The sequence below is a fragment of the Carassius auratus genome, linkage group LG44F (genome assembly GCF_003368295.1).
Source record: "Carassius auratus strain Wakin linkage group LG44F, ASM336829v1, whole genome shotgun sequence".
NCBI classification, from domain to species: Eukaryota; Metazoa; Chordata; class Actinopteri; order Cypriniformes; family Cyprinidae; genus Carassius; species Carassius auratus.
This window is the reverse complement of record NC_039298.1, coordinates 3,073,603-3,145,691: the sequence shown is the minus strand read 5'-3', so window position 1 is coordinate 3,145,691 and position 72,089 is coordinate 3,073,603. Positions and strand designations below refer to the sequence as shown.

General features: G+C 40.0%; 1 protein-coding gene across 1 annotated transcript; it reads left to right on the top strand.

The window, feature by feature from the left end:
• The first annotated feature begins 19,385 nt into the window (after positions 1-19,385).
• Positions 19,386-33,632, top strand: LOC113068223 (B-cell receptor CD22-like). Its single transcript, XM_026240883.1, has 12 exons — positions 19,386-19,516; positions 19,682-19,819; positions 19,966-20,035; positions 20,531-20,872; positions 20,971-21,219; positions 22,397-22,648; positions 22,727-22,972; positions 26,927-27,002; positions 32,573-32,600; positions 32,734-32,814; positions 32,962-33,048; positions 33,363-33,632. Exons 2-12 carry the CDS (start codon positions 19,787-19,789, stop codon positions 33,372-33,374), a joined length of 1,476 nt encoding a protein of 491 aa, XP_026096668.1. The 5' UTR covers positions 19,386-19,516; positions 19,682-19,786; the 3' UTR covers positions 33,375-33,632.
• Positions 33,633-72,089: the final 38,457 nt, after the last annotated feature.

Genomic DNA, 72,089 nt, shown 5'->3' with positions numbered 1-72,089 from the left:
TCAGACATGCAAAAGAAATCTAATGTTTCTCTTGCTCTGGCTAATGTGTATAGACCACCAGGGCCGTATACAGAATTCCTAAAATAATTTGCAGATTTCCTCTCAGACCTTCTGGTTACAGTTGATAAGGCGCTAATCATGGGAGATTTTAATATTCATGTTGATAATTCAGATGCATTAGGACCTGCGTTTACTGACCTAATAAACTCGAGCAAGTCAAGCAAAATGTCAACTAATCATTTTAATCATACACTGGATTTAATTATATCGCATGGAATCGATTTTACTGATATCGAAATCGTACCTCAAAGTGATAATGTTACAGACCATTTCCTTGTATCGTGCATGCTGCGTCTCACTGATATTAACTAAATGTCTCAGCATTACCATCTGGGCAGAACTATTGTTCCAAGCAACAAAGACAGATTTGCACATAACCAGCCTGATCTATCTCAACTGTTTGTACCCAAAAATACACATGAACTAGACGAAATGACTGGCAATATGGACACTATTTTCTCTAATACATTAGAAGCTGTTGGCCCCAAAGGTTAAAGAAAAACTTGCTGTACCATGGTATAACAGTAATACTCACTCTCTCAAGAAAGTAACTCGTAGTCTTGAACGCAAATGGAGAAAAACTAACTTGGAAGTTTTTAGAATTGCATGGAAAAACAGTATGTCCAGCTATAGACAGGCTCTAAAAACTGCTAGGGCAGAGCATATGCACAAACTCATTGAAAATAACCAAAATAATCCAAGGTTTTTATTTAGCACAGTGGCTAAATTAACAAATTACCAGATGCCACCTGATTCAAATATTCCATCAACTTTAACCTGTTAAATGTCACCCCGTCCCGTATACGGGACACCTACGTTGACTATACTATTTTACAATCAAATCTAATTTAATCTTGACAAACTATATATCGTTGGAAAGGTCTAAGACTCCCAAATATATATTTTACCAATATATATATATATATTTAATTATGTAGGAAAAGTAATAGATGAATTTATGACATGAGTGCACCCTCAGAAATCTACATTACAAAAGGAGCTTTGACCTTTGTTTAAAAAAAAGAGTTCCTCGTTGCCTTTTTCTCTATCACATTTTAGAAATCATCAGAAGTTATATATCACTTGAAAACATAAAATCTCAAAATTCATCCTTCAAAACCCATTTTAAAATCAGACAATGCATTACCATGTAAATGGTACATCAAAATCATGTTACAAAATGTTTTCAGTCATGAATTATAAAAATTTAGGTTTGTATCATGCACATTCAAGTCTATCTTCAAAAACGTGACTGACAGTTAACAGGTTAACAGTATTAGCTTTAACAGTCTTCACTGATAAAATAGATAACATTAGAAATACAAAAGCGAATGAAGATTCTACAGTGTCTAATACTTCAGGTTCATCCATCAAACCCAAATATAAACTGCAGTGCTTTATAGGACAGGAAGAGCTAAATAAACTTATCACTGTATCTAAACCAACAACGTTTATTATTAGATCCTGTATCCACTAAATTACTGTTGTTACCTGTTACCTGTAGCCAAAGAACTGCTTCTCAATATTATTAACTCGTCGTTATCTTTAGGTCACATCCCAAAACCATTTAAGCTGGCGGTTATTAAGCCTCTTATTAAGAAACCAAAATTAGATCCTAGTGCACTGGCAAATTATAGGCCTATTTCAAATCTTCCATTTATGTCTAAAATTTTAGGAAAAGTTGTGTCTGCTCAGTTGAGCACCTTCCTGCAAAAAAAAATGATCTGTATGAAGAATTTCAGTCAGGCCCCACCATAGCACAGAAACTGCACTGCACAAATTACAAATGACCTGCTTCTTGCGTTAGATCAAGGCTGCATCTCATTGCTAGTTTTACTTGATCTTAGTGCTGCGTTCAACACCATAGATCAGGGATAGGCAACTCCGGTCCTGGAGGTCCATTATCCTGTGGAGTTTAGCTTCGGCGCTCAAAAAATCTCACCTGCCTGTCTCTATCAAGTAATCCCGAAAACACTGATTGCCTTGTTCAGGTGTGCTTAATCAGGGTTGCAGCTCAACTCTGCTGGACAGTGGCCCTCCAGGACCGGAGTTGCCTATCCCTGCCATAGATCATGACATACTCATAGATCGTTTACAAAACTATACAGGTATTCAAGGCCATGCTGGTTAAGATCCTACCTGTCTGATCGCTACCATTTTGTTCATTTAAATGGGGAGTCATCTCATTTATCACCAGTAAAATATGGAGTGCCACAAGGATCCGTCCTAGGTCCTTCTATTTTCAATATACATGTTGCCCCTAGGTAATATTATTAGAAAATATGGGATTAGTTTCCACTGTTATGCTGATGATACTCAGCTATATATCTCAACGAGACCAGATTCAACTTCTAAATTATCTAAGCTAACAGAGTGTGTTAAAATTTTAAATATTGGATGATCAATAATTTTCTTCTATTAAATTCGGATAATACAGAGATATTAATTATTGGACCAAAAAACAGTACACAGAATCTTGTAGATTTCAATTTGCAACTAGACAGATGTACTGTTACTTCCTCTATAGTCAAAAATCTGGGTGTTATATTAGACAGTAATTTGTCTTTTGAAAATCATATTTTCCATGTTACAAAAAGTGCATTCTTCCATCTTAGAAACATTGCCAAGCTACAAAACATGTTATCTGTTTCTGATGCAGAAAAGCTAGTTCATGCATTCATGACCTCTAGACTGGACTATTGTAATGCACTTTTAGGTGGTTGTCCTGCTTCTTCAATAAACAAGCTACAGGAAGTCCAAAATGCAGCAGCTAGAGTCCTTTCCAGGTCAAGAAAATATGATCATATTACCCCAATTTTACAGTCTCTGCACTGGCTACCTATTAAGTTCCGTGTCAGTTACAAATTATCATTACTTACCTATGAGGCCATAAATGGTTTAGCTCCTGCGTACCTAACTAGCCTTCTACCACGCTACAATCCATCACGCTCCCTAAGGTCACAAAACGCTGGACTTTTGGTAGTTCCTAGGATAGCAAAGTCTACTAAAGGAGGTAGAGCTTTTTCACATTTGGCTCCCAAACTCTGGAATTGCCTTCCTGATAATGTTCATAATTAGGGTTGAAGCTAAACTCTAAAGCACACTGGCCCTCATTGAGTTTGAAGCTGTAGGATAAAATAATTGATATGTACTTTATTTACATTCTATTTACTTTATAATGCTGATGTTGCTGAAATTATGTCTGTGGTCAAAAATTAAAATGACTGATGCCTTGGCGCAGCACACAAACACATACATGCAAAGCTCGGGATATAACGCATGCGTGCGGTTAAGACTAGAACACTGAAAAAAAAATGTTATGTTGAATTTAGGGGTTGCATGAAATAAATTTATCTAAATCCAGATATATTTTTTAAGTTGAGTGAACTTATATTTCATAAGTTGAGTTTACTTATATTTTATAAATTGGTTGTACTTATATTTTATACATTGAGTTTATTAATCTCTTTCAGTAGTTTCAGATTAATTATATTCATAATTTTAGCTAAACTATTTTGAGTAGAATTTACTCAAATTAATTGTGCAACCAGATCAATTTAATCGTTTAATTTCTACATATTAAAATTAATTTTAACCCAATTTCCCTTTCGAAGGGAACTTCGACAATACGTCAACGACGCTATGGGGAACGCCTCAGGTGTGACAGGTGTCTGAAATCAAATATCAACTCACAGCAATCATGCTGACCGGCGACAGCCGTGAATCATCAGCTTGAATGATGAGCGTGCGACCTGGATATAAAAAGGGCGCCTTGAAACCATGACAATATCCTTTTCGTCTTCAGGGACTGTTTTGTCTGATTTAAACGTCTGCTTACAGCGAAAATGAAACGCACATCTAAGGCAAGTCCTAAAAATTTCGTGAAATGTGCTGACCCGTGCCCAAGATATTTGTCGCCGGGTGACACTCACGAGATGTGTGTGTACTGTTTGGGTGAAGAGCACGCACAGGATGCTCTTGAGGGAGCGTCCTGTGCAAATTGTGAGCGTTTTCCTATGAGAACGCTCCGCTCTCGTCTGGCTCTCTTCTCGAGGGAAGAGAGTTCAGCGTCTGGTCCTCGCGGATCAGGTCCCGCTCGTGCCGAGGCAGAGCGGCGACGCGCTTCATGGGGCTCCCAGATGGAGCTCGCTGACAGTCTCGAGGGGGGCGTTAACCTATCGGACGCGTCATCGGCTGACGAGAGTGAGCTGCAGGGGGATGACGGAGACTTTTCTCCTACTAATACTGCAACGAGTGCTCTTCAGGCCGGGCAAGAGATGGCTGAGGAGGATGATTTAGATTCTCAACCTCGTCAGCCATCCTGCCCCGTGTACGCAGAGTTGGTGGAAGTTATGGAGCGCGCCACTGACAAACTTCAGTTGCCATGGCGGCGCGCTCAGGGAGAGATCGTTCGCGGTCGTTTGGATGATCGGTTTCTCCCTGAACATAGACCACCAGCTCAGCAGAGCCTTCCATTCCTTCCTGATCTCCATTCAGAGATCGAGAGGGCATGGAAGAAACCGTACTCTGCCCGTATTCATCGACATCAGCGGGGTAACTTCGCTGATGTTGAGGGGATCGGTGAGTACGGTTATGTGTCGATGCCGCCCGTTGACGAGACGTTTGCGAACTATCTCGTTTCTGGGCGGGTGTCGACACTAAAAGCTCCGACTCTGCCATCCAAGCCCCTTAAAACCACGGCTCGCTTGAATGGCAGAGCGTACACGGCAGCAGGTCAGGCTGGTGCTGCCCTTCATACCATGGCAGTGCTCCAAGCCTACCAAGCTGACCTGCTGCAGGATCTTGACCAGGGGGCAGGGCTGTCCCCTGAGGCGGTCGCTGAGTTGCGCCGGACCACAGATTTGTCCCTCCGGGCCACTAAACAGACTGCTGCCGCGATCGGCGGTGATGGTGGCCACAGAGAGGCATCTGTGGCTCAACTTGGCTGATATCGGGGAGAAATAAAAGTCCCTTCTCCTTGATTCACCAGTTTCGCCTGCTAAACTTTTTGGCACCTCCGTTGAGGCGGTGGTTGGGAAGTTTAGGGAGGCGAAGGCACGCTCGGCTGCATTTAAGACCTGTATACCGCTGAGATCCGGGCCCCAGCCCAGGCAGGCGGGAGGACCTGGTCCGTCTTGGTCTGAGGACCGTAGGCAGGACCAGAGGTCTAGTGTCGCCTCTCGTGCCCCCCCTCCATGGAGGAGTAGGACACAGAGGAGGCGGGCCTCCCGCAAAAAGAGGGAAGACTTAAAGACTTAAAGACTTAAGGGAGGTCATTCAGCACAAGCGCTGCAACGCTCAGCGGAAATAGGGTTTGATCTCCCTGGAGGGCCTTTTCTACCAGCCCTCTCCCTCTTCTTGACTCCCCAGGCGTTTACGTTACACCAGCCCTGGGGATGGGCCTTATGATGAGAACTATGTTCTGATGGCCCACCGTAGCAACTGGTTGATGTGAGCGCCTCTTTTAGGCATGTAAAAGTGGTGGACCCCAGATTCATTGAGAACTCTCTGGCGAGTCTTCACTCCGCACGCCGCAGGTGAACTTTTGGTTTGTAAAATTCTGTGTGTATAACTAACACTGATTGTATTTCTCTACAGACCCTGTTCCCTGTATATACCTAGGGGGTCATTCTTAGAGGAGCAATTAAAGTATGGACTTTAGGGCCCTGAAGCCTCCCCCAGTTGGTGGCTAGAACGAATTAGGAGGAAGCTCAAAGAAGATTTGGCTTCTGTGCTGAGTATGTGATGGCCTTCCTGTCATAACATTTTATATGCGTGGTGGGCCACCGCTCATTTCTGTTTAGCCTCAGGGCTATTAGCCACCCAGAGGGTAGAGTAGTTGGTCTTCCTAAAAAAAAAAAAAAAAAAAACTTTTTTGCTTTAGGTTTAGACTGACGCTGGCGCTTCAGATAGATCTTCAGATAGATGTCCTGCCTATCGGTTTGTGACATTGGTATCCTGAGTACTCGCTCCCCTGAGCTCTGTTGGGTTTCAGTAGGTTGAGTGTTTTCACGGCCTCTCAATCAAGTAGGCTGTGGCTCCTCCGAGCCCTCAGGTAGATCTATGCTTGCAGGTCGGCCCTCATCCGGGCCGCCTCTGTAGCTGGCCTAGGCTATGCTAGGGATGTTGGAGGCGTGTTGCTAAGTATAGCTGCCACATTCATTATGTGTTAGGCTTCCTCCCCTTGATTTCAGCCTCCTCCCTTAAATGGGAGTTGTTGGCCAAGGCCCGCCCCTTTCTCTGCATTCAGGGGTGATAGAGTAATGCAGGGTGGTAGCTGAGGTAGGATCAGTCTAGCAGGGTTAGGCCATCTTTCGCTCTGCGAAGTGAGAGTTTGTCAGACCCTGCCGAACAGAGATGTTTTTGGGCCTCTAGAGCTGGCTCCACTCAGCCCGTTGAGCTAATCGCTCGACCGATGGGTTGAAGTGGGTTGGCTTGCAATTTAGCCCCCCCGCTCCCCTAGGCTGGGCGCAGGACAAATCCCTGTCACCCTTTGGAGCCACTTGCAGGCCTGCTCCCTGTCTAACATTGCAGGGGCATATGGTTGTTACTCCCCCGCTAACTCAGGGTAGTTTTGAGTAGTCCATTCTCAGCTCTGTATGTATCTACCTCACACCACGATGGCTCCGGTTGAGCAGGGAGTTCTAAACTACATTTCATTCCGGTTTTTGAACTCTGCTCCCTTTGAAGCCAGAGCATTGCCATGGGCTGACGCCTATGCATTTAGTAGGTAGGCCCCTAATGGGGCCTCCACTAGGCAGAATGGCGTATGTTGTACTCCCCTGCTATAAGGGTATTGCTATTTGCTGAGTACACTGCCTCTGGCAATGTGATTAGGTACCAGGATGCTGTAGCAACAGATTTCTGCCGCGAAGGCTGCACAGTTGGGTAGTAGGCCCCAGCAGGCCTCCTTGAGTCGTGGGGAAGTCGTGGCCTAATGGTTAGAGGGTTGGACTCCCAATTGAAGGGTTGTGAGTTCTAGTCTCGGGCCGGACGGAATTGTGGGTGGGGGGAGTGCATGAACAGCTCTCTCTCCACCTTCAATACCACGACTTAGGTGTCCCTGAGCAAGGCATCGAACCCCCAACTGCTCCCCGGGCGCCGCAGCATAAATGGCTGCCCACTGCTCCGGGTGTGTGCTCACAGTGTGTGTGTGTGTGTGTGTTCACTGCTCTGTGTGTGTGCATTTCGGATGGGTTAAATGCAGAGCACAAATTCTGAGTATGGGTCACCATACTTGGCTGAATGTCACTTCACTTTCACTTTCACTTGACGGAATACCCCTCAATAGGGCTCCTAGGCCAGCTCACCTTCGGTGGTTGGCCCTGGTAGTTCGGGCAGAAGGCTCACTGCTGATTAGTAGGCCTTAACAGGCCTCCTCTGAGGTGGGTCGCAACATTGTGGAACATACACTTGGACAAAACTATAGGAAAAGTTTTTAATAGTATGGTTCCAGCAGTGTTCGGTAAAGTAGCAGAATAGACTCGCTATCAGCTAGCAGGCTCGACCAGGCCTCCCTGTTAGGCGAGTCCCCAGCAGCAGTTACATCCAGCTGATTAGACTGTTTCAGGTAGTAGGCCTCTTCAGGCCTCCCTGAAGGTGGGCTCCCATATTTTGTGGTGGTCAGGTAGTAGGCTTTACTAGGCCTCCCTGAGGGTTTAATCCCACATACTGTGGTTACTAGGTGGCAGGCCCCACAGGCCTCCCTGGAGTTGAATTCCAGCTTCTTTGAACTGTCAGGTAGTAGGCCTCATAAGGCCTCCCTGAAGGCAAAGCCCCAAAGACAGTCAACGGGACTGCCAGTCTGGCTCACTATCAGCTATGGTTTTCAGGTAGTAGGCCTCTCCAGGCCTCCCTGAAAGTAAGCTTTCCTGCACTGTGTTTATCAGGTAGTAGGCCTCACTAGGCCTCCCTGAAGTTGAGCTCCCACATACTGTGGTTGTCAGGTAGTAGGCCTCACCAGGCCTCCCTGGAGTTGAGTTCCAATTGCCTTTCAGTTTCCACTTAAGGTGGTTATCTGGTAACAGGTAGTAGGCCTCTCTAGGCCTCTCTGTAGGTGAACTCCCACATATTGTGGTTATCAGATAGCAGGCTTCACCAGGCCTCTCTGAAGGTGAGCTCCCACATACTGTGAGCTCCCACATACTGTGGTTGTCAGGTAGTAGGCTTCTCCAGGTCTCCCTGGGAGTGGTTTCACGGTGATGCTGGGTTTCGTAAGCTAGTGGCCACTTACTTTCAGTTTAGCAGTCCTTATCAGGCAGCTACCGGAGGTGAGTTTGTGCCCTGGCTCGGCTCAAGTTTTTATTCTCTGCTACGGGTTCCCTCCTGGAACCTCTTTATCCTGCTACAGCCTGGTTGCCTACCAGGTAGATCTTATGCTCCCCTCACTGAGGGTCAATGTGAGTATGTGGTCTCCTGAGTCTGGTCCGTCGGTCGTAGGCCTCTCATGAGGCCTCCCAGTTAGATCAGTCCTAAGGCCCTCACAGGCCTCCTCAGTGTTTTTGAAACACAAACACTGGGTAGATCCGTGGATCGAGTAGAGAAACTCCCCTCGCTGGCAAGGGTTGTAAAGCACTACGCTGAGTCATACTCTCCAGGATATCCCGTCTCTGAGATCCGGGCCGAGTGGTTCACTGCCTGCTCCGCAGTTCCTCGGGCTGGATGCCTTCCTAAAGGCAAGTGTCCAGAGGCTCTGTCTTCGGACAGACAGGAAGTGGCCAGTCTGTAGTGTCTTATGTAGTGACACCAGGTCAGGCCTGCCTGGTGGCTTTTCAGGTGGTACATTCCCCTGAATAGTGACTGGCTGGGGTTCCCTCGGGTTCCCTAGCCACATTCCCTAGAAGGGACCCCTTCTAAGAAGTTGAAGTTGTGGTCCTAGGCCCTTGAGCAGGCCCAGGTAGACCTTTCACTAAACTATGTTTATGGAGGTTTTCTGTGGTATCATATAGCTTGGGCTATGACCGTAGGGAGTGCTGTCACTGACAGCCCTGTGTGACCTGAGGGTGAGTGGTTCTAGCGTTCACTGAATGCTGGTTCTGACAGTTGTCACTGCCATTGGGCATGCACTCCCTTTAGCATGGCGGCGTGGGTATTTCGTTCCCCATAGCGTCGTTGACGTATTGTCGAAGTTCCCTTCGAAAGGGAACGTCTCAGGTTACAAATGTAACCTTGGTTCCCTGAGAACAGGGAACGAGACAATACGTCTCCCAGCCATGCCTCAGGGTCTGCCTGCCAAACAGTCCCTTCAGACGAAAGGATATTGTCATGGTTTCAAGGCGCCCTTTTTATATCCAGGTCGCACGCTCATCATTCAAGCTGATGATTCACGGCTGTCGCCGGTCAGCATGATTGCTGTGAGTTGATATTTGATTTCAGACACCTGTCACACCTGAGGCGTTCCCCATAGCGTCGTTGACGTATTGTCTCGTTCCCTGTTCTCAGGGAACCAAGGTTACATTTGTAACCTGAGACGATTTTTTTATCTATTGTATCTTTCAATAATATTCAAACAAATAAAGCGAACCCAATATTTTTAACTCTAACTTTATTTTTCTTATCCTAGAGATTTTTGCTCTCCGAACAAGAGTGCCTGTAATGTATCTCAACAGTCACCATTTCTCAGAGACCTCAATACATGGTACACCACACACAATGACGGTAACAATCAGTGAATAGTGTTTGAGTATAAATGGGTCATTTTGAGTAGAAAATGAACTTCAGGCGTCACACAAATGAATGTCACTAAAAGTAACATCAAAAGCAACCATAAAACTGTGTAAATACAACTCGAAAACTGTGAAAAATTTAACATTTTTAATTATTCATGCCCCAGTGCATGATGGGAAATACACAGAAAAAAAATGATTCATTGAATTTACTAAAAAAAATTAATTAAATATAGCTAACATAAATTGATTGCAACCACTCACCATAATTTTTTTAGTAAATGCAATGAATCATACCATCAGAATCATAATTTGTTTAAAACCAATTAATAATTATTAATTAAAATCAAAAACTAAATTTAAATGGATTAAACTAGCAAAATTGAATTACGCTTAATTTAATTGGGGTCATAACAATTTTTTTCAGTGAAGGGATATGTTTGGCTCTACTGGGCATGCGCACATAAATACAGTTAAATTTTGTCATACTGTACTAGGGTTTACATAGAGTAGTCGAGAGCACTGTCGGAAACAATCAATAATTAGGGTTGTGCCTGAAGCCGAATACCTTATTCGGAATGGCACGGATAATGGCTTCAAAAACGAATAACAGACAAGTAATAATTCTGCCTGGATACTCGGCTGAAGCTGACACAGTCTGGTGTTTGCTATATAACAGTTGAGTTATGGGATCAGCACATTGTTATAAACAGACCTCTAAAGTCACGACGAGTGTGAAGTGAATGAATGTAAACTTTATGAGTGAAAAGAGCGCAAATCAAACACTGCATTGCTGTTGCCTCTCCGTGCATCTCTCATGCTTGCATGATAAATATTATTTTAGAAATTTGTTTAACATGATATAGCAGCCATCACTTCTATTGCATCACACGTAATTAATGGCAACTAGAATAAAACAAAAACAACAATTAACTTCCTAATGAATGGCTGCTATATACAGTCACAGTTTAGTGACTATTGTATATTGTGGCCTAATGTACTAAGGACTGAAGTACCCTTAAACAAGACACCAAATTTAAAGTTCCCTTTACTTTAATAAAGTTTCAACTAAAATCTATAAGTTCACATAACATTTAATGTTGAAAGTTTCATTATGAGATTACTTGTATTTCTGACTCACAAAAGTGACTGTGAGTGAATCACACTTGTTTTAACCCAAATTTGGGTTGAAAATTATTCAGGATTATAACCCAGCATTGCTGGGTTGGGAACACGGACGGTAAAGGAAAGCACGCACGTCACATTAAGATCGTACGTCTCCAGTGCGAGTAGCCACCATTTTCTCAGTGTGAAAGAAGTGAGTGAAAGGCATTATGGTATGTAAAGATTCAAAATGTAAATTTATCGTTTATTGTTTACCCGGTTTTATGAAAGGCAGAAGGTTTTATTAAAGGCGGAAACAAAAGAGCTTAACATTGTATAGAAAAATATGCGGACATGGTTTTTACCTCAAAAACGGAGGTCTTAACGGCCTCCTTTAACGTTACTGAACGGAAGAGGTACTTTTAATATAACGTCGGTGAGTGTCTTATGTCATATTTACATAATATTTTACAATATCTGCACCTTTTGAGGTGTAAATAGACTGCTATGTTTACGGTTACACATTAATTTTTTTTATTTTTTGTGGTTAAACTGAATGTACGTTCGTTTCCAAAAGGAAAGACAGTTTAAAGAAAAAAAGTGAACTTCATAATTTCATGTTATGAGTAGTTGTTGTTTTGTTTTGTTTTTTTACTAAGAGTAAAATGTTTGTTTTTTGTTTCTGTAGATCAGGGATCCTCAAATCTGGCCCACGAGATCCTCTTTCCTGCAGAGTTTAGCTCTGACCCTAATCAAACACACCTGAGCATGCTTCTTCTTCTTCTGCTTATTGGCGGGTCATATCTTTACGGGTCATATCTTTACGACATATTAAATCATAAAATCTAAAATAATAGCAAAACCAAACCCCCCACCCCCCTTAAAAAAAAAAAAAAAAAAAAAAAAAAAGGTAAAAGACAAAAGAGAATTTTAATAAATATATAAAACCAGCTAAATTGTAATTTAGTATAATAATTATAATTAAGATACATAATAAAATACTTGCTTCCTTGTGTAATGACTCATCACCAGACGGGGAATCCATCTTGCAAGCTTTAATGAACAACTTGTGGTCGTACAGGCAGGGGTCAAAACCAGCAAACACAACAGTAGAGATAACCAGAATCGTCGTCAAACACAGGCAATAGATCGGGATCACAGACAAGATTCAGAGTCCAATAAACAATCCAAGGTCAGGAGACGGGCAGCAAAGGTTCAAGAAACTGATGTGGTTGTGCAGCTTATATAGCAGTACTCATAAGCTGCACCTGTGTAGTGATCAGAGTCCAATGCACAGGGTAGATGGGAAGTGTAGTTGTGAGTGAGTGCGTGAGTGTCAATATTCCGGAGATGGAATATTGCCCTCTGCTGGCCAGTAGGGGGAATCACGGGGTTCGTCTCCGTGACAGAGCCCCCTCCCTGCGAGCGACTCCTGGCGCGAGATGGTAGACGACGTAGGGGTCTACCGCATGGTCAAGGGGCCGGTCTCTCCGGATGTAACCGATGAAACTCAGTGATGAGGTTGGGGTCTAGTATGTCGTCAGCATTGACCCAGGATTGTTCCTCCGGACCGTACCCCTCCCAGTCGACCAGATACTGCAGGATGCGTCCACGACGTCTGGAGTTAAGAAGTTCTCGCACCTGGTAAGTTTCCTCAGTCTCAATCTGGACGGGCTGGGGAATCTGCTCACGGGACCTCCCCTCTCCCTCCTCTCAACAGCGGGCTTGAGCAGAGATACATGAAACGTGGGAGAAATGCGATAGGTGTCAGGTAATGCAAGACGGAATGAAACAGGAGTGATCTGATGTGTGATTTTGAATGGACCCACGTACCTTGGACTCAACTTCTTGCAGGGTAGTCGAAGACAGAGATCTCGGGTAGAGAGCCACACCCATTGACCTGGTTGGTATACAGGCCCAGGATGCCGACGGTGGTCAGCATGTTCCTTTTGATGATGGATGGCTCGTTGAAGGTGTACATGGGCTTGGTTCCAAGTCTCCTCACTACGTTGCAGCCAGTCCGTGACGGCGGGTACGTCGGTGGGTTCCCCGGACCAGGGAAACATGGGGGGCTGATAGCCTAGGATGCATTTAAAGGGGGTGATACCAGTAACTGGCTTGACCAGAGAGTTCTGTGCGTACTCAGCCCAAAGGAGGTACCGGGCCCAATCTTCTTGGTTGGAACTACAGTATGATCTCAGGAACCGGGTGAGTTCCTGATTGAGTCTTTCGACCTGACCGTTGGATTGAGGGTGGTAACCGGAGGTCAGGCTCACGTTTACATCGAGGGCTTGGAAGAAGGCTTTCCAGAGACGAGACGTGAACTGAGGGCCTCTATCGGAGACGATATCTTCAGGTAGTCCGTAGAGACGGAAGACCCAGTTACAGAGTAGTTCAGCAGTTTGCAGAGCAGTAGGCAGTTTGGGCAGGGGAATAAGGCGGCAGGCTTTGGAGAATCGATCAATCACAGTCAGAACGACAGTGTTACCTTGAGAGACAGGTAGATCAGTGATAAAGTCTATTGCAATGTGGGACCAAGGTCGCTGTGGGATAGGGAGTGGTTGGAGTAATCCGGCTGGCAGTTGGCGTGGAGTTTTGTGCACATTACAGGTTTGGCATTGTTGGATGAGGCAGTGGTGTCTTTGGGCAATGATTCCCACCAGTTCAGTTCAGTTCATTTATATAGCACATTTAAAAACAACCATGGTTGACCAAAGTGCTTAACAATGTCTAGAAAAGAAAACTAGAGAGTCACATACAAATAAAACAAATACAGTAAAAACATACCAATGTCACAGCTCAGCTTGATATAAAAGCCAAGGAATACAAGTGTGTCTTAAGAAATGACTTAACAATTCCAACAGTCTGAGCAGTTCTTATGTGTACAGGTAAACTATTCCACAAATTAGGTGCCACCACTGAAAAAGCCCGGTCACCTTTATTTTTTAACTTAGTTCTTGGAACACTGAGGAGCACCTGACTGGATGACCTCAATGCTTTAACGGGGGCATGAACCACCAGAACCGGTTCTGAAGCAGATGAATGGTGGCCGTGATACCTGGGTGGCCGGATGCGGGCAGAGCTTGTGGTTGAGTGTTTGATCGCGTAGAGTGGGTGGTACGTAAACCTTATCAGGAGGGCAAGTTGTTGAAGGTGCATGTTGAGAGTTGTGTTGCTGGATAAGCGTCATGATGTCCCATTGTACGGGTGCAATGATTACCTTGAAAGGGAGTATGGATTCAGGTTCGGATGAGATCTGTTCATCTTCGTGGATACGGGATAGCGCATCTGCCTTTGTGTTCTTGGAGCCCGGACGGTAGGTAACTGAAAAGTCGAATCGGGAGAAAAACAATGACCATCTAGCCTGCTGTGGATTGAGGCGCTTGGCTGAGCGCAAATACTCAAGGTTCTTATGATCTGTTAGTACAGTGAAAGGAAAGTTGGCCCCCTCCAGCCAGTGTCTCCACTCCTCGAAGGCCACCTTCATGGCGAGGAGTTCACGGTCCCTTACGTCGTAGTTACGTTCAGCAGCATTGAGTTTGCGGGAGTAAAAGGCACATGGGTGGAGTTTAGCGGTAGAACTCTGGGGTTGAGAGAGAATAGCCCCGATACCAGTGTTGGAGGCGTCCACTTCGACGAGAAACGGAAGAGATGGGTCAGGATGGTGGAGTATGGGAGCAGTCACAAACCGTCTTTTTAGTTCTTGGAATGCTTGGAGGGCAGCCTCTGACCAGTGTAGCCGATGGGTTCCTTTTTTGACCATTGACGTGAGGGGACTGACCACAGAGCTGAAGTTTCTGATGAAACGGCGGTAGAAATTAGCAAACCCCAGAAAGCGTTGGAGTTCCTTTAGTGTTTTGGGTTCGGACCATTTGAGAACGGCGTTGACTTTGCTCTCATCCATGGCGACCCCCTCTGGACTGATGACGTACCCCAGGAAGGTGGTAGAGGTGGTATGGAATTCACACTTCTCCGCCTTGGCATAGAGTTTGGTGTTCAATGAGTCGCTGCAGCACGGCCCTCACATGTTGGATATGTTCCTCCAGGGTATCTGAATAGATCAAGATATCGTCAATGTATACGATAACAGTCTTGTTTAACATGTCTCTGAAGATGTCATTGACAAATGATTGGAAAACCGAAGGACTATTGACCAGTCCAAACGGCATAACCCGGTATTCGTAGTGCCCATTGGTGGTTGAGAAAGCTGTTTTCCACTCGTCCCCTCCCTAATGCGGATGAGGTTGTATGCGCAGCGCAAATCCAATTTGGTGTAGTATTGTGCAGTTCGTAGCTGTTCTAATGCAGAGGGCACCAGTGGAAGTGGATAGCGAAACTTTACCGTTATCTCGTTGAGACCTCGATAATCGATGCAAGGGCGCAAACCTCCATCCTTCTTACGGACAAAGAAGAAGCCAGCTGAAGCAGGAGAAGTGGACGGACGCATGAACCCCTTCTCCAGCTCCTCCTCGATGTACCTGGCCATAGCTTCTGACTCGGGTAATGATAATGGAAATACTCGGCCCAGGGGTGGTGAGGAACCTGGAATTAGATCAATGGCACAATCGTGACTGCGGTGTGGTGGTAATGTGTTCGCTTGTACCTTGCTGAAGGCGGTGGCGAGATCGTGATACTCCTTGGGCAGATTGGGAATGCTGGTGGACTCCGAGTCTAACGTGACGACTTGCACAGGCAAGGGAGAGATGGTCGGAAGGCATGATTTCTGACACTGGGATCTAAGAATTTGTCCCTCTTTCCAGGATACATGAGGGTCATGCAGTCTGAGCCAGGGCAAGCCCAAAATAACAGGAGTGTTAGATACAGGGAGCACGTAGAATTGAATGGTTTCTTGATGTAGCAGACCGGTAAACATTAGCAGTTCTTGAGTGAGGTGAGTAATCAGTCCAGACCCCAAAGGGCGTCCATCTATTGTGGCTAAAGACAAAGGATTTGCGCATGACATTAGAGAAATGTTGTTCTTTTTGGCAAATTCTTCAGAGATAAAATTCCCAGCTGCTCCTGAGTCAAGTAGAGCAGTGGTAGCCACACGATCGTTGTTAGTCTTGATCACAAGAGGGACTGAGACACAGTTTAGAGGACTGACTGAATTTAAAGATGCACTCACCGATTTAGAAGTGCCAGAAGAGCGACGTGACGGGCAAGTAATTCGTTGATGCCCCGGAGCGCCACAGTAGAGACAGAGTCGGTTCGATATGCGGCGGTGGCGTTCCTCAGCTGTCAGATGATAGGAGTTGATCTGCATGGGTTCCATAGTTTCAGCGGATCGTGTTGTCGTAACGAGGAAGAGGCGTTGAGCGCTGACACGGCGGGAGTGTTGTAGATTGTCAGTGGTGATAGTTAGCGAAATGAAATCATTCAGGGTTCTCCCCTCATCACGGCAAGCGAGTTCGGTTTGCAGTTCGTGATTAAGCCCCTTGCGAAATAATACTTTCAGTGTGTCACTCACCCATGACGTTTGAGCAGCCAGTGTACGAAAGTTCATGGCATATTCCGCTGCTGTTAATTCTCCCTGCGACAACTCAAGCAGACGCTCACCCGCTCCTTTCCCCTCTCCGGGGTGATCAAACACCTCACGGACTCACACCAGAAAGTCAGTGAAAGTGGTGAACGCTGTTCCATCCTCGCGCCATACAGCCGTTATCCATTCCAAAGCTCTTCCCGTTAATAGTGAGCAAACTAAGGCGATCTTACCAGCATCGGTAGTGTAAAGGGTAGGTTGTTGCTCGACGAACAGCGAGCATTGCAGTAGGAAGCCCTTACACTTGGTAGAATCCCCGTCAAATCCATCTTGCAAGCTTTAATGAACAACTCGTGGTCGTACAGGCAGGGGTCAAAACCAGCAAACACAACAGTAGAGATAACCAGAATCATCGTCAAACACAGGCAATAGATCGGGATCACAGACAAGATTCAGAGTCCAATAAACAATCCAAGGTCAGGAGACGGGCAGCAAAGGTTCAAGAAACGGTAAACAAACAGAACTGGTAAACGGGAAATCAAACACGGGAAATAACGCTTGGAAATGTCAGCCGGAGCAAAACAAGACTTTGTGTTAAACTGATGTGGTTGTGCAGCTTATATAGCAGTACTCATGAGCTGCACCTGTGTGGTGATCAGAGTCCAATGCACAGGGTAGATGGGAAGTGTAGTTGTGAGTGAGTGCGTGAGTGTCAATATTCCGGAGATGGAGCCCTCTGCTGGCCAGTAGAGGGAATCACGGGGTTCCTCTCCGTGACACCTTGTCCCTGCATACCTTGCTCCTGTAAAATAATATGAATGTCATTTTCTGAAATGGAATCTTTCTACTTCTGTCTTAGTTGATCAAATTTCTTACATCTAAATAAAACATGGGTGATATCCTCCAAGACTTTATATTCAGAGCATATTCCATTACTTTTACCTATTAATGATAAAGTGGAATTCAGGCCTGTGTGGTCCAACCTCAATCTGGTTATAATACCTTCTTCGTGCCTATTAAGACCCAATGAGGTGATTTTTTCCCTCCAACACAGTTCTGGTTCCTATAATAGTGTCTGGCATTACTCTCTGAATCCCATTCATCTTGCCATTTTAGTATAATCTGTGATGTAATTAAAGCTTTAGTATCTCCTTTACTCAATGGAATGTACATTTATACTTGGTCTAATTTCAGAGCTTTTTTAGCTATGGTAACTTATCAGCAGTTTCATTGCCATCTATTCCATAATGTCATGGAATCCAACAGAACTGCACCGCAAGTCCAAGGCTCATAATATTTAAAAGAAGATGCTTTACTTCTAATACCAAATATTCACGTATAGCATTATCTGTTATAAAACTTTGTAATACTGCCATAGAGTCAGTACATATAATTGATCTAAGAGGTTTAGTCTCTTTAACCCAACAGAGGGCAGTTATTATTGCAGTCATCTCTATTGAATATACTGATAAATGGCCACTCACTCTATACCCATATCTTTTTTCAAAATCTGGTATATATACAGTATACCAATACCACAACCACCGTTGGGTTCTTTAGAGCCACCTATTAATATATTTATAGCCACTGATTAATGCCAGTTGGAGACGCGAACCGTTTAAAACGATTCAGTTCGATTTGGTGAACTGGTTCAAAAAGATCTGGTTACATCGAATGATTCGTTCGCGAACCGGATATCACAAACTGCTTTGTTTTGAACTCTCTCACAACAGACACGGAAGATAAGACAATGATGAATAAAGTCGTAGTTTTTGCTATTTTTGGACCAAAATGTATTTTCGATGCTTCAAAAAATTCTAACTGACCCTCTGATGTCACATGGACTACTTTGAAGATGTTTTTCTTACCTTTCTGGACATGGACAGTATACCGTACGCACAGCTTCAATGGAGGGACTGAGAGCTCTCGGACTAAATCTAAAATATCTTAAACTGTTTTCCGAAGATAAATGGAGGTCTCACTGCTTTGGAACGACATGAGGGTGAGTCATTAATGACTTTAGATTTTTGGATGACGGCACTCCGCAAGTTAATTTTCTTCCAGCAGGAGGCGCTAAGAGCGCTCTTGGGAGAGGTAGAGGTTTCTCCGGTAATGGCTGCAAAGCATCGCTGAGCTCACAAACTCTGCTTTATCAAGCATTACATGCAAAATTAAATCGAACATTTTCTAAATACAGTCGGTTTCCTTCTGAAATACAGTGATAAAAAACACCCGCTCTGGTTTTTGAAACCCTGGAATGTAGTAAATTTAAACCATAAAAAAGCAACCCAGCATCTTGGGTTAAACACAATAACCCAGCGTTGGGTTCGTCCATTTTTGACCCAGCGCTGGGTTGCTAAAATAACCCAAATTGGGTTGTTTTCAACCAAGCAGTTTTTTGAGTGTATTATTGATATATTTAATGTTGATGTCTGTTCTTCTCATGATTCGCGTGATTCTCACGAATCTCTGTTATAGTCACATTAGAAACACTCTAATGTTTTCGTTTAATTTGATTTTCAAAGATCCTATAATGAGGGATTATTGTCCAGTTTTCCAGGTTGACATTTCTTTTGAAACAAGTAGTTTTGGTGCAACATATCACAGGACTATTGAATATCCAGAAGTGTTTATGTCACAGCATTAGAAATGAACTGCAACTTTGCTACTTGTTAGTGAGTGTCAAGTGGTTTAGGGGAGGGACTTTCTCGCTCTACACAGCATCTGATTGGACAGAAATCTGTGTATCTTCACATCATGGATATTTGTGGCCCTTTTTCTCAGAAGTGAAAGTGTTTATAAATGCATATTGTTTCAAAGGAGTTCAGTAGCACATAGAAGAGCTCAGAGTTGATATACATGAACTAAAAGCAACCAATTTCTGTTTTGAGCTAATTTGATCTTTAATAAAACCAGCTTAATTTTCTAAAGAACGTTACGTCGTTTGAATTTCAGTTCTGATTGGTCTGTTTTGTAATGAGAGACTTTATACTGTAAACCTCCTCCGGCATTCATACAATAATCAAAACATGTCTGGACTTCAACAAATACATTTTATTTGTTTCCAGGTTCTGCATGGATCACCTGCTGTTCTCTAATGGACCGTCAGTGCTATACAGAATCACGTGACACAATAACAAAGATATCCAGGAGACGGATAAAAAACTTTTGAAAGAGTAGACTGTCAAAAAGAATGACTTATTTTACTGTAAATATGGCCTTTCATGGACAATTACACATTAGATAATATTACAACTAGTCTGGTTACACAGTCCAAAACATCTTTTGGAAATATGTTTAAATTAAACATGCCTACGTTACTGTTATTGTTTTGTACAGTACATTTGCATTCAGTGATGTTATTTTCTTGTAGAAGAAGGGAACTTCACCTATTTCCGTTGCTGGGCATTAAAATAGCGTTAACCAAACCAAGTCCATCATCGTAGAGCTAAAAGTGCATGTGATAAAACAGTCAGTCATGACTGCGGCTGATCTGATAAGCTTCAACACGGTAAGACAAACACACTCATACTTCAATGAAAACTGAGGATTATTGCTCACATAACATATGAGTCTTAATTTGAGAAATGTTAAGAATAGGGACATGTACATGTACTGTTCATGAGTGTATAAGTGCTAATTAATGCTGAATTATAGATATATTTGACGGTGATGTTGGTCAGAATGGCTCCTCGTCTTCCTCTTATCTTTCTGCTCATGATTCACGGTGAGTCTCTGATACATTCACATTACAAACTCTCTGATGGTTTTATTTAATTATATTATCAAAGAAAAAAATTGTGCTTTGCGGACAGATTATTAATATTTTTGGCAATTTTCTCAGAAGAAAGTTTTTAGCTCAACTAAAGCCACAAAATTAATACAATTTAATAAAAGTAGCTTTCAGTCTTGTTTTTAATTAAAAAAAAAAATTAATTACATAAAAGTGCAGCTTGTTATTTGTGGCTGATTTCTTTGCTCTGGTTTCACTTCTGTTTCTGTATTATCCACCATGAAAAATGAAGAAGTCATTCACACTAAGATAATTAGAAAAAATGAATAGATTTGGAAAAAATTGTAATATAATAATATATATATATAATATAATCACTGTTTTCAAGTTGCAAAAATGAACAGTATTCACATGCTTTCCAGAGTTTCATATTCCAGTGTACAGTGTTGATAAAACAACATTTTCCTCCTGATGAACTCTGTGTTTCAGGCGTTTCTAGTGCTGGTTGGGGTGTGATTTACAGTCATTCACGCATCTGTGCACTAAAGAACTCATCAGTTATAATGAGCTGCACTTATACATACCCTACTGGATATAAGCTTGAGAAAGTGTTCTGGACAAATAGCTATTCATTTCCACACCCTCCTGATCTCTTCATGGACCCTGAATACAGTCAGAGGCTTCAGTATCTGGGAGACAAACAGCAGAACTGCACCATCAGACTGAGTCATGTGACACAGAAGGACCAACACATGTACTATTTCAGATTCATCTCTGATAAACCTGATGGAAAATGGATTGGTGATCCAGGAGTGACTCTTACTGTGACAGGTGACTTTCATGAGGCTGAGCTCTTCTTCTGTGCATTATGTTGAATAATAATCAGTGTCTGACAGCAGCACTAGATATAATGTGTGTGTTGTGTTCAGATCTTCAGGTGGAGGCTCCTGAGAGAGTGACAGAGGGTCATAATGTCCGTCTGACATGTAAAAGCAGCTGCACTCTGACTGACAGAGCAACATTCATCTGGTACAGAAACTCACAGCCATTAACTGAGAGAAGAGACAGAAACAATCAACTCCTGCTGCAGTCAGTCAGAAGAGAGGATGCAGGCAGATACAGCTGTGGTGTACAGGGACACACTTACATCTCTCCTGCTGCTCAGTTCTCTGTCACCTGTGAGTAGGAATTTAAGTTTTTCTTTTTGAAAAGCAGCAGTTCAAAACTTCATATCCCTGATACACGGTCAGTGTGTTTTGTGGGAGCTCTTGTTATAAACTTTGGTAAAAAAAAAAAAAAAAAAAAAAAAAAAACTTTATTCACATTGCATCTTTCATTTTGTTGCTCAGATTTGATTTGTATGTGTAGCTGTTTACATTATTTTCTGCATTTTTTTTTTTTTTAATTCTGGCAATATCAGATTTGAGTGTGAAATGCACAGAATCCTCAGAATTAAACACAACACTGTTTCAGAGTTATTTTAACACTCTGTAGATGGGGACAATATATAATAATAATAAGTTTTATTTATATAGCTCCTTTCCAGAGCTCAAGGACACTTTACAATAAACAAACAACAATAAAGGCAATTGACAAAAAGAGCAAACAGTACAACAGCAGGCAATTGAGAGTGCAAGTACAGTAAGTGAGAAATTGGGTCGATGGGGCAGCAACCAGCTGAGAAAAAAAAAAAAAAAAAAAAAAAAATTATATAATTGTACAAAACTGCTAGGAGACCCAAAGGTTGAGGATCCACAAACAGTTCATTGTAATAATCCAGAAATGTATTCAGCTAAACAGAAAATGTTACTGTTTGAGTAAATGAATTGCTCCAGGATATTGGTTTGTTTTAACTCAGAGGGAGTTAAACTTATCCACTTATTCTCCTGTTATTTTCTTTTTTTATTTTAATATAGGCTACGTTACGAATATATAATTGAAATACAAACATACTGAAATACTTTATCCACGGAGTGAAGGCGGGAGCAGTGTTTTCTGATTATTAAATGCTCGGAGTGCAGGGGGAAATTGTTGTTAAAATACTCCTGATGTTATAGAGCTGTCACTTGAGTCGCAATGAGTTGAAAAATGTGCAGAAAAAAAAAAAATACTTGTGCAGAAAAATCACCTGCAGTCTGAATGTAAACACTTTGACTTGAATGTTATTCATGTTTACAATTGCAGTACTTTAGAAATATATAAAAATGCTTTAAACGATACATGCTATTAAACTTAAATATATTACAATGTATGTGTCCTTTTGTGCCTAGCACTGATGCTAATTTTTATAATGAAAACGTGAAACCAGTCGCATATAAATACTGAACTTTGAACTGTAAATACTGACACCTGTAGATCCTCCAGACAATCCTGTGATCTTCATCAGTCCATCAGAAATAGTGGAGGGAGATTCAGTGACTCTGAACTGCAGCAGTGATTCAAACCCTCCTGCAGAAATCAGCTGGTTTCAAGGAGGAACGTTTGTAGGATCTGGAACAATCTACAGCATCTCAAAGATCAGCTCTGATCACAGTGAAGAATACAAGTGTAGATCCATCAATGAACATGGAGAGAAATACTCTGATGCTGTGACTTTAAACATCATGTGTGAGTAAATGATCATCTGCACTTGTCAATCATAGACTTATAATATTTAGTTTGAATTTTCATATTTGTCATTTTTAGATCCTCCCAGGAACGTCTCAGTGTCTATAAATGGATCTGGTGTAATAGTGGAGGGTGAATCGGTGACTCTGATCTGCAGCAGTGATTCAAACCCTCCTGCAGAAATCAGTTGGTTTAAAGAGAATCAAAGCTCCTCTGTAGGATCTGGACAGAGTTTCAGTGCACTACAGAGTGGACGCTTCTACTGTGAGGCTCACAATCAACATGGATCTCAGAGATCAGACACTGTCACTGTCACTGTTAAAGGTAGCAGCTCATATATTTATATTACTCTTTCTGAAGTGAATTCAATTAAATTCAATTCAAGTTTATTTGTATAGCAATTTATACAATACAAATGGTTACAAAGCAACTTTACAGAAAATTACGTTTCTACAATATTTACTAGTAGCTTATAAGTGGTGACTGTCAGTTTGTGCACGTATGACAGGATTTTTCAGAAAAATTAATACAAGACATTATCAACGTGAATATTAAAATCTCCCACGATTAGCGCCTTATCAACTGTAACCAGAAGCTCTGAGAGGAAATCTGCAAATTATTTTTAAAGTCCCATTTTTCATGCTTTTTTGAAGCTTCTATTTACAGTGTGCAATAGAACATGTGTTCATGTTCCGCGTGTAAAAAAACAGTATTTTTCACACAATTCATCTGAGGTCCTCTGAGGGTCAGCATCATCTCTTCTCAGGTGTTCTGGATCCAGACTGGAGCTTGACATAGAAACAAATAGAGATATCATTAGCATAGCTGCTGTTCCAGCAAAGTAAAATGAATTAGTGTAATGCAAGCTAAAGAATAAGAATGCGCATTTGATCAGATGCAACTACACTCACAATTTAGGAGATATTTAAGAGATACATTATTCGAATTCTTGGCGAAAGAGATGTGTTTTTAATCTAGATTTAAACAGAGAGAGTGTGTCTTTAGTGGACTTTGCTATCCTAGGAACTACCAAAAGTCCAGCGTTTTGTGACCTTAGTGAGCATGATGGATTGTAACGTGTTATAAGGCTAGTTAGGTACGCAGGAGCTAAACAATTTTAGGGACTTGTAGTTAAGTAATGATAATTTGTAACTGATACGGAACTTAAGAGGTAGCCAGTGCAGAGACTGTAAAATTGGGGTAATATGATCATATTTTCTTGACCTGGTAAGGACTCTAGCCACTGCATTTTGGACTACCTGTAGCTTGTTTATTGAAGAAGCAGAACAACCACCTAGAAGTGCATTACAATAGTCCAGTCTAGAGGTCATAAATGCATGAACTAGCTTTTCTGCATCAGAAACAGATAACATGTTTCGTAGCTTGGCAATGTTACTAAGATGGAAGAATGCTGTTTTTGTAACATGTGAACAATGATTTTCAAAAGACAAGTTGTGGTCTAATATAACACCCAGATTTTTGACTGTAGAGGAAGTAACAGTATATCCATCTAGTTGCAAATTGTATTCTACAAGATTCTGTATAGTGTTTTTTGGTCCAATAATTAATATATCTTTCTTATTTGAATTTAATAGGAGAAAATTATTGGTCATCCAATTGGTCATTGGTCATCTTTTACATTTTACATTTTTAACACACTCTGTTAGCTTAGATAATTGGGAAGTTGAATCTGGTCTCGTTGAGATATATAGCTGAGTATCATCAGCATAACAGTGGAAGCTAGTTCTGTGTTTTCTAATAATATTACCAAGTAGCAACATGTGTACTGAAAATAGAAGGGGACCTAGGATGGATCCTTGTGGCACTCCATATTTTACTGGTGATAAATGAGATGACTCCCATTTAAAATAATCAAAATGGTAGCGATCGGACAGGTAGGATCTAAACCATCTTAGAGCCTGCCCTTGAATACATGTATCGTTTTGTAATCACTCTATGAATATGTCATGATCTATGGTGTTGAACACAGCACTAAGATCAAGTAAAACCAGCAAAGAGATGCAGCCTTGATCTGACGCAAGAAGCAAGTAATTTTTAATTTTAACAAGTGCAGTTTCTGTGCTATGGTGAGGACTGAAACCTGACGGAAATTCTTCATACAGATAATTTTTTTTTGCAGGAAGGAGCACAACTGAGCAGACACAACTTTTTCTGAAATTGGATACATACATGGAAGATTTGAAATTGGCCTATAATTTTCCAGTTCAGTAGGACCTAGTTTTGGTTTCTTAATAAGAGGCTTAATAATCTCCAGCTTGAATCGTCTTGGGACCTGACCTAAAGATAACGACGAGTTAATGATAAAGTTAACGACAGTTTTTCGGCGATTTAACACAGGGTACAGGATCTAATAAACATGTTGTTGGTTTAGATACAGTGATATGTTAATTTAGCTCTTCCTGTCCTATAGTTGTAAAGCACTGCAGTTTATCTTTGGGTGCGATGGATGAAACTGTGAAAAAAAAAAAAAAGTGTTAGATGCTCTAGAATCTGCATTCGCTATTGTATTTCTAATGTTATCTATTTTATCAGTGAATAAATTCATAAAGTCATTACTATTAAACACTGATGGAATATTTGAATCAGGTGGAGTCTGGTAAGTTGTTAATTTAGCCACTGTGCTAAATAAAAACCTTGGATTGTTATGGTTATTTTCTATGAGTTTGTGTATATGCTCTGCCCTAGCAGTTTTTAGAGCCTGTCTATAGCTGGACATACTGTTTTCCATGCAATTCTATAAACTTCCAAGTTAGTTTTTCTCCATTTGCGTTCAAGACTACGAGTTTCTTTCTTGAGAGAGTGAGTATTACTGTTATACCATGGCACAGTACATTTTTCTCTAACCTTTTTCAATTTGATGGGGGCAACAGTTTCTAATGTATTCGAGAAAATAGTGACCATTTTGCCAGTCATTCCATCTAGTTCATGTGTATTTTGGGGTACAAATAGCAGTTGAGATATATCAGGCAGGTTAATTGCGAATCTGTCTTTGTTGGCTGGAACAATAGTTCTGCCCAGACGGTAACGCTGAGACATATAGTTAATTTCAGTGATAAGGAGCATGCACGATACAAGGAAATGGTCTGTAACATCATCACATTGAGGTACAATATCTATAGCAGTAAGATCGATTCAATGAGATATAATTAAATCTAGTGTATGATTAAAATGATGAGTGAGCCTGGTGACATTTAGCTCGACTCCAAAAGATTTTACTAGGTCAGTAAATGCAAGTACTAATGCATCATTTGAATTATCAACGTGAATATTAAAATCTCCCACGATTAGCGCCTTATCAACTGTAACCAGAAGGTCTGAGAGGAAATCTGCAAATTATTTTAAAAGTCCCATTTTTCGTGCTTTTTTGAAGCTTCTATTTACAGTGTGCAATAGAACATGTGTTCATGTTCCGCGTGTAAAAAAACAGTATTTTTCACACAATTCACTTATCTGTATCTCGCTGTTTTCACTCTCATAAAAACGGGCTGATGACTTCCTTGTTCTTTAAAGTCCCTCCTTCAGAAACACATAACGCGTTCTGATTGTGCCAACCGTTCCTGTCTTGTGATTCGACAGCAGCGTTTCGATGACATGGCGACAAACACAAACGCAGCTCTTCCTCTTCTCCGTCGGAGCGCAACAAGACCACGCCCCCTCTTTGTGCATTCATGTGGGCGGAGGTTAGTCAAAAAAAAGTTTTAGTGACGTCATTACTGCAGGAATGGAATGAGGGATGTGGTCCAAAAGGGTAATTTTTGTACGCGAATTCTGTTAAATAAAATATCTCGCTTATAACAGTAGTTTAGTGGAGTGAACTCATTTAGACCAAAATAATAATCATTTGGTTTTAGCCAGGTTTCAGTCAAGCAGAGTACATCAAAACTATTATCTGTGATCATTTCATTTACAATAACTGCTTTGGGTGTGAGTGATCTAATATTTATGAGACCAAACTTTAAAAATAGTTTTTGTTCATTTACTTTACATGTTTCTGGTTTAATCAGGATAAGATTTTTTATAGATCCTACATTAAATTTATATTTTAACCTCACTATTCGGGGAACAGACACAGTCTTAATAGATTGTACAGCGCAAGTACTTTTATCATTTAAATGGGTGGAACAAAAGTCATCATAATAGTTATTTGAGAATTGTCTTACTAGCCATATGGAGCGAAGTGCCCTGGAGATGTTGTCATCTGAACAGATTCAATATCTGAATCTGTTCAGATATTTTACTCTTTTGTCTCTGTTGTAGGACGTCTCGTGATTTTGTACATATCTGCTGGAGTCGTTTGTGGAGCTGCAGTAATCATAACGATATTACTGATTTGGTAAGATGCGTGTGTGTGTGTATGTGTGTGATACTGATCACACGTCTAAACTAGAGTTGTTCCAATTCTGATACTAGTATCGGAAATATCACCGATACCACAAAAAATTCTGGCATCAGCATTGGAGAGTACATGAACCCATATACCAATCCGATACCATTTTCTAGATCTAGTTATGACCGCTAGCTTTGCCTAACTGCTGCACGGATCTTCTTCGCTGCTCAGAATGCATTGCAAACACAGGAAGTTGTGCTGTGTTGCCACAAGCAACACCTGTTTAGAGAAGCGAAAAAGAAATGAAAATGCGTTATTATTATGTCCGCTGTTCCCTATCTGAGGAAATTTAAGAGAAAACGCCAATGAAATTGGCAAGTGGATTAACACACCTGAGCCACTCCCCGTGCTAGCGGGTATAAATAGGGCGACAGGTGCATCCACTCATTAGATTTTTGCTTCGGAGCCGAGTAGTCGATGAATAAAATCACTACAAAGCCATCATCTTTGTTTTTGCTTAAACTGTTCCTGGTCGGTGTGACGGCGCGTTACAGTGGTGTCCCTGTGAGACGGCGATTCCCCTGGGCGCTTCGGCTTAAAGAGACAGTTCTAAAAGAGCAAATCACGGACGATTCGCGTCTTTATCAAGTTGCCGTTTCGTCCGTGTCCTTCTGGATGCGGTCGTTTCCTGTCTTCGGTTGACGGTCACGAGCGTTGTCTGCAGTGTCTGGGCGTCCAACACGCTGAGGCTGCGCTCGTGGATGATTCATGAGTCTACTGTGGGCGTATGAACATGGCAGCGCTGCGATCGCGTCTCTCACTCCTCAAGGGGAGTGCAGCAGACCCCTCTGTCGCCACCCGTCCCGGTCTCTCTGGCTCGAGCAGAGGGCCGCCGGCTGGCGCTCTGGGAGATCTGAGGATCACAGTGAGAGCTTCTCCGCCGGGCCACGCCCCACGGACCTCTCACTCCTCACGCAGCGACTGTCCCGTGCAGCTGCCGATTGTTTCTGCTGGGCCGTCTCATAGCGGTCCCAGCGTGTCTTTCGGTGCGCCGCCCGAAGACCAGATGTCGATTGCTGCATCGGGGGATGGGTTATCGACCTCTGAGGATGAAGGTTCGGTGGGGCTGCCCGCCTCGGGTGTTGTCGCTGCTGCCGAATCGGACTTGGAGTTGTCGGCCATGCTTGCCCGGGCAGCCGTGAGTATCGGACTGTGCTCTCCCCTGTGCAGAGAATCTCTTATCTCGGTATGGAGTTAGACTCGGTGAGTATGACGGCACGTCTCACCAGCGAGCGTGCCCACTCAGTGCTGAACTGCCTGAGTTCCTTCAGAGGCAGGACAGTGGTACCGCTGAAACACTTTCAGAGGCTCCTGGGGCATATGGCATCCGCAGCCGCAGTCACGCCGCTCGGGTTGCTTCATATGAGACCACTTCAGCACTGGTTACACTCCCGAGTCCCGAGATGGGCATGGCGCCGCGGTACACATCATGTCACCATCACACTGATGTGTCGCCGCCTATTCAGTCCTTGGTCGGACCTTGCTTTTCTACGGGCCGGCGTGCCCTTAGAACAAGTGTCCCGGCACGTTGTTGACACAACAGATGCCTCCAACTCGGGCTGGGGCGCGACATGCAACGGGCAGGCAGCTTCAGGGTCCTGGACAGGACCTCGACTGCTTTGGCACATCAACTGCCTGGAGTTGCTGGCAGTGCATCTAGCTTTGCGACGGTTTCATCTGCTAGTGCTGGACAAGCACGTGTTGGTCCGCACGGACAACACTGCGGCTGTTTCGTACATCAACCGACAAGGCGGTTTACGATCACGTCGCATGTCTCAACTCGCCCGTCATCTCCTCCTTTGGAGTCAGACGTGGCTCAAGTCGCTGCGCGCTGTCCACATCCCGGGGGAGCTCAATCGTGCGGCCGACGCGCTCTCACAACAGCTCACTTTCCCCGGGGAATGGCGACTCCATCCCCAGACGGTCCAGCTGATCTGGAGTCGATTCGGGGAAGCCCAGGTAGACCTGTTTGCTTCCCATGAGTCCTCCCACTGCCAGCTGTACTATTCCCTGTCCCAGGCCCCCCTGGGCACAGATGCACTGGCACACAGCTGGCCTCGGGCTTTACGCAAGTATGCGTTTCCCCCAGTGAGCCTGCTCGCACAGACACTGTGCAAGGTCAGGGAGGACGAGGAACAGGTCCTGTTGGTTGCGCCTTACTGGCCCACCCGGACCTGGTTTTCGGAACTCATGCTCCTCGTGACAGCCCCTCCCTGGCGCATCCCCCTGAGGAGAGACCTTCTCTCTCAGGGGTTTGGCACCATTTGGCACCCGCGTCCAGATCTCTGGAACCTCCATGTGTGGCTTCTAGACAGGACGCGGCAGACCTAAGTGATCTGCCCCCAGCGGTGGTAGACACTATCACTCAGGCTAGAGCCCCTTCTACGAGGCAGGCCTATGCTCTGAAGTGGAGTCTGTTCACGAATTGGTGTTCTTCTCACCGAGAAGACCCCCGGAGATGCCCGGTCAGAGTCATGCTTTCTTTCCTGCAAGGTAGGCTGGAGCGTGGGCTGTCACCCTCCACCCTGAAGGTGTATGTGGCTGCCATTGCAGCACATCACGATGCAGTGGACGGCCGGTCCCTGGGGAGGCATGACCTGATCGTTAGGTTCCTGAGGGGTGCCAGAAGGTTACATCCTCCTAGGACACCCTTGATTCCCTCCTGGGACCTCTCTATTGTCCTGGCGGGACTTCAGAGGGGTCCCTTTGAGCCGCTGGATTCGGTTGAGCTGAAGTTCCTGTCTCTCAAGACAGCGCTCCTGATCGCGCTCACTTCCATCAAGAGGGTCGGGGACCTCCAAGCATTTTCGGTAAGTGAAGAGTGCCTCGTGTTCGGGCCGGCCTACTCTCACGTTGTCCTGAGACCCCGGCCTGGATACGTGCCCAAGGTTCCCACCACTCCCTTCCGAGACCAGGTGGTGAACCTGCAAGCGCTGCCCCTGCAGGAGGCAGATCCAGCCTTGTCATTGCTGTGTCCCGTAAGAGCGCTTCGCATATACGTGGACCGCACCCAGAGCTTCAGAAGCTCTGAGCAGCTCCTGGTCTGCTTTGGAGGTCAGCAGAAGGGGAAGGCTGTCTCTAAGCAGAGGTTGGCCCACTGGATAGTGGATTGGCGCACGGCGCCTCTCTGGCAGACATTTGTCGAGCTGCGGGCTGGGCGACACCTAACACCTTTGCGAGGTTTTACAACCTCCGTGTAGAGCCAGTTTCCTCCCGTGTGTTGGGTAACAGGTAATTGGCGGGAAGGGCTGGCTGGGTGTCTCGCTTGCTGCGCCATTCCCCCTAACACGGGGATGTGAGCGCCTTCTTCTCCCAGTAGAGTTCCACGGTTGGCGTACCCTGGTCGAGCATCCTCCAGCACCCTCGGCGTCAGACTTGGCGGAGCAGTCTGTCGCCAGGCCCAGTACTGGCGTTAGCATGCCCGGAGCCGGTCAGCCCCTGTACTGGGCTAGGTGTCCATATGGCTGGGTTCCCTACGGGTAATCCCATATGTGTATTCTTCCACGGTAAGGTTTCCCTCTTGGCAAACCCGTGTCTTCCCTTGACAGATCGCTCTGTCAGTCTCTTCTGGCAGCCGTTCCATCCCTACTCCAAGGTAGGACCTGCCTCAGAGACCCTTTCCATATGTAGTACTGCCCCCTGGGTCAGTCCATATCGGTATATCCACATGTCACCTCCCTACGGGTAGGATGTGGTCTCCGTAGCGGCCTTTCCTAAAGGCTCGCTTCCCCATTGTCTTGCCAGCTGAAAGAACAAATAGGGAAGATTTGAAGCAATCTTTCTCCGAAAGTTGAAATCCCTTCCATTTACTTATGTGGGCGGAACAGCAGCATGGCCTTCTCCAGCAGCGATGTACTCACCCTTTGGCCCCTTCGGTACCAAGGTCAGTGAATTTGCGCTGGGGCTTTGGGAAGGTTACGACCTTAAGCGTAGCTTTTGTGGCACGCCAAGGCTTGTCAACAATTGCAGCGCCTCAGGGTTGTGACGAGGTTCAGGTTATGGCGTTTTACATAGGACCCCATTTGTCGGTCGACATAACTCGTAGTGACCGACAGATATGGAACGTCTCGGTTACGTACGTAACCCTCGTTCCCTGATGGAGGGAACGGAGACATTATGTCCCCATGCCACAAACTTGAACCATTCGCTGTTGCCGGGACACGTTCTCGGCTCCTCAGCGTAAAACCTAATGAGTGGATGCACCTGTCGCCCTATTTATACCCGCTAGCACGGGGAGTGGCTCAGGTGTGTTAATCCACTTGCCAATTTCATTGGCGTTTTCTCTTAAAATCAGAGATGATTGGCCTCCCAAGTGAGACCCCATTTGTCGGTCGACATAACGTCTCCGTTCCCTCCATCAGGGAACGAGGGTTACGTACGTAACCGAGACGTTTAGCAGTATTTCAGACTGGACCAACCAGACAATAAAATGGCGACTAGGGATGCCACAGGTACTGGCACTTTACTACCAAGTTGGTGCTGAAAATGTAAAAATGTGATGATATCAGCATCTCTGTAGTACCGGTAGTAAGTTACAGACTCCCGAGTGTATTCTGTACCCGAAGCTGCGTTTCAGTCGCTTCCGTGTTAGTCTAAGCGCAGGGCTCCAGACTGTAGCCGAATATATACTAGTGTCGGTGAATATTAAACTGCGAAATACTACTTAAATATTACTCCTGCAAATTCTACATCTCTCTGGGTGACGGGCGCAGATGCGTGGGAGCTCGCTGTTTTGTAGTCTCTGCCGTGTGTCACTATGTGAGGACACGAACACATAACCCGTCACTTCATGAGAATTTACCATTTCATTTGAGAAAACTGTCATATCATAAACAAAGACACTCAAAGATCTTCATGGCAGCCCATCAAAATAAATGTTCGGTTTAACGTGAGTGAATTGACAATATATTAAGCTACTGTTGGAGCCTACAGTAGATTTAGCTATGTCTCTATGTAGTAATAATAATACGTCTCTATTAATAATAATAATTATGCCTAGACAGTTGCTTGTTTTTTACTTGTTTTGTTGTAAAGAGATTTTTTTTATTAATATATCATTTTTATATTCCTAGACTTATTTATTGCAGTTTTTTTTATACAATTATATTGTAAAACTAAAATACCTATTTAGTTTGCAGTGTTAGATTTTTGGCTGTATTTGAAGTTCTTTTTGCTTAAGAAAATAAATAATATTAATGTCAAATTAATGTCAGATAATAAAAATACTGTAATAAATACAGTAGTTCACTATGTATTTGTTCATGTTTTATTAAGGGATAAGTCTGAAGCACACCATAAAATAATTCTAGCAATTAACACAGGGCTAGTAGTATATACAGCTGTATATACAGATACACCCAAGTATCGGATCAGTACTCGGTATCGGCCAATACCCTGGGCCCAGGTATCGAAATCGGTATCGGGAAGAGAAAAAGGGTTTTGGAACATCTCTAGTCTAAACAAACATCAAATAAGTTGTGATTGGCTGTAATTGTGTCAAATCATTGTCTTTAAAGGTGGGTGAAAAAGAGAAATAAAACTCAGGTATGGATATTAATTTAATTATTAGTAATTTACTGATCAGGCAATTGAACTCCGACTGAAACTCTGAATTTGTGGCTTTATCTATTGAGATTAATACATGCATTATTTATTCTGTCTTTTTTTTATGGGAAAGGTGAATCATTCCAGACCTAATCATGACCGGCACAAAGCTTGCAATGATGAATTGAATGAACCTGTATATGCAAATGAAATGGTAGGTGTTTTAGCTGAGGTTTTCCTACAAAATACTAAACTCTCTTCACTTGTAGCCAAAGGAAATACTCTTCTATGTCATTGTGAAATTAGCAAATGTCTTATAACTTAGTGTACGGACATTTCTATAAAACAGTTGTGATTTTAGGTTGTCTCTTCATTCATAAAGGCTGCTCAACATGGCCCTGATGTTTGTAAACCTGAACTGAACTCTCCAGTGTATGAAAATATTCAAGTAAGTAAGAACACAGGGCTCAGGGCTCTGGCCTTCAAGGTCCCCTTTCCTGCAGAGGTTTAGCTCCAATCCTAATCAAACAAACCTGAACAAGTTCATCCAGCTCTTCAGGATCACTACAAAGTTACTGGCAGTGGGTTTGGTCAAGATTGGGTTGGAGCTGAACTCAAGTAGAGAACCCCTGCACTATATAATGAAAAATACATAACATATGACTAATGTTCTTGATGAAATATATTAACTACTGTATATCATCATTAACATTTTCTCTTTTTCTTTCTTTCTCTTTCTTTTTTCAAACTCAACATAAAAAGAAGAGGATGTAGTTTTTTGGACACAAAGCAAACATTTTACATATCGGTTTGTGGGTGGAGACCAGAATGATTGACAAGTGTGTTTGATTGATCATTTTATAGATAATTGAGTAAAAATGAAAGTAAAGAGTTAATTAACTGATAAGATGGTGTAATCCCTTAAGTGTGTTTTCTCTTTACACTTTATCTCTTTACACAATCTTTTAAGCTTGCTGCATTTAGATTTTTTATGTTTTTAAACTGTTCAGTGATAACTATGAAAAAAAGGGACCCACTTTATATTAAGTGGCCTTAACTACTATGTACTTACATTTTAAATAATAATAATTTAGTACAATGTACTTATTGTGTACATACATGTTTTTACATTGTACTTATATTTTAAAAAAAAATTACATGTAATTACATCTGTATTTAATTTCTGTAATCACATTTATAATTACACTGTTGACCCATACTTTACACCTTAACCCACCCTTAAACTTACCCATACCTCCAACCCTCTCCCTAACCTTACCCCTATCCCACCTCAATAGCAGCAAAAGTGTTTTACAATACAATATTAACACAATAAGTATATTGTACTTATTTTTTATGTAAGTACATAGTAGTTAAGGCCACCTAATATAAAGTGGGACCAAAAAAGTAAAAAAGTAATAACGGTCTTATCAAGTTACTGTAGGCTAGTACGTTGTGTCCGAATGTAGATACAAAAAAATTTGTGATTGTTACAGATACTGGCAGTTACATGGAAATGTAAATATGTAATGTCTAATTATAAAGTTTTTTAAAAAATGTGTACATTTGTAATTGTTGCAAAAGGCTATAAATGAATAAGCATTTATTGATAAAATATATATATGTGTTTTCATTTACAATAGAATGAACCACGAGTAGTCGAGTAACTCAAGCATTTTTTTAAATAAAAAATCAACTAGTAGAAATCAGTAGTATTGCAACAACATTAATTAGTGTTTCATTAATGTAAAGGGTAAGTTTAAGGCTATCTAGGTGTAGACGTAAACTAAACACAATCTAACAGGAAGAAAATTAAGATAGAAATATCTAAACTTCCAGAATGCAGCAAGTGCACTGCTGGTCAAGCACATCCTTTCCTGTAACAAAATTGAAAGCTAAGCCAAGATGGAGAAACAGATGATCATAGCTGTACAAGGATAGCCATTTTTTTATTAATTTATCAGCAGAGCTACTGCAAGGGTTCTTTTGTGCTGGAAATCCATATTCTTTGCTGAAACTTTTCTGCGCCTTCATGGAGAGCAGGTCATGGTTGCCTAATAACAGCAGACGCCACTGGAGTGCGAGCATAGAGTGCAGGGGTGCTTTGGAAGAAAAGGAGAAAGCAGCGCGTCTAGCGTTTTCCACATGTTTTCATCATGTTTTGTTTTGAAGGAGAATTGTTTTTATTTATTTTTATTTTTTTTGCTGGACTCGGTCGAAACTAACGTGAACATTTGGCAAGTCCAATGACCAAGTCCCAGACAAGTCCAAGTGCAAACACCAACAAGTCCGAGACAAGTCCGAGATGATAGAAAAAATGTCTCGAGTCCAACAAAGAATGTCAAAGTAGAACATTGTGGTCTTGTTTTTTCATAATTCCTAGTTTACGGTTGGACTTTGGATGTGATCTTGAAAAGGTTGGTGACCACTGCTCTAGAGGTTTTCATTAGCTCAAATGCATGATTGCACTTTTTACACAGTTTGTCTTTAGTATTTTATTGCCCTCTTGCCTGCACTCCATTGCTGTCATGTATCTCATTATGTAGAACAGATGACATTTGAGCAGGCGTTCTACACTGTAACCTATCTTCATGTTATCTTGGTATCCTCACCTCCAAGCAGACATCAGCAAATTGTATTCTCTCTCTCTTTCTCTCTTCACAGCGATTTAGAGGCAGCTGGTTCTTTTCCTGCAGCTTAGATACTGAGAAATAGGAATTAGTCTCTCCCTCTCCTTTCTCTTGCAGGTTAAATACTCCAATAATGATTCTCTTACTTGTCATTTATATATAAATGTGTCATTCTGAGTGAGAAATGACTGTGAAGACAACAAGAATACAGATTTTTTTTTGTCAAATATACGTAAAGTGAATATTGATTGTATGAATATGTAAATACAGCTTGCCACATGATCTGTTTTAATGATTGCTGTAACAATGTTCCCATGTAGGTCCCCTCTGGATGTTAAAAGTCAATGTATATGTATAACAAATAATTATAAAAAAATATTATGGTGTCTTCATGAGAGTATGGTAATCATATGTTTAATATTAATGAGCCATCAACATATAGGAGAGAGATTAAACAGGAAACTGAAATAAGGAGATAGATGTACTTTTTTTTTTTTGAGAAAACCAAATAGAAAAGAAACAATTATTTGTACACAAGCACATAGAAAATGTTTTTTTTTTTTTTTTTTTGGGCAGTTTGGAAGCACTATAATTTTATAAACATAGTAGCATAATGTATTTGTTGGTCTTTGAGTGACGTTTGGTGGCAGGATGAATATAAGATACCAATATTATTAGCTATAATTTACTATTTTTCCTCCAGTAAAAACAATTAATTTCATACCAGGGCACACTGGTGCTACATACACTGAATGTTTTTACATTAATATTCTGTACAGAGCACACTGGTGCTGCAGACGCTGAATGTTTTTACATTAATATCCTTTACAGGGCACACCGGTGTGGCAGACACTGAATGTTTTTACATTAATGTTTTGTACTGGGCACACTGGTGCTGCAGATGCTAAATGTTTTTACCTTAAGGTCCTGTACAGGGCACACTGGTACTGCAGACGCTGAATGTTTTTTTTTTTTTTTTTACATTAATGTCCTGTACAGGGCACACTGGTACTGCAGACGCTGAATGTTTTTTTTTACATTAATGTCCTGTACAGGGCACACTGGTGTTGCAGACACTGAATTATCTATGTAATAGTAATATTATATGACTAGTAAGTTCATTAAATACTAGTATTTATTTTTAAGATACAGGTAGAGGAGAGCAGGGGCGAAAGTACCATTTTTCAGAAAAACACAATTTTAAAAGATGATGTTGTAGACAGAGATATATTTCTGCTGTGGCCAGTAACTTAAAGTGTGGTCTAACAATACCAGGTGGTATTTCGACCCCATCGGTTGGGACGAAAGTAACACACAGGTGGGTCAAAAGTAACACAACAATATAAGCTAGATTTGTTCATGTTACTCTTATTTTTATTAAGTAAACCTGACTATGGCCTTGTTAATATGTAACTGCAAACATATTTTGACCTTTATTTTTGCAAAAAAATTTTAAATTACATTTTGATATTTTTATTTTGAATTTAAGTTTCATCAAATGTCTCAAAACCCAACTGTACAAACTTGATTTTTTTTCAGTGTATTTTTATAAGACATTTTTTCATTAGAATTAACAATATAATAATTAAATTATATTAGCATAGGCTAATATAAATTCTAAACATAATGTAACAGTAGGCCTATTCATGTTTAAATCCAGTTGTTTTATGCATAAATTGAAAATGTGCATTAAAACATCTGGAAACACTGCAAATTCATAGGTGGAGGTGTAAAGGCTAAGATATGGCTAAAACCTAAACATAACTAAGGTAAATGTGAGGTAGGAGCTGCCCAGATGTTCCTCTATGTCCAGAAACGCCCTCTCATAAACATCTGGATAAAACCATACCTCTCTTTGTCTTTCGGACCCTCACTCAGACATATTATTTTAGTATAATATAACATTAACATTTTAATAAATGATGCAAGACACAGAAATTCACAGAATAGCATGTACCAGAACAAAATAAATACTTCTTGTCACTGTAGCGGGACAAAAGTAACAACTGTTACTTTCGTCCCTCCAGAAACTCCTGACATTTAAACCTGATTTACTTTTATACTAAAAATAAAAAAACTTTGATAATGCAAACTTTAGGACGTGTTAAAGCACTAAAGGAAAGTGAATCGACATTCAGCCAAGTATGGTGACCCATACTCAGAATTTGTGCTCTGCATTTAACCCATCCGAAGTGCACACACACAGAGCAGTGAACACACACACACACACTGTGAGCACACACCCGGAGCAGTGGGTATATAAATAACCTATAGATTGATCATTACTGTGACACATGAAACAAGAAAAACAACACAACTAATTAACAGAAGAAACAGAAGAAACAGTCGAGCAACATAGAAGGACAGCAGCTTGTGAGCGTTTTGTCTTGTTTTCTCATCAGACTAGTGTGTGATCATCATTGCTAGGAAAGTTTTAGGGTTTAAATTGTGTGTCTTACCCTGGTTAATACGTGCTGAAAGTGGCGCTTGGTTTTGCATTTGCCTATCGCGGGACTGCCTGGTTTCGATCTGCTAAATAGCGAGGCGTGGCCAAAGCCAGTGAAAGTACTTAATTAGCTGTTTGGAAAGCACTTGTCAGAAGAAACAGTCGAGCAACATAGAAGGACAGCAGCTTGTGAGCGTTTTGTCTTGTTTTCTCATCAGACTAGTGTGTGATCATCATTGCTAGGAAAGTTTTAGGGTTTAAATTGTGTGTCTTACCCTGGTTAATACGTGCTGAAAGTGGCGCTTGGTTTTGCATTTGCCTATCGCGGGACTGCCTGGTTTCGATCTGCTAAATAGCGAGGCGTGGCCAGCTGACTTCAATCACAGGTAATCAGGCTAATACAAAGCACTAGGTTTCACCGCGGCAGCGGTCGCGGCAACCCTCGTGTGATCCCTCCTCGTGTGAAGACCGACGAGTGTAAAGACAATCGACTCTACCTGCGCGACTCCACCGAGCAAGGACACCGACGGGGCACTTGAGTATTGCTTTTCTCTTTATTTACTTTTTGTATAGCCTCTCAAATATCTTACACTTGTAGTCACTATGTGCTTTCAGATCTCTACTATCACTACTAACACTCGGAGAGCACGCTATGTACGTCGCAGGAAGGCCTGTCTGACAAACCTACACCATGTCCCTCTGACCTCTACTACTATGCTCTCTATTCCAGTTGGTCTCTGGAACTGCCAGTCTGCAGTTAACAAAGCAGACTTCATTTCCTCTATTGCTACCCATTCCGGTCTCAACCTCATGGCACTGACAGAGACTTGGATCAAACCTGAAGATACTGCCACCCCTGCAGCACTCTCTACTAATTTCACTTGTTCCCACACTCCTCGTACCACTGGGAGGGGTGGAGGTACGGGTCTCCTTATATCCAAAGAATAGAAATTTGAACTTCAGCCATCATCTACAGGTACTGGTTCATTTGAATCACATGCCATTACTGTAACCCACCCTGTTAAAATTCACTTTGTGGTCATTTATCGGCCTCCAGGTCCACTGGGAAACTTCTTGGAGGAGTTGGATGTGCTGCTATCAAACTTTCCTGAAGATGGTACTCCTCTGGTACTGCTTGGTGACTTCAACATCCACTTAGATAAACCCCAGGCTGCTGACTTCAAAACTCTGCTCACCTCATTTGATCTCAAGCTGGTGTCCACTACAGCGACTCACAAATCGGGCAACCAACTTGACCTCATCTACACGCGCTGTTGCTCTGTGGACACCACTTCAGTTACTCCACTGCACACATCTGATCACTTCCTCATTACTGCTAACCTAGCACTTACTCCTGAAGTGGCAAACACTCCAACGCAGGTCACCTTTCGACGGAACCTACGCTCACTCTCTCCATCTCGCCTATCTGCTGTGGTTTCATCCTCTCTTCCACCATTCTCTCAGTTTTCTGCTCTGGACATTAACAGTGCTACGGACACTCTTTGCTCCACTTTAACATCTTGCTTGGACAACTTTTGCCCACTGTTGTCTAGACCAGCACGCACTGCCCCATCTGCCCCCTGGCTGTCCGAGGTTCTCCGAGAACATCGCTCTAAACTCAGGGCTGCAGAGAGGAAATGGCAGAAATCAAAAAACTCTATGGACCTCAGTGTGTATCAATCTCTCCTCTCTTCCTTCTCTGCAAATGTCTTCACAGCTAAAACATCCTACTACCACAACAAAATTAACAGCTGCTGTGATGCTCGGACACTCTTCAAGACTTTCTCTTCTCTTCTTAATCCGCCGCCTCCACCTCCTCCATCGACTCTTACAGCGGACGACTTTGCAGCTTTCTTCACAAATAAGACAAGATCCATCAGTGACCAATTCTCCACACCGCAGACTGAGGAAAACTTCACAATGACCAATGCACACTCTTTATCCTCCTTCTCCCCACTCTCAGAGATGGACGTCTCCAAAATTCTCATGTCCAATCATCCTACTACTTGTCCACTTGATCCTATCCCCACTCACCTCCTTCAAGCGATCTCTTCTTCAGTCATACCTTCACTTACTCACATTATCAACTCTTCTCTTCAATCTGGAACATTTCCCTTAGCATTCAAGCAGGCTCGGGTAAGCCCACTGCTCAAGAAACCATCTCTAAATCCAGCGCTTCTTGAAAACTACAGACCGGTATCCCTGCTTCCATTCATTGCAAAGACACTTGAGCGGGCTGTGTTCAACCAGCTTTCTATGTTCCTTGGACAGAACAACCTCCTGGACAGCAACCAATCTGGCTTCAAAAGTGGCCACTCAACTGAGACTGCTCTGCTCTCGGTTACTGAAGCCCTGCGACTAGCAAGAGTAGCTTCAAAATCCTCGGTACTCATCTTACTGGACCTGTCTGCTGCTTTTGACACTGTTAATCACAAGATTCTCCTGTCCACCCTCAGAAAGATGGGAATCTCTGGAACTGCTCTCCTGTGGGTTAAGTCCTACCTCTTTGACAGATCATTCAGTGTGTCTTGGAGGGGTGATGTTTCACAGTCACACCACCTTGCTACTGGGGTTCCTCAAGGCTCAGTACTTGGACCACTTCTCTTCTCCATCTACATGACATCTTTAGGATCTGTCATTCAGAAGCATGGCTTTTCTTATCACTGCTATGCTGATGACACCCAACTCTACTTCTCATTCCAGCCTGATGACCCGACGGTAGCTGCTCGCATTTCAGCCTGTCTGAGTGACATTTCTAGCTGGATGAATGACCATCACCTTCAGCTTAACCTTACAAAGACTGAACTACTGGTGATTCCAGCTAACCCATTGATTCATCACAACTTCTCTATACAGCTAGGCTCGTCAACCATAACTCCTTCGAGGACAGCCAGAAACCTAGGAGTTGTGATGGATCATCAATTAAGCTTCACTGACCACATTGCTACAACGACCCGGTCCTGCAGGTTTGCCTTATACAACATTAGGAAGATTAGACCCTTCCTGTCAGAGCAAGCAACCCAACTTCTTGTCCAAACTCTTGTTCTCTCTAGACTGGACTATTGTAATGCTCTCTTGGCGGGCCTTCCTGCATGTACTGTCAAGCCCCTGCAAATGATCCAGAATGCAGCAGCGAGGGTTGTCTTCAATGAGCCAAAAAAAGCTCATGTTACTCCTCTCCTCATCAGGTTACACTGGCTACCAGTAGCTGCTCGCATCAAATTCAAGGTACTGATGCTTGCCTACAAGACGACCACTGGCACGGCACCAACTTACCTAAACTCACTGGTTAAATCCTATGTGCCCTCAAGAAGTTTGCGTTCTGCAAGTGAACAACGCCTTGTGGTGCCATCCCAAAGAAATTCAAAATCACTCTCACGGACCTTTTCCTGGACTGTGCCCAGCTGGTGGAATGACCTCCCAATCTCAATTCGTACAGCTGAGTCTTTACTCATTTTCAAGAAACATCTAAAAACTCATCTTTTTCGCCTGCACCTAACCTACTGACACTAGTACTTTTCCTTTTCTTGTCTCTTTTTTTCATTTAATAAAAAAAAAAAAAAAAAAAAAAAAATTATTATATATACCTGGCTCTGCGTTCTATACTAGACTAACTGAGACTTGTCATGGCACTTGTATTCTGTTGTTGTTCTCTTGTTGACCTGACTGCTTCTATTGTTCTCATTTGTAAGTCGCTTTGGATAAAAGCGTCTGCTAAATGATTAAATGTAAATGTAAATGTAAAGAAAATTACCGCTTCAATAATTTACTTTTTGTTGTCGAAAACAGTTTTACGGACCTAACTGCGGGAAATGATGACGAAATCACGTGATATTTCTCAGCTCTGTGAAGGGTTGCGTTTTGAACATGCTGTCATAGCTTGGCATGCAAATGTAGTAATAGGCTCGGAGAAAATTGCTTTGTTACTTTCGTCCCACGTTACTTTCGACCCCGCTCTCCCCTACTTATTCATAAGGATACTAGTTCTTATTTAATATATACTAGTATTTATTCATTAGGTACTAGTTTTATTTATTATACACTAGTCTCTTTTGTTATTACTACTAGTAACTATTCTTATCTTACTACTGCTTTTTTACTCTTATGTTATGACTAGTCCAAATGGCTACAGTAGAGTTCACTTAAAGAATTTACTAGTAAAATAAAAAAAAAATCATACTAGTAAAATTTCAAATAATTACTAGTATCTAATAAATGTGTAGTAGTACCTATTTGTAATGATAAAAAACTTCCTATTCATCGGGAAGAAGGAGGCGGGAACCGGCGTACAATCAAAAATCACTTTAATATTCAAAATAAACACAAAACAGCGCACCAGCCCCTCACGGACGACTTGTGCGCACAAAATAAAAAGCAAACATAAAATATGGCCCAGGCCTGGTCCTCTCTCGTCCTTCACTATAGTCGCTCCAGTTTTATATCCTTCCATCTCCCACGTGGGACTCGATACCAGCGGTGGGGCGCAGGTGTAGCTCATCTCCAATCACAACATCTGGCCTCACTCCTCGTTCCTCCTGGCCTCACTCCTCTCGGCCCCGCCCCACTCGCCACACTATTATATAAGTACAAGTATTTATTTAATAGGTACTAGTATCTAATGAATAAGTACTATTTTTTAATAAATAAGGACTAGTACCTACTGAATAAGTAGTAGCATCTAATGAATAAGTACTAGTATCTAATAATAAATTCTAGTATTTAATGAATAAATACTAGTGTCTATTTAATAGGTGTCCAGACATAGTCGAGAGCCAGAGGTAAATGAATCCAAGTACAGTTCTTTATTTACAAGATAGTGAAAGTCGGGTAAGTAGAAAGTGTTCGGTGCAGATCACACAGTGCGGGTGTAGGAAGGTGAGTATGTCTTTTGCAGAGTTGTCACTGCCACTCACTTTTTGCTAATCTTGGTCTCTTTCACAGATCGCTCTAAGAACAGGAGGATATCAGGCAAACACAGGATATTTTGGGAATCGTTGGATTTCAGGCCACGGGGTAGTGTCCAGGAATCCAGGAGGCAGTAGAATAATAACACAGAGGTTAGTGTTTAAAAGGTAAGTATTGAAATTGAACTAGGTCTGTGGTGAGTGATTAGTATCTAATTGATCAATACTAGTATCTATAAAATACATACTAGTATCCAATGAATAACTACTAGTACATTAAAATTATGTACTAGATGCTAGTAGAATACATACTAGTCAAATCGGAACAGTTGATATTTCAATAACGGAACGGATCCCAATAGAAGTCAATTGAGTTTGTCAAATTTAAAGAACACTTTGATTGACAGCAGTGGTCCTATAGGTTGCTCAGAATGAGATAGTACAATGTGAAGATATAGTGTTATAGTTCTGCAATTTGAGGTCATTTACTATAGAAAAATAGTGTTTTTTAAAAGCCTTTTTGACTGTTTAATGCCAATAATGTTCCTATCTCTGTGAAACTTTGCATGCTTGTTAAGAATCAAATATCTCATGCTCACCTAGTTTTCGTTAAGGCTTTATTGGGATTTTGGGTATTTTTGGACATGTCCCTTTTCTTAATTGTAATGTTCTGCCCGAGTTTCCCTGGTTTCACCACTGGATGGTGTACTTTCAACCCCAGATCACCTCTTTATTAGAGACTTGCACCACACCTGTATTGAATCTCTCCTAATTGCCCACCTTCTTTTGATGCCTCACTGTCTATTGTTCTTGTTCGTTCCTAAAGTCTGTTTGAGAATGATGCTGCTAAGGATTTTTGGTTGGAGAATTTTGCTGTCTTCTGGTGAGCGTTGCTTTGGATTTCTCTCTTGCCTGACATTTAGGGACAGGTTTTCTGTTTGGAACCTTTTTATATGTCCTTCCAAGGAGTGCCTTCTGGAGTTCCCCCGTGGCAAGTTCCAGTTAAATGCCTCTAAGGCTCCATTTGGGTTTTTCTTTTTTTTTCTTTTTTTTTTTGAAGAGTTTTTGTTTTGAGTAAAGAACTTTTGAGTCAGACTCTGAGCCTCTTGGTTATTTCCTCTGCATCTGGATTTGACCTGCTTCAGTGGAGCAGTGGTTGTCGCCAGTGTTATACACACCACATACCCAAGTTTGATCCCCATCTGGATCATAACACTTAATGAACCCTTCATAGCTAAACAAAGAGTAAAGTTAACAAATATTTTCCATAGAATTGTACTGTAATGTTTTCAGTTGTGATTTTATTGACAATGGTTCTAGAGGCCAAGTTGTTTGGAATGAGGAGGTCTAACAGATTGTATGAATATTGTGTCTATGTGTGAAAGTCTGTGTAATATACAATCATTCACACCCTTGAAAAATGCAATCTCACACCTCATTTGGTTCTTGAGTTGAACAGCATTTCATTCCAATCGACCTCTGTTAACCTTGTCTAATAGGTGCTCAAAATTCATTGGCCAATGGCACTCATGCTTTTTGAGATGTGTCCTTACATGAGTGTTCTCAGCATAGACTGTATAAAAACATGGAAGTAGTGTTCATGACGTCAACCGTAGACTCCTGAAGAGAGTTTTTGAAGCCTAAAGTTGCAGAGTGAGCCGTCGCCATCTTGGCAGTGCGTCAACGCGCGACTCTCCCGGACAATCGAAAATGGACAAAAGGGCGGGAGCTCGTTGCTGAAGCCACGCCCAGCTAGCGCGACGGCTGTGACAGCAGTGGCAATTCACCTGTCACTCAAGTGGCCACGCCCTTAATTATGCAGAACTTTAAGGCTTAATATAATTTAAACGGATGAGTTATAAAAAAATTCACCCCCCTCACAGTTGTCATGAAGGACAAAATTAGCTATATAGACCAAAATCATTTTTTGAACAAGGCTGTAAACATGTTTTTTTCTGCTGTAAAGTTGGGTATTTTAACATAGGGAGTCTATGGGATTGACTCCCTTTTGCAGCCAGCCTCAAGCGGCCAGTCAATGAATTGCAGTTTTAGTCACTTCCTTATTGGCTTCACTAGAGATAGCGCGAGGTTGCCGCTCGGTTCTAAGTTAGACGAGATCTCATTATGTGCAAAAGTTATAGTCGTTATAGAAAAATTCAATATGTGCAAAAGTTATAGTCGTTATAGATTTGTTACTTCAGAATTCCGATTATCAATGCCCTTCCTGAATAATTTTGTAGAAGAAAAATTAAATAAGTGTTTACAGATATTTTCTATAGTGAAACAGCATGGGATGTTGGTGGGATCTGTAATGATTGGCAAACCCCCGGGCCAATAACAGTGCATTTGACGCTCTGTCCGTGTCTTCTGATTGGCTAGTTCTGATGGTTATGTATAGAATGGAATACTAATGTTCTGTTTAATGTGCAGTAAAAAAAAAAAAAAGTAAACATGCAGTATTTGATAAACATTTAGTCTTGTCATGTCAGTAGCTAAATGCAATAACAGTTTGCACATTGTTGTTACATGACCATCATAATTTTACATAATTTGCTATCAAAAAATGTATTATTTCAGAAATTTGATGAAAATCATATTCCCTTAAGAATATTAATATAATATTATACTATTTTAATAAGACTTTTAACAAACAAATGCCAGGGCAGTTGTAAGTCTTTGAGCACCAAGCTTAATACAAATTTTCTTATTTCAGTTGAATAAATGTTGGCAATATTATCAGTACACTAAGCTAGCAGGCAGCTGATGGTATTTCAAACTACATGGCTAACAATTAGCTGGCAATTTAACTAAAGAAAGAAAAGAAAAAAGAAAATTATTTTTTCCAGTCAAAACATATTCTTAAATGATTATGCCATTACCTGTCATATTGACACAGACAATAAAACGTTCTAAACTTAATAAAGCAACTTTGTATACTCACCAGGAGAAGCTAAGATATGGGTAATGTGTGGGTAAGGTAATGTGCTATTCCCTACAATGTGGTGTTGTATTTTACACATTTGGACAAAGGTAGTAGATAATTGCAGTTGACTGGTTGACATCATAGCAAGCTGATATCTGGAAAATGTGGGAATTTGAGATTAATTCATCAAGTTTTTGATGAAGCCAGACAACACTGCAGCCATCAGGAAAGCACCGCTGAAATCATTATCTCATGTGAGCACATCATTTTAAAGTGTGGAAAATATTAACTCATGCACCTTTAAAGTGATCCTTACACTGCCACCAGCGACCAAGTAAAAAAACAAAACAAAAAAAAAACAGGAACTCTATTGGCGTAAAAAAACTCTATTGGCGCTGTACCCTTCAACCAATCAGACGACCTGGAATGTTGAGAATGCTATTTCCTGTGACATTCCACTGGCAGGGCAACAGAAAACAGAGATGCAAGAAGAATAGGCTTTATCGGTGGGCTGCACTTACACACAGTACAGACAGAAGAAAAAAAAAAACACTCTGATAAGGCTGAAGATTATGTTGTGAACATAGGGATTTCCTAATAACACTTTACAATAAGGACTCATTACCTTACTTTAGTTAATGCATTAACTAACATTAACAAACAATGAACAATACATTTTTACAGGATGTTTTTGTGAATGCTACTTAATAAGAAACTGTTCATTGTTGGTTAGCTTCAATCCATTAAAGCTGCAGTAGGTAACTTTTGACGCTCTAGCGGTTAATAAACAGAACTGCTTGCGTCTTGCGGAAGAACATCGTAGCCGGAACTACTTCTCTCTGTTTATGTCTATGAAGAATCACAAAGGTACTGGGTTACTCCGCCGCGGTATCCCCGAAACAATCTAAAATAGTCCGAATATAAACACTTATTATAGGTGCACCCTAGTGATTCAGGACAAGCTGAAAACACAGTTTGGAAAATGGATTCATGTTGTACTCGCTTATTATATACATTTTGTCTACATTTTGAACACAAACAAAGTTACGGAGCGCAGCTAAATATATATATAAAATGCCTGTTATTGTGTTAGCAACTGACTGTGTAATTTCTGTTGCCGAACAAAGTCTCTTCATGTAATGTTAACCACAAAATGTTTTTTCTCATCAAACCCATAGGGATTCTCAAGGGAACTCTTGGCTCGATAAATGCTAATTCTTCTCAGAGCCTTAGGGCCTTAATTAACTGAGCACTGTTTAGAAAATAATATATTATTGCAGCTTTATCATAGTGTAAATTTAGCAGTGATACTGTAGTTCACCCAAAAATAAAATTTCACCCTCATGTCATTCCTAATCCGAGTGCATTTACTTGTAATGTGGAAACACAAGATAAACTATTTTGAAGAATGTCAGTAACTACTTTGTCACCATACAGATTTTAAATGACCCATGGGTGAATGATGACAAACATTTAGGTGAATTATGCTTTTAAGATTGGTTTATGTAATTTTTACACAGTAATTTCATTCTTAAAAATAAAGACTCTTTACAGGCTTGTGGTTCCATGTACTGTACAACCTTTATCATACAGAGAACCTTTTATTGCAAAAGAATGTTCTTTAAACTTAAAAACTGTCAAATATCAAGGGCACTTCAGCTGGTTATTGTGACAAAAATATTCTACACCGTTAGAAAAACAAAAACAAAAATGGGATCACTGTGTAAATTTTTGAAACTTTTATTTTTAAGAGTGTTGCTGTATGACTGACATGAACCTAGCATTAATCAACCTAACCTACACTGATTTCACACAAGGGGCCCTATTTTAACGATCTGAAACGCAAGTGTCAAAGCGCGAAGCGCAAGTAACTTTGTGGGCGGGTCTCGGCGCTGTTGCTATTTTCCCGGCGGGATAAATGGCTCTTGCGCCCGGCGCAAATCTAAAATGGGTTGGTCTGAAGTAGCTTCATTATTCATAGGTGTGGTTTGGGCGTAACGTGAAATAAACCCATCAGAGCGTCATCCAACATTCCCTTTATAAAAGCAGGTGCGCAAGTTCCATTATGGATTGCTATTATTATGGCGTATTTACCAGGCGCACGCCAGGAGCGGTTCACAGCCGAGGAGACTGATGTTCTTGTAAGAGCAGTGAAAGACAGAGAAGTTGTGTTGTATGGGGATGGGAGAAACCCACCCAAAATAGCGTCGGTTAAACAGGCGTGGGAGGAAATAGCCACAATTGTTTCATCAATTTTTTTTCCTGGTTCTTGACGGACAAACCAATTTGTCAGATGTCCTTATATACATATATGACCTCAAAGAGGTCTGAACCTTAATTACTACAATTAGCCTGAATAATTTGTAAGCTAGATTTATGCCTATTTTTTCACATCTTCGTGGCACACCACAATGATTTCCGTCATCTCATGTGTTAATATTTTTTTAGTGTAACAATTTATGATTTGCAAAAATAACTGTTGCATCTGTGTAGATTAAATGAGCAAAGTGTATGCGCGTTGTGCACGCTATACATTATGGTCAAGCATGCGCCCTTAAAATAGCATAATGAACAACGCGCAACGCACCACTGACTTTAGACTAGGTTTTTTCTGGTCAGTGGCGCAATTGTTTAATGGAACAGCAAAATAGCACCAGGGATTGTTTGACCCGGAACACCCCTACTTTTTTGCGCTGAACCGCCCAGGGAGCGCAAGTTCATTCACTAGTTTAGCGACGTGCTTCTGTGGAGGGAAAAGCGGGCTTTGCGCAGGTGCAAAATAGGAATGACACATGCGTCGGTGTACAAAGTCAATTGCGCTGGGTGCAAGATAGGACCCTAAAACTCAAAACACAGTATTTTACTCTACAAAATGACCGAAACTACTGTTAAGTCTTCAAAATGTGTACTTTTTAAAGTTCTCAAATTTCAAATTTCAGTTCTTCTTTTTTAATCACATTTTCCTCTCGCGCTGTTTTTCAGTTCATTATGCTAATGATGTGGCATGATTGGGTTTGATCCTTAGCAGCTTGATTGAGCTCATCCCTGGTGAATGTGTCTCTCCTCCCTCTTTCTTCAGCTCTCTCTCTCTTTCTCTCTTCACATCGCTGATTGCAGGTGAAATAAGATTAAAGTGAAGACACAGCTGTTCAGAGTTGAACTGACAAAACAGGAAACATAATCATCTGTCCTGCTCTCTGAGTGTTACTGTCACTCTCCTCTCATCGCCGGAGCCAAAAGCCTGAGGAAAATATATTTATTCATGTTTTATTCACTTTTAATTTAGTCTCTCTCTTATCTCCCGATGAGCTTCATCAAAGACCTCAACGGCTCCCAAAGTAAAAAGATCTGTAAGATAGATTTGTAATGCATCAAAGTCACTGATACAATGCAGGAATCACTGCAAAACCCCCAGCTTTGAGATTTGCAGACAAACGCCTAGCTATGAAACATTAGCTTACTTTAATTATCCACCATAACCACCAAATTATATACGGTAAGCAGATTTCTGAAACCAAATACATTTCCTATTTGAGTGGTTAAAATAGCACTGAAACCTCTTTTATTTATTGACTATTAATTAAAATAACTGATACAATATATTTTTAAATGTTGATGTTACATGAGGCAACTTTTTGAGCAATGTTGCTGTCACAATCAACCAGGGGCCGTTCTTCGTACCTCACTTACTCAGTTAGCTGGATTTGACTGTTGATGATTTCGCATTATCTTGGATTATTTGGTACTTCGAAGCTCATCCCAGAATTGCTTTCATAGCAACAGGTCCGTAAACTTAAACCTGCTTGGAAGCAAGCTTATTTCATGTAAACAGGATTAGATTGCAGAATTGATACTCAAAATATGTAAGATTATCCAACTGATCCAAGGAACAATAATTTAATAAAATAATCATTTAAACATTAAAGATAATATTATAATGTTGTGTAGTATAGACAGCCAGTTTTACACATTGAAATATATATTTCTTCATAAAATAATTACTTAATAATTGTTTTCAAGTCTTACACATGCTTTACAGATAATGTGAGTTGTGCATTAATTAATGACAGTATTTGCTTGAATGGGGGGGCTATTTTGTGAACTATGCTGTTTGTCTGTGCAGCGCTTGTGCTGATTTACCCCATTTGTATGCTTCGAGAGAGATTGTTTGGATTTGTAATGGTCCTCTGACTTACTCAACCCTTGCCTGTTGTACGATTTTGGATTATCTTTCTGAACTGTAAATATTTATTGAGAATATTGTCAATAGTTTTTGGGAGTTAGTTAAGGTGAGGACACACAGGTCAACTTTATTGAGCAATGTTGCTTGGGCACTTTCCCATTGAGAATGGGTAACAAATTTCTATCTGGATATTTTAGATTGTTTGTGGGCCCTGTGTCTCACCTGGTTGCCTGTTGATGGCAACATTGCTTAAAAAGTGTCCTTATGTATTATTACACAGACACAGGGCCCATGACCGTTCTAAAGTATCCAGATAACAAATTTCATTACATTTACTGTGTAATTGTTGTGTAAATTATAATTTCTTATTTGATTATATATTTAGTTATTTATTGTTCATATATGGATGTAGCTTCACCATGTGATATAGTTAAGATGTGTGTGTGGAAAATGGGATGCATTTTGATGGTGGAAATTTAATTAACTATTAATATTGATGGCAAAACTATTCACCCCCCTGTTGAGGCCCTGAAATTAAACATGTAGAGACAACATTATCTCAATATATCATAGATAAATATATCATGAATCGAAAGTATGTCTACATTGAAAGCAATAACAATGTCTCTTTTTTTAAATTGATGATAACAGTACTCCGCTCTTGTCCAGATTCAGTTCTTCATGGAGTAGCGGCATGCAACCAAGAAATCAGTGTAACTCACAGCGCCCTCTGTTGGTAAATCCAGTCATTTCAATGAGAATCCACTCTAGAGTTTCAGGCATGGACAAAAAAGTTAACCACTTTGCTCATTTTTAAGTTGGTCATGTGAATTTACTGCACAAACTACAGAAAGCTCCTTGGATTGAAAGTGAGTTCTGTGTGAACTGTTTCATACATCGTTATACTACTGACAATAAACTGTGGACATTACAAATTTCTCTTCAGTTTAGCTAATGTGAGCACGCCGTTAATATGGTTATTTATTCCACAGTAACAACAACATAATCTTGACATCTGTGATGTCCAGTTAATGAACAAATCACTATTTTGAATTGGTTCTTTTTAGTAAACTAGGTGAACCAGTTAATCAATATCAGACTGAACAATTTGAAACAGTGTGCCTCAACTCAACTCAGATTATTGTTTACAGAATATTATTTTCCCACAGATAGTGATGGGAAATCAAGTTTTTTTTAAATCACATAATGAGGTCAAATACACAATTGTATTATCAAAGCGCTCTATACCTGCTTTTTACATAAACCATGTGTTACAATAAAGTTTCTTACATTTTGCCCTCATTCGAGTCAACTCATCAAACACTTCAACACTTCAACTTCAACTAAGTGGCCAGAATTTTGAGACTGATAAATGCGATAAGAGCTCAGTCAAGTACTGACGAAGTAAACCATTCAGGGCTTTATAAGTAATTAGCAAGATCTTAAAATGTATTTGATGTTCAATCAGGAGCCAGCGCAGTGTTGACAAAACCAAGATAATATGATCATAGTTCATGGTTCTAATAAGAACTCTAGCTGCTGAATTTTGGACCAGCTGAAGTGTGTTTATTAAACACACAGAGACATCACCCAATAAAGCATTACAATAATCTAACCTTGAGGTCAGGAATGCATGAATACCTTCCTGACTTTGTTAACAAAGATTTACAAAAGTTAGAAACATGGTTTTCAAAAGAAAAATTGCCATCAAATAGCACACCTAGGTTCCTAACTGATGACAAAGAATTAACAAAGCAGCCGTCAAGTGTAAGACCAGAGGTTTTGGTCTGATAATTAACACCTCTGTTGTTTCAGAATTAAGCAGTAGGAAATTACTAGTCATCAAGTATTTTTATATCAACTATGCATTCTGTTTTGCGAATCTGTATGCTTCATAGGGCCACAAAGAAATATAGAGCTGAGTATCATCATAAGCATAAAAGTGAAAGCTAACATCATGTTTCTTGATGATATCCCCCAAAGGTAACATGTAAAGTGTGAAAAGCAACAGTCCTATTACTGAGCCTTGTGGTACTCCATATTGCACTTGTGATTGATATGATACCTCATCATTAACTGCTAAGGATTGATGACGATCAGATAAATATGATATGAACCATGAAAATGCAATTCCACTAATGCCAACATTTTATTTGATTTTATTTGTCTATTAAAAAGAATGTTTAGGTTTATAGTGTCAAACAGCGCACTAATCTCCAGTAGCACTAACAGAGAAATACAACTTCGATCGGAAGATCCGAGCAGGTCATTTGTAACTCTGATGAGAGCAGTCTTAGTACTATGATACGGTTTAAATCTTGACTGGAAATCCTCAAAGATAATGGTAGCAATTTATTTTACAGTCCTGTTCCTCATGTACATACTATGTACTTATTATAGTAATTACAATAACTATGTAATAACTAGGTACTAACCCTGATCCTACCCCTAAACCTAACCCTACCCCATGTAGTTACCTTGTATTACCAGAACTTTCTTAGATAAATACACTGTAAGTACACTATAAGTACATGTTAGTACATGTACTGTAAAATAAAGTGCAATCAAGATAATAATATTAAATTATAAATAGTATAATATTAAATTAATAATATTTAGAAGAGGATGTACAGTACTTCTGGAAGCACCTCTTTTAGGAGCTTAAATGGTATAGGGCCTAACATACATATGTAGTTTCAGATGATTTGACAAGTTTATACAATTCTTTCTTTCCTATAGCAGATAAGGAGTGTAATTGTTCCTCAGGGGATCCATTGTGCTACATCTGATGTGATACTTTAGCTGATGACGGCATGGTTACAATTTTATCTCTAATAGTATTGATTTTGGAAATAAAGAAGTTCATAAAGTCATCACTACTGAGCTGTTGGGAAATATCTGCACCTGCAGATGCTTTATTTTTTGTTAATTTAGCTGCTGTATTGAATAAATACCTGAACTTGAATTTGTTTTATCTAAAAGAGATGAAAAGTACTGTAAGTAGATCTAGTTGTTTTCAAAGATTTTCTGTATGTAGAAGTACTTTCCCTCCATGCAATATAAAATACGTCTAATTTTGTTTTCTTCCAGCTGTGTTTCATTTTTAAAAGAATATGAGAAGATAATGTTCCAGTGTAACATGACTCATCTTACGGAGTTCATATAAAAACAGAGAGTAGGAAGCATTGTCATCCACCGTGTCATTATTTCAGTTATTATTTAAACAGCATATATGACATTTTCTCAAATAATTTTTTTCTGCTTATCTCTCAGCATGAGAAAATTTCCAACTTTTAGTTTAAAATATACAGATTCACGGCATAGCATGAGTTTGCAAGCATCATTACAGGGTAAACTGATGGATATACAGTAACACACCTGAAACAGAATAATAAATACAGTAATAAATACAGTAATGTGGGATTCCACACAGTGCACACATCAACATATCTCTGCATGAGAAGTTTATTTGACAGCAGAAAGGGCGTGGCCTCAAAATTAAAGGTGAATGACACAGCTTAATGCCAGCAGGGGTCACTCATAATTCATTACATTACATTACATTTTTATGAAAGATATATTATATTGAATAGTTTTGTTTTTCTGACTAAGGGTGGTTGCTAGTGATACACAGGACCACTGAGTGAAGTGTTCATAGCCGTGTGATTAATTGTGATTATAAGTGATAAAAGTGGTCTTTATTGTTAATAAAACACAGCTGAACCAATCAGAATCAGAGATAAGAAGTTTTTAGTTGTTACAGTCATTGTTCTTCTGTTCTTTTTTACATTATCTAAAAAAAGAGGCTGTTTATTGCCTTTGTGAAGCGAGTGCTCTTTTGATAGGGACTGCAGCATCTGCGAAAGACAGGCAGCTCTGTTGTCATCACAGGTAGACACAGTAGCTTGCGGTGGCAGCACCAGAATGCAACCTGACAGGGTCACGACCTCCTGCAGAAGTCCTACGTGCACTACAGTAAATGCAGCGTGCTGATTTGAAGTGTTTTGTTTTGGAGGGTATTGCTGTAAGCGATCTATGAGTGAACATTTGTTTAAACAATGTTTAATCTTTCCAATTACAATTATTCTTACAATTTTTTTTTTCTCTGATCTCATTTTGGTGTCACTTCAGCTTTGGTGTCCAAAGACAGAATTTGGCTACATTTTCATTCATCTCTTGAGGAAACCCAGGAGTGCTGCTGTGGCAGGCAAATTATCACTGGAAAGGGAATTCCGTGCAGGTTCCTCCATCAAACCGGGTCGGAAAAGACTGACTACATCCTTCCACAACACCCATTAAAACACAAGCAAATGTAGTCAAATAAGGATTGCCTCCACCTGGACTTAGCTTGATAATGTAATGCCAGGAGCACTCCTGTTTTGTTTCTGAAAACACTACATTACACTGGGCAAACTTAACTGAACATGCTTTTGCAAGAACTTTAATAGGACCCTAACACAAGGTAAGACAGCAGTGTAGATAAATAAAACTGTAGCATCATGGCAGCAAAAGAGTTCAACTGGTATGTTTACACTTATTTTGTTCAGTCAGTATCCAGTCTGATTTCAGATTCAGAAAGTTCTTTTCATATAGAACCATTGAGACACTGTTTTCCAAATGAATGTTGTTCAGTGCTTTGGCGCAATGTATTTTGTTTAAAGCACTATATAAATAAAGGTGATTGATTGATTGATTGAGATGTAACAATCCAATTCATATATTCCTTTTTATACAGACGTGCTTGAATGTGTAGAAGAAACAGATAATAAGAAATAAAAAGATTTGAATAAATACACATGTGTGTGTGTGTGTGTGTGTTTTATTCATATATTTTTTGAAGAAGGAGAACATTTAACTGTTCATGAGATGGATTGACTGGGGGAAGAAACTTTTCCTGTGCCTGGCAGACCTGGGCCCGTGTTCATGAAAAGAGTTGCTCCTAAATTTAAAATAAATTCTTAGAAATGTGTCCGTTTCCACATAAAATTAAAGGAAAGATCCTAGTGAAAAAGGAAAGTAATTCAGAAAGCATCTTAACCCTTAAAATAGCTCTTAAGGTCCAAAAGTAGTTAGGAATATTGACAAGGATTTTAAAGAGCTTAATGGTGTCTTTAGCAGTGGAGAAAATCAAAGAAATGTGAAGAGAGAGAAGCAAAGCTTTGCACACAATGCATGACAGTGAGTTAATAAGACACTACACATTAGATCGTGCAGTGATCATGTTTGACCGTGATCATGTGATCATGAAAGATATTATAAGAGACAACATCTCTGACATGGTTTAAAAATGCTATAGCGCCAGAAATTAAAGTAATCACTCCATTAACTATGGCCATGTTCACTCCGTCAGTTGAACTTTGTATCAGCATGTAATGAATAGAATGAGTTTGCTGCGCCACATCCCGTGTAGACAGCATCACTAATTGTAATAAGTTCTCTTGTATTTTGTGTTGCGTCGCGCTGCTCATGTCCAGTGTAGACACAATGTAAGTTAATGTCGCTTTCTGATGCTGCGATTAAAACCGAACATGTATTTTTAACAATCAAAATGCCGCTTCTAATGTAAAAACAGTAAAATGAGAGTGTCGTAAATGGTCAAATACAGGATACTCTATCAGATTACCTCTCTTTCAAAACAAAAAAGCATCAAAACTGACGGCATCCACAAAAGCATTGTGTATGACAGGATGCCCATTGAATGTGCTGCTTTAGCAAATCGCGCTGCTGTTCAATTTAACTTTATAGTAGATGAAACTTAAATGTAACTTAACTTAATAGCATGAAGAGCAAATACCCAACAAACATTTGGATGTATTTTGAACGTTGAAAAGATGTCTGTCTTACATGTCCCGTCACGGTTGAAACTTGAAAAATAGTTCCAAAATGAAAGTTGAACCGACGTCTTTGACATTTCTGAGAATGCTTTCATGTTTTCTACTAGAATGTTAAAAGATGGTTTCTTTTCATCATGTCTTTATTAATCTTGTCATTGACTTACACAGCTGTCTAATAAACACAAATATATTTGGAAGAATGTTTGTAACCAAGCAGATCTCACTATCCATTAACTGCCATTGTAGGAAAAATTATTATGATCATTAAGAAGATGAGATCTGCTTGGTTACAAACATTCTTCCAAATATCAGCAGAACATAGAAAGTTATACAGGTGTGAAACATGAGGGTGAGAAAATTATGACTATTTTCATTGTTGGGTGAACTATCCCTTAAACAGATTACAGTAGTTTGGCTCATTTCTTGTAACCTCCGACCTCAGCTCTTCCTGGAGCATGCTTCAGGTGTTCTGCCATCGCTGCATCCACTTCAGAGTCTCCACCTCTTCACAGCATCTGAGGGAAGACAATATTTATTTTTAAAATAAATAAAATAAAAAATTTGAGATTAATGACATTAACTTATTTTCAAAATGTCTTTATGGTCAACAGCTAAGAAAAAAAAACTTTTAGCCTACTAACATTAGCTAATTTTAGCCATACTCAGTGAATCTCTGTTGACAATGTGGGCATCATTTCTCTCGGTTCATTTCTCTGTCAAACAAGTAAAACTCAAGCACGTTAATCAAATAAAACAGGTTGAAATAATGACTAAATTGCAGCGTGGCTTTGCAATCACTTAACCATACTGAGCACTTTGTGATTATAATATATTTAAACAAGATAAAGTAAATATATTAACTTTGTATATATATTCTTTTCCCTGCTAGTCTTGCTTGGATGTCTTTTCACAACCGTGACGAGACGTGTAAAAGACGTCAGTGGACAACTACTCACAACCTCTTTAAAACCTCTTAAAAACTACTTGCTGCACTTAAATTAATTATTGCAGTATTAATTAAGGTGTAAACAGAGCTTTTACATATTCCACAATGATTTCACAGAGGGTCATGATGGACGTGTAATGCACGTGTAAAAGACGTCACCTAGTGAAGTTAAGAATTAGGACATGCATTTATTTAATTTTTCTTCATTAGAAATTCCTCCTTGTTGTAATTTTCACTTTATTCTATTGTACGTTTGTGTGAATTAAATCAATCCATTACAAATATACATGCACACATACATATCTAAATGGACTGTTTAGCCATTATGCCTCATCTTTGTGTGGTTTCATCTGAGAAGTGTCAGGGTCTGGCTTAAAGCAAGGGAAGAAATTATGAAGAATGTTTGCTACAAAACAGCTTTGTGAAATGTATAGTATTATCGATCCACTTCGTCTGCGATAAAAACCGCTAATGTGATCTCCTCCATTGCTGACGTTTGCAGGCGACAAAACAGTGAGATTCAGGAAGTGTCCGACTTCAAAGGTCTTTTTTGACCCATCCCCTTACTGCAGCTGCCTACTCTGGCCTACATTTCAGGCGAAGCAAGGCGCATCTCAAACAAGCCTAATTTATAAAAGGACTTTGACTACACTTAGCTAAAAGTCAAAGTAACATTTATACATGCAACCCAATAGAACTATAGACATGTACAAACATATCTGAATGCATTTTTAGGAAATGTTCTGTGTTACATATTTCTACATTGATGCCGTGCTACCAAGAGTATCGCTGAGATTGATTTAAACTCTGTTCAGTACAGACACACTCGGTGTGTGTTATTGTTTTCATGTTGAAAATACGAGCAATAATGCAAATTGCCCTGAATTTTTAAACTATGGCAAATGTGCCATTAATTTTTACAAAAGAAGGGTAATATTAAGTGAACATTTAAAATGTTAAATTTAGCCTACATTTAAACAGAATATTGTTGTGTTTGTTCTATATACGAAATAATAGTTATAACAAAATCCATTCCATCTTGTGTGTGTCTCCAAGCAACATACAGCCAGTGGCGGCTCCAGGATTTTATTGATGGGGGTGCTATGCTATGTTTTATTTATTTATTTTTATTTAGTCATTTTTTCTGACCATCAAGTGTCAGTCATTCTCAATGGCAGGAAAACATGGTAAATTCTAACAATTTTTTTTACAATAGGTAAAGTGCAGTTAATTCATACAACTATTTCGGCACAGTGCCATAGCGGACAAGCACGCACCACGGCCATGCACGGGCCAAGTGATAACCTTCCCTACTGAGATGTGTTGTATAATGTGTCGACGATATCCAGAGATATTTTCAACAGCCTCAAAAATTGGTGATATTAAGAGGATTTATTTTTTCCAATTATGTACGCCTGTTATATTTTTCTTATTAGGCCTATTATTATTATTATTATTATTATGTTACTTTTATTATTAAAATTACAAAATAATTTCACAGGTAAATTTAAGTTGCTTACTTCTAACAGATTTTTATTTTTTTAAACAGTTAGGTTAATTTATACATGTTTTTCACTGTGTGGGCTACAAGAGAAATATTAAGGGAATAATTTAAGCCAAGTTATATACTGTAATCAACATATTTGGAAGTAGTTTAATCTCTTGTTGTCTGCAATAATGTGTCGTTAATGGATTGTTAGAAAACTCGGTCCATTTTTTTTTTTCACTTTCTCTATAGTGAATTGATAGGTTGCGTGTTGCTTGCTTGTGTTGCTTGACCCCCCCACCCCCCCCCATTATATTGATTGTTTATATGCCACATATAAGGCACTTTCCCCTTTTTTGGGGGTTTTAATGTTTATTTTTCAATGTCAATAATGTCACTAAAAATAAGGAACATTCTTAGGAAATATTTGGGGTGGGGGGCTTTTAAAAACGTATTTTTTTCCTTGGCCTTTGACACCTGATGTTGATATTTGGTTATTTTATTTTTCTATGGTCTCTTAATGTGTTTTAATTGTATGTTATGTCTTGTGTGAGTTTTATTTTTCTTTACAGCACTTTGGTCCACTGTGCTTTATAAATAAAGTTTGTTTGATTGATTGATTGATTGATTGATTCACTGATATTATGCAGTTCCATGTTGACTGCAGGGGGTTTAGTAAGGGTCCAGTGATGTCCTTCAGATAAGCCAACACCAGTCTTTCAATTGACTTCATGAACACACATGTTAGGGCAATATGTTTCTTTGGCATGGGGATGATTGTGGAGCATTTAAAGCAGTAAAGGATTTAGCACAGCTCCAGTGATCGGTTCAAGATCTGTAAAAAGATGGAGGCACAGGTTTTCAGACAGGCTGATGAAACACTGTCTGGGCCTGGGGCTTTCCTTGTCTTCTGTTTCCTCTTTTGTAACTCGCTGATTAACCACCATAGTACGATGCATTGTTGTTGAAATGAACTAGCTAGTTACGACTGTTTCCCTACAATCTCCATCGTTTGAACCACATTAGTTCAACAGGGCCATTGTTAATGGCATTAAATGCCTGTGGTGGAGGAATAACTTCTGCTATTTAACCGATTAGACATTTCTAATATGCTTCTGTATTGAACATGGCACCTGATGACTAATTTACTATGTTTTATTTCCTGTCATTTTGCTTTATATGATGTTTGATTCATCTTGGGTTCCCTCTTACGTCATACTCCGGGGTTCCCTTAGGTATTCGTGCACATGCGCACTCTTCAAAAACTGCACTTTTAGAGGACACGCAAATATACACAGATTGAAATATATATATATATATATATATATATATATATATATATATATATATATATATATATATATATATATATATTGCACTGGATGTTAGATTGCTTGCTGTGCCCAAGAGGATATTTATTTAAGCCCATATCCCTTGCTAACAAGAAACTATGCTTCTAACCACAGGTCGAGAGCTGTAGTTCCTACCACGTAAGTTTGCGGCGCTGTTTGCGAATGTTCGTTTGAACTATGGTTTTGGGAAACAGAATTGTTGAACTATGTGGGTAACGATGGAACTTGAGACCATAGTTGGCTAATGATGCTTTTGGGAAATGCACCCCTGAAGTGCAGGAGGGAGAGGTGTTGCTAAAAATGTTAATAGTTGTATAGAGAGAGGGTCAGAGTGGGTGTTTGGTGTAAGACCAGGAGTTTCAAATCTGCAGTAAAACTCATACAGGTCTTCAGTAAGTTGTTGATTTGCCTCAGAGCTGGGGGATGGTGTCTTACAGTTGGAATGACTTTCAGGCCTTTCCTCACTGAAGCAGGGTCATTTGCTGAAAACTGCCTTCTCTTAGATACTCTGATCTCCTCTTAGACTTTGACTTGGCCATTCCAAAACATCAAGACATTAACTTTGATCTTCTTAAACCAATTTTTATAGAAGAATTTGTATACTTAGAGTCATTGTTTTGCTGCATTACCCACTTTCTCTTGATATTTATAGGAGTCCTGTTATGGTCTTTTACAAAGTCTTGATTTTGTTTGGCGGTCTACTAAAACAGAGTTTCATACTTGTTCGAAAAAAAAAACACATTCTTTTTCACATATTTTACATTATTACACCTCTCTCCCCAGTCTGGCATGAACGGCTCAAATAGTTCCTATATCAAATGAAGGCCCGCCTTCTGAAATACGAAATGTACTGTGATTGGTTAGCCGGACCAATGTGTGTTGTGACTGGCAACACTCGGCACCAGGTCGGGAAATGCCCCTTACCATAGCTGCCTGTGAGCTTCAGTGCAAATATTGCATCAAAATCATATCAATTTGAGCGCGGTTTAAACCCAGATGATTGTAACCACTCTAAGTTCATCTACCTTGGGAAAGCTAGTGTGTCTCCAACATAGTGATAACACTTGTTGCCTTCTCCAGTGCAGCTGAACAAGGTCTTGTCCCATTCGTGGATATTTGTGATATCACAAATCCCTAATATCCCCCAAATATGCGTTGTAGTACAAACAAGTCATTTGTTTTATTTTTTGAAAATTGATTTCTGTTAAATAATATATCTCCTTTTATATTGGACATTGAGTAACTCAAAATGCATAGTTCTGTGGACTATGGCAAGCCGTACTGGCCCAGATGCAGAAAAACAGGCCCACATCAAGATACTACCACCACAATGTTTCACATATGAGATAAGGTTCTTATACTGGAATGTATTGTTTTCCTTTCTCCAAATATAACGCTTCTCATTTGTTTAAAAATTGTTTAAAAATGACCCATGGATCCTTTGCAACCGTGTGGACCATTACATGTCTTGCTTTGAAGTGATCTTTGTTGGTCAACCATTTCTAGGGTAACAGTGGTCTTAAATTTCATCCATTTATACACAGTCTGTCTAACAATGGATTTGTTTGAGTACAAACACTTTAGATATAGTTTTGTAACCTGTTCCAGCCTGATGGAATCATAATAGCTATATTAATCATAATAGCCCAAAATGTTTTGACCTATTTCTAATCGACCCTTTATTTCTAAATTGTCGAAAAAAAAGAAAGAAAAACAAAAGATTTGCAGCTCAACAGTTACATGCACATCTAATAGAGATATTGTTTGAGCAATTTCAGTCTGCCTATCGTCCAGGGGTAGGCAACGTCGGTGCTGGAGTGGCGATGTCCTACAGAGTAAATCTCCAACCCTGAAAAAATAAAGCTCACCTACCTGTAGCATTAGTTATCCTGAAGGCCTTGATTAGCTTGCGCAGGTGTGTTTGACTAGGGTTGGAGCTAAACTCTACAGGGCTGTGGCACTGCAGGACCGACGTTGCCTACCCCTGGTCCATAACATAGGACATACACTGTACTTATTATAGTCACAAATGGTTTGTTAATGGCTGCAGATTTATGGATTTCTATCAATACTCATTCTTCTTGATCTAAGTGCAGCTTTTGACACCATTTCACATAGTATTTTATTGGAGAGGTTGGTTTTCATTGGAATCATTGGTACTCCTTTTATTTGGTTAAGATCTTATTTATAGGGGTCGGACTCACTTTGTTCAAATTAAAAGTTTCAAATCATGGATATCTCAGATTACTAGTGGTGTGCCTCAGGGCTCAGTTTTGGGCCCTCTTTTGTTTATTATTACTAGTGGTGTGCCTCAGGGATCAGTTTTGGGCCCTCTTTCGTTTATTATTAAGGGGCAAGCACCAAAGGTACATAGGCACCTATCGTATCTGTTGGCATTCTTATTTTTATTCTGTTTCTTCTGCCGAAAATCTATGGCATCCCATAGAACTGCTTGTGGAAATGTTGTGAAATTTGGCACACTGATAGAGGACAGTGAGAATGCTAATAATGCTAATAACTATTCATAGTTATTAACAATAATGCTAATAACTTTTGAATCCTAAGCCACAGAAGGAAAATTCTTCTGAATTCATCTGAATCCTTGGCTCATGCCGAGTTGAATGAACTCCAAAATTAATTTTTTTGTGCTATTTTCAATTGTTTGAAAACATACTTTTTCGAACTCTAGGCAATTGTGCTGATTTTTATTTTGCTTATAACTTTAAATAGTTTGGTCAAAAATCACAGAACTGTTATCTTTAGATCAGGTGCATCATGCCGAGTCAAATGATATCCAATTTTCCAATTTCAGCCATTTTGGGTGTCGGCCATTTTGAATTATGAAGTAAAATGCTATATTTTACAAACAAATTCACGTATTGGCACAAAACTTGGTATGAGTCATGAGCTCGATTCCCTGAAGGAGCCTGATAAGTTTCGAGCCAACACCACCTAGTGGTAAAATTAAATATTCAAATGCTTATAACTTTGTGTGTGGTTGACTTATTTTCACGGTAGTCACCATTATGGACTCCTGAATCCTTGCCAAGTCCATCAATACCAAACATACCAGATTTTGCCTTATGGTTTGTAGAACGTTTCATTTTAGTGATTAAAAAACATTTTATGATTTTTAAGGATGTTATAACGTTATATTATAAAGTTATTTTTGTTTAATTTTGTTATTTGGTTTTCCATTTACAAAATAAAATATGATTCCAGTCAGTTTGCAAACTGTCCCTTTGTGCCACCTGGTGGTAGTTTAGTGAATGACTTTAACACGCGACTGACTTGCAGTTAACGCAATGGAACTGTGGCGGTGGTAGACGCTGTGCTATTAGGCATTTTGGTTGGCCACATACTGCATATGTCATCAAAGCCTAATTCAGTATTATCGTCGCATTCTCTCTTTTTTTCTGAAATTAAATAATGGATTACATTGGATTTCCTTATTGCTAATAGTGAGAATACAGATTTTTTCTTTTTTTTCATAGGTACTAAATCAAATCTCCCAAATTGTGAAGGTTTTACACTGGCCATTGATAATTCTGTTATTTCTCCCTTTTTTATTTTAGGTTAAGAGTCTGGATTGCATCCTTGACAGCACTTTATCTTTTGAAGCACATGTAAATAATATTACTCGTTCACGATCATCTCTTTCTGCTTATAGTACTGCTGTCCTTGTACATCCATTAGTTATATCTCATATCAGCTATTGTAAGTCTCTTCTCATTGGTTTTTAACAGAAACTCTTTATGAATTTAAAATGGTCCAGAATTCAGGATAATTACACAGAAAGCACATTTCTCCTGATTTAAAGCAACTCTTTGGCTTCCAGTTATATATCGGATTCATTTATTTTATTTTCGCTTATAAGGCTTTTCATAATCTGGCACCTTCATATTTGTGTGAAATTCAAGGGAAATTCATTTTTCTGAGGTCCTCATAGATGTACTTTGTGCTGTAATAAACTTCCAAAAACACAATCAGACTTTGATAGATCCCTGTTCTTTAAATAAAACTGGCACTGACACCTGAAACACCTATGAACAGAGGGACTCTAACTTCTCAAACTTTCATCACTCACAAATATGTAATATTGGAACATTTTTCAGAAAATAAAAGAAGAAGAAGAAAATTAAGTATGTATTTTTGTCTCAATTGTTTGATTGGGATATCTTTGTAAACTTTCAGAATTTGCGTGAAAATCTGACTGTATACAGGAATATAGAAAATTCTTAAGGATTCACAAACTGCATGGTAGGAAATTTTAGTATTGGTATTGTGTGTGTGTGATTGTGTGTTAATTGTTATACTATCTGTTGCACAACTAATTGCACCACTGGGGACAAATAAAGATCTTGAACTTGAACTTTTAGGTATCACTGTACAATGAACGTGAGTCCCCGGCATCTCCACAAATATTTGGGGTCAGTTGTGGCCAAATGGTTAGAGAGACAGATTTGTAACCTGAAGGTCGTGGGATTGAGTCTCAGTGAAATTGTAAGTGAAGGAAGTGAATAAACAGGAATCTCTTCCATAATCAATTACCATGACTGTGGTACCCTTGAGCAAGGCACTCAACCCGTAATTGCTGGGCGCTGGAGTAAAATGGCTGTCCAGTGCTCTGGGAGTGTGTTCATGGTTGGTGTGTGTGTATGTGTGTGTGTGTGTGTGTGTGTGTGTGTGTGTGTGTGTGTGTGTGTGTGTGTGTGTGTGTGTGTGCAGTTGGATGGGATTAAATGCAGAGCACAAATTCTGAGTATGGGTCCCAATTCTAGGCAATATGTCACAACTTTCATTTTTTCACTTTCATATGCACATAGTACTATTACATGTATTATGAACAAAACTTGATAAAGACACTAAACATAATTGCCGTCTTACATACCGGTATGTCAGAAGAGTTATGTCTTTTATCTTAATTTTGTTGTCACATTCTTATCTTTTATGTTACATATGGCATGGATACTCTGAAACATTTCTGCATCCAAAATGTCACAGTCCAAGTCTAAGTTCATTCACAGTTGCAGTTTGAGTCCTGAGTTCTGAAAGCTCTACTTCACACAACTGTGAACTACCATGTGCAGAAGGTATTTTTGAATCTGACTGAGAAAATAGTTGGATTTAAATATTTACTTCCTTATTTATTTATTTTTCCTGTTGAATATATCATTAAGGTCTAAGCCACCCATTTCAATCAAGTCAAAGTTTAATTCGAATAGAGTTAATGTGGTGCATGTAAACGTAACGGGTGACCTCATTTGTGATTATCAGATAATCATTAGTGAAAAAATGAAGTACTCATTCCATAAAGAGTGCATTACTGTGAATTATATAGATTAATTTAATAAGGTTGAGTTGTTTTCTGCATTAAAACATTACTAATTGTTACGGTTCAACAACCCTCATTAACTGACATTGATAGGTATTGACAGTTATGGGGTTTGCCATAATTCAGTTTCACCTCGCAGGTCAATTTCACCATTATTTGGAAAGAAATGTTGCAGTTCTTTGTGAATTTGGTAATTATGCTCTTTAAAAATAATAAAACTAAATCAAGCTAACATTATCCTCTACAGAAGTATATGGCATAATCTTATGGTATATTGTCTTTAAAGGTTATATGTTATTGCTAAAACTATTTACCAGTGTACATTTTAATTAGAGAAACCTTCTATTCACAAGTTTATATGTTCCTACAGGACTGTGTTGTGTTGTGTTGTGTTGTGTGTGTGTTATTCTCCATCATCACCTCATTAAGGCTGGAACAGCAGGTGAGCAGGCCCGGCCAATGAGAGCTCTAATCAGTCAGCTGCTAATGATGCATGCAGGGACAGGGATAGTATGAGGTGAGGGATGCAGATCTTTAACATTGGTAATTAAGGACTGAGGTTTCGATGTGCTCTTCTTTTTGGGTGAACACTGTGTTGAACATCTGAGGGAGAATCAGGCACACTCAGAAGTAATCTAGAGAGTAGTCAGGAGAATAGCTTGAGGTGCAGATGGCCCTTGTTTTCCAGCACAGAGAAATATTACATAAGTGCATTGATCCAAGAAGCCTGAGTTTGCCAGACCTTGTTGTTGCATACTGGGAAAGTGTCTGCATATGGGTATGTGCGTGGGAGAGGAAAGATTGACTGTGTGTGGTACTGTAAATAGCACAAGTGTTAATAACACTGAAATTGAGGACATTCATATTTTCGTGTTCCATGCTCAAATGATTCACCCATCCAGTCAGCATCTCATACCTGTGAAGGTAAAACTAAACTTGAGTGCATTATTTTTTCTTCTTGTGGTACATGCGAATCTGAAAATAGAACAACTGAACTTGTTGAACGGCCAAGCATATACTCCAGAGACACCCAAGTTCTTTATTATTACTTTTTTTTTTATTGTACTTTAAGTATAGTCAAAATATTACTTGGAACATCTGTCCTTAAATATATACACTGCTGTTCAAAAGTTTGGGATCAGTGAGATTATTTATGTTTTTATTTTTATTTTATTTTATAAGAAGCCTCTTCTGCTTATCAAGGCTGAGTGTTTAATCAAAAATATGGATTTAAATTTTTATAATTAAAATCCCTGAACCTACAAAGGACAATCGTAATGTTTCTGGAACACATTATGAATAAATCCAGTGATCATTGTTTTGCCTTACTCAAGAGTTGTATATATTGTGGTCTAAACACTATAGCAGAATCCCTGTTAAACTGTCATGCCAGCCAGCCCCTCTCTTTGTATTATTATTATATTTGTCCAGGGACATCCATGTTTCCTAAATGATGAAATGAGCCTCTTTTACTTCTGGAACTGCAGTCTTTGCTTGTGTAATGCAATTGGGAATCCTGGCTGTGAAATGTGTGCTACATCAGAAAGCATGCTGGGAGAACACTCAGAAAAGCCAGTGGCTATGGAGCTTGAATAGAGCAATGCAGAAGGTAAGTTGCTTGTATTCTCTATTTAAATGTCAGATTCATTCTTTCATTTTACTCCACCGCAGCTCTCTACACCTCCTGTCGTTCTACGGTTCTTTAGCATTGTAATGATAGACCACATCTTAGACTGTGTGTGTGTGTGTGTGTGTGAGAGAGACAATGCTGCTTTGTCTCCTACAGACTGCTGCAGCTCACAATAGATCTTTTATCTAGTGAGTGTTGTGTTTCAAGACTGCAGGCTGCCTCTTCAAGTCAAAAGTGTGACAGCTTGCACTGACCTTACTCTCTACTCTACCACACACACACATGCACTACACACACACTCTGTTCACCCAAAGCCCAAGCTTCAGGCTGTCTGGGTCCACAGAATCACTCAGGCTCACAGCCCACATGATGAAGATCACTGGTTGGTGTGAGAGCTGGGGTTGGATAAGGTCAGTTTCCAGCAGTACTTCTGGTTAACCTGAACTCTGTTTGCTCACGAAGGAGAAGACAAACATAGAATCTGACAGGACGTGGTTCACACGCACTTTACTGATTTCTCTCCCGTGGTTGCTCCTGAAAGTCACAGCTCATTTGCATAAAGTTAAACTTTTCAAAACTTTGTTCGCAATGTCGCTGGAAGTCAACAGCTTTCAATTGAAAATGCTAGGGAACATAACACATTATCACTGCGTGCTGCTGGTTGTGTAATTTTGCAGTGACTAATGATTATTAATGAATGATTATGACAAAATATGTTTATTAAAATAAAACTCACAGATTAATGTTTTGCAATAACACCTGTAACATATGCATTAAGAAAAGAAGTAGGGCCAACTTTGATGTTATGTCAAACTGAAACAGTCAATAATATTAGTCATTCAACATGTTTATTCTTACTGTGATGCATGCTGGGAGTTGTAGTCCTGTGCCCACTGTCGACATCACATATCAGTAGTCTTGGAGTCCCTGATGACAGACCCACTGCAGTTTGGAGGGGTTTGCCAGGCCTTTGTGCTAAATACCATCAGATGAAAGCAAAAGCTTATTTGCGTTTGTAATAATTTGTTAATAATAAACATAATCTTTCAAGCAGTAATTCTGATAATCTGTTTAATTCCTGATAGTTTTGTTTTGACTAATATAATTTCTAGATGGCTAGTAACTTTACAGTTTAGTGGCCAAATTGGCTGATGAATGAAGAAGTTCATTTAAAACTCTTAAAATATAATTTTATTGATTTATTTATTAAACCAACAAGTTATTTTGTTTCAGGTCATTGCCTAATAGTTCACATATCCCTTTAGTTGAAATTGATGTACTAAAATTGTAATAAATTAAATAAAATATATTAATAAAAATGCAAAAATACAAAACAAGCATATTAAAAAGGTAACAAAATATGAAATAAAAACGAATTAAAACTGTTAATATCAACAATACTAAAGTAACACTGCTTAAGGCTAAGCTCAGTGGTTCACTTCATATTATTATTAATGATGAAATTTGAGAATAGAGTGAGTTCACCCTATTTGAGAAAGATTTATCCACTTGGACAATCTATTAATCAATTAAAAGAATAATACTGTTCTCTGTGCTCTTTGCTGTCTCTCTTTCTCTACAGCTGCTCTGTGGTTTCCTCCAGCTGAACAACCTTTTGGGTTCTTTGCAATCTGCCCCCCAGCTGCCTCAATTAGAGTCCCGTTCTTATGGGCCGTCCCGCTCCAAGGACAGAGCTGCCTCTCTTTCTCGCCGTCTTTCTCTAACCAGCAGATGGTTAATGATTCATGGACAGGGTTGGTAGCTGTGTGCACGTGTTTGGGTGAGTGTAGCGTTTCTGAGGACGTTCCAAGGTGTGTTTTTGTGCATGTACGTGCGAAAACTCTGAATGGGGGATGGGAGGTTGAGGTCACTTGAGCTCAAAAACATGTTTTTGTGTTTCTCATCTCTAAATGCTGACATTGCTGGAATCGTTTGACACGTATTCTCAATGGATCCAAAATAACTTTCTTTCCCATTAGTCATGCATTCAGACACAACTCCATCTATTCAGGTGCTAAATTTACTGTGTCATACAATTTTTATTTTTTGTTGTTGCACACATTTACAGTAATCTTCTCTTTTTGATGTTTATATATATTGTCAATTGATTTAAAAGTTAAGTGTGGAAAGCCAGTTTTTGCTTACTTCCTGTTGCCCACAATAAGAGGAAGTGTCTTTGTCATGGGGGCTCTGATGCTGTACTTCAGCAAAGTGGCGACTGTCCTTGATTATTTGTGTAGATCGGTGTGTGTGTGTGTGTGTGCACACCTCCTCCCATCCTCTCTAGACTCGTCCTCTTAAAAACAGAAATATAATAACCCCTAAGAGAGAAAAAGAGAAGTGCCCACATTGTGTACAGCCAGCTTTCCTTGTGGATTTGGAAAGAAAGAGAAGATGGGGAGAGACAATAGAGAGTAGTCAAACTGAGTGACACACCTCTGGAGCAGAAAGAGAGATTGAATCAAATGGCTCATTTACATGAAAGGCTTGTGGACAATACAGCTTCTGCGTGCGTATGAAAATCACACTCTGACTCTCAGAGGAGTCAGGCTGTGTTATGGAAAAGAAAGGCATTGTTCAACAGCCCATTAACTACTTTGCATCTGCCTATATTTTTGCTAAACTCAAAAAATATAACTATACGTACAAATCTCTGGTGTTTCCAGTTGAAATGAACCCTAAAGGCAGTAAAACTCCTTTTCACAGAAATTATAATTCACAGTCCAGAGTTTCAATTATGAAAGACAAATTCTTCCCTCTATTGCTAGCACAACATTCTGTTTTGATTTCAAAACGATTTTAACATGCAGCGAGATTTGAAAGCTAATACTTTTAAATGTTAGCTCCACATATACGGCTTCACATTTATGGCTTTTCGGATGTAGAACTGTCTGGAACACACTACTGTCAGCCCCATAATGAATGTAATTTAGGCTCACTCAGTGTTCTCAGTTGGCTTTTAAAGTCGTGTAGTGTGTGGTGTCTAATGAATTTAAGACCAGCTGTTGTCACAAAGATGATTTTTATAATATTTACATCTGATGCCGACAACTAACTGCACCTATTTCTGAATATATATATATATATATATATACAGGGCCGGCGCAAGCTCAAATGCCGCTCCAGGCAGAGCACGATCGTGCCGCCCCAACCTCACACTCACAATTCGGTATCCTTAAGATGCATGTAAACAAATTATTATTATTTTTTTTTATCTATAAAATTACACTAAAATAAAAACGTGTTTTTTCTTCACACTGCAACATGAAAAAAGTACACAATGCAACAGCTGCATATAATTAGTGTTTTATAATAGACAGTGTACACAATAAAACTAAACATATCACAACTTTTTAGCTCATAAGTACTGGAGGTTTTGATTTTTTCTTGACTGAGACTTCATCTACAGCGATATTGTTGACTTGATTGCAAATTAAAACAGACACTATTTCAACTGAACAGAGATGACATCAATAAATTCAATGATGAACTGCCTTTAACTATCATTTTGCATTATTGAGACACTGTTTTCCAAATGAATGTTGTTCAGTGCTTTGGCGCAATGTATTTTGTTTAAAGCACTATATAAATAAAGGTGATTGATTGATTGATTGACTGATACACACAAACAGACATTTACACAACTAGCCCACATTTTAGAAGCGTGCGTGTCGGGCTTTCGCATCGGCAAAGGCTTTGATTGTGTCCTCGAGTTTAACTTGTACTTCGGAGATAATTTTTAATCAGTTTAAGCTTTGAGAAACTGCGTTCTCCAGAGCTCACAGTGACAATGAGAGTGAGAAGCACTCTCAATGCTACAAAAACATTTGGAAACATTTATTCCATCCCTTTTTCACAGATGAATTTAAGCGCATCCAGTGGTTTAGATCCAGCAACCAGGCGTCTGCCCAAAGCAGTTAGCTCTTCAAACAATTCATGCCCATCAATGTCCCGCAAGTGTGAGACTGGGCCTTTTCCAGTCTTAAGCAACCCTGAAGAACTATTGTATTCTCATTTTCTTTGAGAGATGCGATGTCATTTTAAAATCCAAATAAGCGGCCATGGTCTCGAAGCAGCGAAAAGCGCTCTTTCACGCAACGGAGATGATGAATTTCAAAAAGAAGCCTCATTGTTTCTCATTTAAAAGCAGTCGTCTTTTGTACTCATGACTCATTTCGACATTTTTTTTATATACATTGCACGCATATACTAATAGAGCGCGGCCGGGCAGGAATTTTTATTCTAAATTTAAAATTAATTTAAATTTGTACTAATGGAGTGGGTAATAAAAATGCTGTTGATATAAGTCCGATAATTGTAACCTAATGTAAAACAAACAAATAAATTAATAACTTTTTCTCTCTCTTTCTCTCTCTCTCTCTCTCGCCTTCTCTCTTTCTTGCCGCCCTGGCTGAGCTGCCTAGTTCGCCTATAAGCACGCGCCGGCCCTGTAAATGTATATATATAGATAGATATATATATATAGGCCTTCTAATTTGAATAACTAATACAAAACAAAACAAAAAAAGTCCAAAACAGGACATTTCTGAATGAAATAATTGTATACACTTTAATTATATCTAATGTATTTGAGGTAATATGATAAGAAAATACAGTGTCTTGAGTAGGCCATCTTTGCAGTCAGAGCTTCCTTATTGGCAGTTTAACACAGATTGCAATATGTCTTGTATTCTTAAGAAAAGTGGCAGACATAAACAGATTATGGAGAATCTGTATGAGTTTTTGTATGTATGTTGTAGTGATTCTTAGCTTTAACCATCTGCATGGAGTAGATCCTGACCTGTGAAACCTTGGCCAAAAAAAAAAAAAAAAACTCCAGAGCTTAACACTTCCTTAGGGCATTGTCTTTAATTTCTGTTATTGCTCACAGAGATTCTGGATATGATGCAAATTATCTTTTTTCAGATATTTCAAGGAAAGACCTGTCCCATCAGCAATTCTCTGATTAATATGCATAACAAAATGTATACAGTATTTAAGTCAGGTGCATGCAGTACCTCCTTAAGTAGCACAAACGGCAATCCAGCAGATCCAGAGATCCAGCAATGAAAGTTTACTACTAATAAAACTCTAACCCTAATCTTGGTTTTCCCAGTCCATGAAAATCAAATGACTCTACTTTTGTCCGGTGTTGAGGAGAGTTTGTAAGTGCATCCACCTTCTTCCTCTGGGATTAACCCTCCAATCTCTTCAATCGCTTGATCTTCTTATTGCAGTAGAAAAGTCTCCGCTTCACAAACCGTCAAAGACAAAAATGTGTCTTCTGTCAAACTTATACAATGTTGATTTACCTGCACCTTAATAATGTGCAAACTGCAGAAGAACACCAAAGAAGTTGGGAGAGCAGTGTCCAACTTGTCAAAGACAACAACTCCAAACACAAAATCATTGACTCTACTGAAGTATCCAGCGCTTATAGCATCTATATTGAATTACACTTGGGTGGAAAAAGATCTGAAAACAGCAATGGGGACACATCACACTTCAAATTGGGATGAAATGTAACAATTTGGCTACAGAAGAATAAGCCAAACTCTCAGTACAGAAAAATGAGTTTAGGTGGAAAGATTTCTTGCTGGTTTGACCAACTTATTCAACAATAACCTTGATTAATAACCTTGAAAGTGTAGTTTAATATGTTCTTTTTCTCACAAGGCTTTTCAGACCCAAAATCAGCCATTGTCTCCACACACACACAGGTTTATCGATAACAACTACACAGGCAGAGGTTTAACTCTGTGACAATGGCTTGTGCAATGTGCCAGAGAAACAGGAAATAAAGACAGGTCTATTTTAAGA

Bases quoted from the DNA above. Each gene is read 5' to 3' on its own strand.
- LOC113068223 (XM_026240883.1), top strand. From the start codon at position 19,787: ATGACTGCGGCTGATCTGATAAGCTTCAACACG. The intron at 22,649-22,726 runs GTGAGTAAATGA...TGTCATTTTTAG, and splicing joins TGTGACTTTAAACATCATGT to ATCCTCCCAGGAACGTCTCA. The intron at 32,601-32,733 runs GTATGGATATTA...TTTATGGGAAAG, and splicing joins AAAAGAGAAATAAAACTCAG to GTGAATCATTCCAGACCTAA.